General features: G+C 55.3%; 2 protein-coding genes across 3 annotated transcripts; both read right to left on the bottom strand.

Moving 5' to 3' along the window:
* Positions 1–35,899: 35,899 nt before the first annotated feature.
* Positions 35,900–37,354, bottom strand: LOC129155059 (uncharacterized). Of its 2 annotated transcripts, none has more exons than XM_070548890.1 (2): positions 37,249–37,354; positions 35,900–36,764 (listed from the first exon to the last, which is right to left on the bottom strand). In XM_070548890.1, the coding sequence occupies exons 1-2, from the start codon at positions 37,312–37,314 to the stop codon at positions 36,072–36,074; spliced, it is 759 nt and encodes a 252-aa protein (XP_070404991.1). In that variant the 5' UTR covers positions 37,315–37,354; the 3' UTR covers positions 35,900–36,071. The 2 variants fall into 2 exon arrangements, with proteins under 2 accessions (XP_070404991.1, XP_070404992.1); XM_070548891.1 differs by lacking the exon at positions 37,249–37,354 and adding an exon at positions 36,859–37,232.
* On the bottom strand, positions 37,348–43,649 carry LOC129155057 (uncharacterized). Its single transcript, XM_070548889.1, has 2 exons — positions 43,529–43,649; positions 37,348–39,787 (listed from the first exon to the last, which is right to left on the bottom strand). Exon 2 carries the CDS (start codon positions 39,772–39,774, stop codon positions 37,348–37,350), a length of 2,427 nt encoding a protein of 808 aa, XP_070404990.1. The 5' UTR covers positions 39,775–39,787; positions 43,529–43,649.
* Between the last annotated feature and the right edge of the window lie 26,714 nt (positions 43,650–70,363).

Below are 70,363 nucleotides of genomic sequence, written 5' to 3'. Positions count from 1 at the left end.
ATTCTCTCCTGGAGGCCCTCAGTCAGACCCATTGTTGACATGTGGCAAGACGCTCCTCGGGGCGCATCTTGCTTGGGCCTCTCTCCTGGAGGCGCTCAGTCAGACCGAGTGCTGACATGTGGCAAGACGCTCCTCGGGGCACGTCTTGCTGGGGCTTCTCTCCTGGATGCGCTCAGTCAGACCCAGTGTTGACATGTAACAAGACGCTCCTTGGGGCGCGTCTTGCTTGGGCCTCTCTCCTGGAGGCGCTCAGTCAGACCCAGAGGTGACATGTGGCAAGACGCTCTTCGGGGCGCGTCTTGCTTGGGCCTCTCTCCTGGAGTCCCTCTGTCAGACCCAGTGTTGACATGTGGCAAGACGCTCCTCTGGGCATTTCTTGCTTGGGCCTCTCTCTTGGAGGCACTCAGTCAGACCCAGTGTTGACATGTGACAAGACGCTCCTCGGGGCGCGTCTTGCTTGGGCCTCTCTCCTGGAGGTGCTCAGTCAGACCCAGAGGTGACATGTGGCAAGACGCTCCTCGGGGCGCGTCTTGCTTGGGCCTCTCTCCTGGAGAAGCTCAGTCAGACCCAGTGTTGACATGTGGCAAGACGCTCCTCGGGGCACGTCTTGCTTGGGCCTCTCTCCTGGAGGCGCTCAGTCAGACCGAGTGCTGACATGTGGCAAGACGCTCCTCGGGGCGCATCTTGCTTGGGCTTCTCTCCTGGAGACCCTCAGTCAGACCCATTGTTGACATGTGGCAAGACGCTCCTCGGGGCGCGTCTTGCTTGGGCCTCTCTCCAGCAGGCCCTCAATCAGACCCAGTGTTGACACGTGGCAAGACGCTCCTCGGGGCGCTTCTTGCTTGGGCCTCTCTCCTGGAGGCGCTCAGTCAGACCCAGTGGTGACATGTGGCAAGACGCTCCTCGGGGCGCGTATTGCTTGGGCCTCTCTCCTGGATGCCCTCAGTCAGACCCATTGGTAACATGTGGCAAGACCCTCCTCGGGGCGCGTCTTGCTTGGGCCTCTCTCCAGAAGGCCCTCAATCAGACCCAGTGTTGACACGTGGCAAGACGCTCCTCGGGGCGCTTCTTGCTTGGGCCTCTCTCCTGGAGGCGCTCAGTCAGACCCAGTGGTGACATGTGGCAAGACGCTCCTCGGGGCGCGTATTGCTTGGGCCTCTCTCCTGGATGCCCTCTGTCAGACCCAGTGTTGACATGTGGAAAGACTCTCCTCGGGGCGCGTCTTGCTTGGGCTTCTCTCATGGAGGCCCTCAGTCAGACCCAGTGTTGACATGTGTCAAGACGCTCCTCGGGGCGTGTCTTGCTTGGGCCTCTCTCCTGGAGGCGCTCAGTCAGACCCAGTGTTGACATGTGGCAAGACGCTCCTCGGGGCGCTTCTTGCTTGGCCCTCTCTCCTGGAGGTGCTCAGTCAGACCGAGTGCTGACATGTGGCAAGACGCTCCTCGGGGCTCCTCTTGCTTGGGATTCTCTCCTGGAGGCCCTCAGTCAGACCCATTGTTGACATGTGGCAAGACGCTCCTCGGGGCACATCTTGCTTGGGCCTCTCTCCTGGAGGCGCTCAGTCAGACCGAGAGCTGACATGTGGCAAGACGCTCCTCGGGGCACGTCTTGCTGGGGCTTCTCTCCTTGAGGCGCTCAGTCAGACCCAGTGTTGACATGTAACAACACGCTCCTCGGGGCGCGTCTTGCTTGGGCCTCTCTCCTGGAGGCGCTCAGTCAGACCCAGAGGTGACATGTGGCAAGACGCTCCTCGGGGCGCGTCTTGCTTGGGCCTCTCTCCTGGAGGCCCTCTGTCAGACCCAGTGTTGACATGTGGCAAGACGCTCCTCGGGGCGTTTCTTGCTTGGGCCTCTCTCTTGGAGGCGCTCAGTCAGACCCAGTGTTGACATGTGACAAGACAATCCTCGGGGCGCGTCTTGCTTGGGCCTCTCTCCTGGAGGTGCTCAGTCAGACCCAGAGGTGACATGTGGCAAGACGCTCCTCGGGGCGCGTCTTGCTTGGTCCTCTCTCCTGGAGAAGTTCAGTCAGACCCAGTGTTGACATGTGGCAAGACGCTCCTCGGGGCACGTCTTTCTTGGGCCTCTCTCCTGGAGGCGCTCAGTCAGACCGAGTGCTGACATGTGGCAAGACGCTCCTCAGGGCGCGTCTTGCTTGGGCTTCTCTCCTGGAGGCCCTCAGTCAGACCCATTGTTGACATGTGGCAAGACGCTCCTCGGGGCGCGTCTTGCTTGGGCCTCTCTCCAGAAGACCCTCAATCAGACCCAGTGTTGACACGTGGCAAGACGCTCCTCGGGGCGCTTCTTGCTTGGGCCTCTCTCCTGGAGGCGCTCAGTCAGACCCAGTGGTGACATGTGGCAAGACGCTCCTCGGGGCGCGTATTGCTTGGGCCTCTCTCCTGGATGCCCTCTGTCAGACCCAGTGTTGACATGTGGCAAGACTCTCCTCGGGGCGCGTCTTGCCTGGGCTTCTCTCATGGAGGCCCTCAGTCAGACCCAGTGTTGACATGTGTCAAGACGCTCCTCGGGGCTTGTCTTGCTTGGGCCTCTCTCCTGGAGGCGCTCAGTCAGACCCAGTGTTGACATGTGGCAAGACGCTCCTCGGGGCACGTCTTGCTTGGGCCTCTCTCCTGGAGGCGCTCAGTCAGACCCAGTGTTGACATGTGGCAAGACGCTCCTCGGGGCACGTCTTGCTTGGGCCTCTCTCCTGGAGGCGCTCAGTCAGACCGAGTGCTGACATGTGGCAAGACGCTCCTCGGGGCGCGTCTTGCTTGGGCTTCTCTCCTGGAGGCCCTCAGTCAGACCCATTGTTGACATGTGGCAAGACGCTCCTCGGGGCGCGTCTCATTTGGGCCTCTCTCCTGGAGGCGCTCAGTAAGACCGAGTGCTGACATGTGGCAAGACGCTCCTCGGGGCGCGTCTTGCTTGGGCTTCTCTCCTGGAGGCCCTCAGTCAGACCCATTGTTGATATGTGGCAAGATGCTCCTCGGGGCGCATCTTGCTTGGGCCTCTCCCCTTGAGGCCCTCTGTGAGACCCAGTGTTGACATGTGGCAAAACGCTCCTCCAGGCGCGTCTTGCTTGGGCCTCTCTCCTGGAGGCGCTCAGTCAGACCCAGTGTTGACATGTGGCAAGACACTCCTTGGGGCACGTCTTGCTGGGGCTTCTCTCATGGAGGCACTCAGTCAGACCCAGTGTTGACATGTGGCAAGACGCTCCTCAGGGCGCGTCTTGCTTGGGCCTCTCTCCTGGGGAGGCGATCAGTCAGACCCAGTGTTGACATGTGTCAAGACGCTCCTCGGGCGTTTCTTGCTTGGGCCTCTCTCCTGGAGGCGCTCAGTCAGACCCAGTGTTGACATGTGACAAGACGCTCCTCGGGGCGCGTCTTGCTTGGGCCTCTCTCCTGGAGGTGCTCAGTCAGACCCAGAGGTGACATGTGGCAAGACGCTCCTCGGGGCGCGTCTTGCTTGGGCCTCTCTCCTGGAGAAGCTCAGTCAGACCCAGTGTTGACATGTGGCAAGACGCTCCTCGGGGCACGTCTTGCTTGGGCCTCTCTCCTGGAGGCGCTCAGTCAGACCGAGTGCTGACATGTGGCAAGATGCCCCTTGGGGCGCGTCTTGCTTGGGCTTCTCTCCTGGAGGCCCTCAGTCAGACCCATTGTTGACATGTGGCAAGACGCTCCTCGGGGCGCGTCTTGCTTGGACTTCTCTCCTGGGGAGGCGATCAGTAAGACGCAGTGTTGACATGTGTCAAGAGGCTTCTCGGGCGTTTCTTGCTTGGGCCTCTCTCCTGGAGGTGCTCAGTCAGACCCAGTGTTGACATGTGGCAAGACGCTCCTCTGGGCGCGTCTTGCTTGGCCCTCTCTCCTGGAGGCGCTCAGTCAGACCGAGTGCTGACATGTGGCAAGACGCTCCTCGGGGCGCCTCTTGCTTGGGATTCTCTCCTGGAGGCCCTCAGTCAGACCCATTGTTGACATGTGGCAAGACGCTCCTCGGGGCGCATCTTGCTTGGGCCTCTCTCCTGGAGGCGCTCAGTCAGACCGAGTGCTGACATGTGGCAAGACGCTCCTCGGGGCACGTCTTGCTGGGGCTTCTCTCCTGGAGGCGCTCAGTCAGACCCAGTGTTGACATGTGGCAAGACGCTCCTCGGGGCGCGTCTTGCTTGGGCCTCTCTCCTGGAGGCGCTCAGTCAGACCCAGAGGTGACATGTGGCAAGACGCTCCTCGGGGCGCGTCTTGCTTTGGCCTCTCTCCTGGAGGCGCTCAGTCAGTCCTAGTGCTGACATGTGGCAAGACGCTCCTCTGAGCGCGTCTTGCTTGGGCTTCTCTCCTGGAGGCCCTCAGTCAGACCCTTCGTTGACATGTGGCAAGACGCTCCTCGGGACGCGTCTTGCTGGGGCTTCTCTCCTGGAGGCGCTCAGTCAGACCCAGTGTTGACATGTGACAAGACGCTCCTCGGGGCGCGTCTTGCTTGGGTCTCTCTCCTGGAGGCGCTCAGTCAGACCGAGTGCTGACATGTGGCAAGAAGCTCCTCGGGGCGCATCTTGCTTGGGCTTCTCTCCTGGAGGCCCTCAGTCAGACCCATTGTTGACAAGTGGCAAGACGCTCCTCGGGGCGCATCTTGCTTGGGCCTCACTCCTGCAGGTGCTCAGTCAGACCGAGTGCTGACAAGTGGCAAGACGCTCCTCGGGGCACGTCTTGCTGGGGCTTCTCTCATGGAGGCGCTCAGTCAGACCCAGTGTTGACATGTGACAAGACGCTCCTCGGGGCGCGTCTTGCTTCGGCCTCTCTCCTGGAGGCGCTCAGTCAGCCCAGAGGTGACATGTGGCAAGACGCTCCTCGGGGCACGTCTTGCTTGGGCCTCTCTCCTGGAGGCCCTCTGTCAGACCCAGTGTTGACATGTGGTAAGGACACGATCACGCCGACCCTATTGTTGGAGAACCTGCTGAGTTCGTCGAACAAGTAGACGCCGGATTGGGCGCGGGCACGCGCTTGTTTTAGAGGCGTTTTCGCGCAGCCTCTACCCTGCACGACCGCTCGTGGCCGCACTAGCTATATTTACCTTTATTTGTTTCACACACACACACACACACACACACACACACACACACACACACACACACACACACACACACACACACACACACACACACACACACACACAACACACACACACACACACACACACACACACACACACACACAGGCCCTTGCGTGCAAACCCCGGTCAGGCCTGCAGTGTACACATCAGAGACATGATGTTCTTTCACAGAACTGATTTTGTTCATTACAAAATGACTTTTACAGGAATATTGTTATTATACTATTCAACAGGTTGATCATAATAATGTGTATTAAACCCACAACCTAGCACTGAGGACAGAGGGACTTTATTTAAATTAGTACTTAATGGAAACGATACATAATGATACATAAGAGCCATGTCATACATTCAGCCTAGGAATAGTAGCATTGTGCAGTATTAAAAATATACACATCAATTGCTCGAATCCCATTGTTGCAAAGTAAAACTCTAATAAAACTCTAGTCTGACATCAACAGAGAAGACTTAGTGTATGTACTACAAATACAGCATTATGATTTCGAGTGGACCGTGCACCTTGTGAACCATCAGAGGCTTATGACGCAACATATCTTCCAGTTGCTATTAGACAAGTTATAATTCTCAACCATTTTTGGAACTGGTTTCTTGGGTCCGTGAGTAAATGCCAAATGAGATGATAGTCCTTAAGTAAGTTCCTGGCGATCCCATGTCACGCTCTTGCCCATCAGCCGGTGAACGCTGAGACGGAACTCGATGAGAGCGATGTATTTTTTAAGTGCTCCGAATGTACTTCAAACAAGCGTGCGATTCACTTCGTGAGTAAACCGCAGCTGCAGCTGATTCAAACAGTCGAGCACACTTTCTACATCACAATATGCATTTTGTAGTTAGTCGAGTTACCTTTTGTGTGGCGCATGCACGGGTTGTTAGCCTCCAGCTCCCAGCTTAGAGAGTCCTGTATTGACACAGACGTCAATACATCTCGATGTCATGCAACACACAAAGTCTGTCGCATACAGGTGGGTTAACACATGTACGATACCTTTTGTGTGGCGCATGCACGGGTCGTTAGCGTCCAGCTCCCGGCTTATAGAGAGTCCTGTATTGACACAGACGTCAATACATCTCGATGTCATGCAACACACAAAGTCTGTCGCATTTAGGTGGGTTAACACACATGTACGATGTGTGCGATGGCGCGCCCGTTTACAATGGGACACGACGATGATCATTGTTAACCAAACTCTTGTTTCTCACGACAGGTGGTAGCGTTGTCTCCTGCACCTGGTCTTCGTGCACAGAGGGTGTTGTAATGTGCAAGTCATAGTCGCGATCGTTGTCACTCGAATCCATTGTTCTCACGACAGGTGGTAGCGTTGTCTCCTGCATGTTGTCTTCGCGTGCGGCAAGCGTTGTGCTGTGCTCGTTATAATGGTTGTCTTCGTACAAAGGGGGTGTTGAATACTCCTTCGCGAGTAGTCTAGGAGGTGGTGTGATGGGACGTATGTCAGAGGCGTTATGTGAGCGTACCACCATGGCCTGAGCAACTGCGACTACTGAGAGTACACCCAGTACAGACAGCGAGATCATTTTTTTTCTTGGGTGTTGTACGTGTGGGTACAGCCGCTTTAATGGCAGTGAGAGCAAGTGGGCAAATGTATTTATAGGTCACTAGCAGAAACTAAGGCACGTGGTCAGAGTGTAATCGTAACCACCGTAGCTCTTGTCATAATTTAATATACATAGAAATCAGAAACGGGCATGTCAGGATATACATCACGAGTGATAATGCGGCCAGTATCTGTGTGCGTTTGAGAGCACCTTGTTGTTCTACTGTGGTGCCCACGCCGCCGGGTCTGTAAATGTCATCGACCTTCTTTATATACGCATACGCTAAAGACTGTATATTCTCTATGGATTTGAACACGTCCTTTGTTTCGCGTAACGCTTGAGCTGTCTCGAGCGTGATGTTGTGAGTGTACGCCAGTGTTTCGCGTGCACCGAGGTCCGAAAGGGCGTGCGCTACAACTATTAACCTTGGTTTGGGAGTGTGGCAAAACGCTCGCTCCGCTGTAATGGGCGGATGCAATGTTATCACCTGGTACGTTTCGTTAGTCGGGTCGTAACACACCGGTCCGTCACACGGACCGTCACATTGTATGGGGCACAGTAAGGACAACACGCCGCCGACCGTGACTTCGCACTCGACCGCGGTGGTGTCGTCGATTTGCAAAGGATCACATACGCCTCTCCAGTCGCAATGAGGCACATTATAGTCGACGCGACTGTCGGTCACCCTAGCTTTCGTCAGCCAACACACTCGATTGCCCTTCGAAACATCGGCGATCAACGTGAGCGTAGAGGTCGCCGTCGCTTTAATATCCGTGTGTGCGTGCACGCTCGACGTCGATTGACAACCGGTCATGTCAGACCTGATCAGATCTTCCGAACACATGACCATTAGTTGTTGTGCGGCCGAGAGTATCGCGATCATACCGTTGAGATGTGTAGAAAGCGCGTACACGCCAGCCTTCCACGTTTCCAAAGTTTCCAGCAGTCTAGAGGGACTTGTCTTAGCGCTACGGCTGTGCTGAATTTGTGTTGAGTAGACACAACGGCTTCGACCTCGCTTAGGATCTGTGGGCTCATGTACTCGTGGTAGGCCAAGACGTGTATAGTCGAGCGTGGTGACGCCCCGAACACTTGACCCGGTTTTGTTGTGGCGATATGCGTGTCCAGTAACGCGGCAAAGTCCGCGTGTCTAGCGTGTATTGATTTTACAGCTCACTCATACCCCAACAGTACGGTCCGTAGAAGTTCGTTCACTTGTTTCCATGCGCTCGTGGAACACAGGACATCGCAACCTCTGTGATACTCAAGTAAAGCGTCACACAGCAGCTGCTTGCACGTTGGAAATACAATCGGTAGTAACTTCTTACTCCACTCTATGTTGAACTCGGATAGTATGTATATGGGCGGTTGCGGCGGTTTGCGCATTTTCTATCCACCCTCCGCTAATATGACTCTGTGGTCTGTCTCCTGAGATGGTGCGGTTGGAACATGCGAGTGTGCACTATCGACGGTCGGCGTTTCCATTTCGTCAACTGTGCCATTTTCAGCGGCTGGAAAACGGCCGTCGACGGTCGATGCGAGACACCAACATAACGTTAGACCGCGACCCTCATGCCAGTTTTCTTTAGTACTGGTTGTAGTTTCTCGTGCACACTCGAAACGCCATTACGATCACAATTACGTTGATTAATAAATCCAGTGTTGTAGCGACTGCAGCCAGCGCTGTCGCGCAACTCGTGTCGGTGTTATCTCTCGATACTTTCATTCGTATCCGAGCGTATGCAGAATCTACGGATCTGGTGAAGTTGCTTGTCACTAGCTTGCGCACATTTGATATGGCACTTTGCGTGAGACTCACACAACCTGCAGTGGCGACCGTCGCGTCAGTGCAAAGTTTTTCCGATATATCGCTCGCAACATCGTTTGTCATTTGCTGTACACTGCGCACACTGGCCGCGAGGTCGCGGAGAGGGTTTTCGTTACGAGTTGTGTAATATCCGCTGACTTGCCGATTCAATTCTGGTGGCGCTGACCCAAACGAGAACGCTTTTAAGGCTCATGTCGTGGTAACTCTGGTAGCGCCGTGGTTGACGAGGACGATCATCTTTAGCAATAGTTCATCTCGAAGCGCAACGATGGTGAGGGCGACGGGTTGGCCGGTTCCGCCTTCAGGCCACTCGGTTGCAGCTAGATTGCCCAATGCCACACACGTAGACAAACCCTGTACACACTCAATGACCCGTGTGCGATCGTTGATTTCTGCAAGTTTGTTTGCTAGTTCTACGTGCTTCCACGGATCGGGCGTGGGCACGCGCTTGTTTTAGAGGCGTTTTCGCGCAGCCTCTACCCTGCACGACCGCTCGTGGCCGCACTAGCTATATTTATCTTTATTTGTTTCACACACACACACACACACACACACACACACACACACACACACACACACACACACACACACACACACACACACACACACACACACACAGGCCCTTGCGTGCAAACCCCGGTCAGGCCTGCAGTGTACACATCAGAGACATGATGTTCTTTCACGGAACTGAGGTTGTTCATTACTAAATGACTTTTACAGGAATATTGTTATTATACTATTCAACAGGTTGATCATAATAATGTGTATTAAACCCACAACCTAGCACTGAGGACAGAGGGACTTTATTTAAATTAGTACTTAATGGAAACGATACATAATGATACATAAGAGCCATGTCATACATTCAGCCTAGGAATAGTAGCATTGTGCACTATTAAAAATATATACATCAATTGCTCGAATCCCATTGTTGCAAAGTAAAACTCTAATAAAACTCTAGTCTGACATCAACAGAGAAGACTTAGTGTATGTACTACAAATACAGCATTAGGATTTCGAGTGGACCGTGCACCTTGTGAACCATCAGAGGCTTATGACGCAACATATCTTCCAGTTGCTATTAGACAAGTTATAATTCTCGACCATTTTTCGGAACTGGTTTCTTGGGTCCGTGAGTAAATGCCAAATGAGATGATAGTCCTTAAGTAAGTTCCTGGCGATCCCATGTCACGCTCTTGCCCATCAGCCGGTGAACGCTGAGACAGAACTCGATGAGAGCGATGTATTTTTTAAGTGCTCCGAATGTACTTCTAACAAGCGTGCGATTCACTTCGTGAGTAAACCGCAGCTGCAGCTGATTCAAACAGTCGAGCCAACTTTCTACATCACAATATGCGTTTTGTAGTTAGTCGAGTTACCTTTTGTGTGGCGCATGCACGGGTTGTTAGCGTCCAGCTCCCAGCTTAGAGAGTCCTGTATTGACACAGACGTCAATACATCTCGATGTCATGCAACACACAAAGTCTGTCGCATACAGGTGGGTTAACACATGTACGATACCTTTTGTGTGGCGCATGCACGGGTCGTTAGCGTCCAGCTCCCGGCTTATAGAGAGTCCTGTATTGACACAGACGTCAATACATCTCGATGTCATGCAACACACAAAGTCTGTCGCATACAGGTGGGTTAACACACATGTACAACGTGTGCGATGGCGCGCCCGTTTACATTGGGACACTACGATGATCATTGTTAACCAAACTCTTGTTTCTCACGACAGGTGGTAGCGTTGTCTCCTGCACCTGGTCTTCGTGCACAGAGGGTGCTGTAATGTGCTCGTCATAGCCGCGATCGTTGTCACTCGAATCCGTGTTTCTCACGACAGGTGGTAGCGTTGTCTCCTGCATGTTGTCTTCGCGTGCGGCAAGCGTTGTGCTGTGCTCGTTATAATGGTTGTCTTCGTACAAAGGGGGTGTTGAATACTCCTTCGCGAGTAGTCTAGGAGGTCGTGTGATGGGACGTATCTCAGAGGCGTTATGTGAGCGTACCACCATGGCCTGAGCAACTGCGACTACTGAGAGTACACCCAGTACAGACAGCGAGATCATTTTTTTTCTTGGGTGTTGTACGTGTGGGTACAGCCGCTTTAATGGCAGTGGGAGCAAGTGGGCAAATGTATTTATAGGTCACTAGCAGAAACTAAGGCACGTGGTCAGAGTGTAATCGTAACCACCGTAGCTCTTGTCATAATTTAATATACATAGAAATCAGAAACGGGCATGTCAGGATAGACATCGCGAGTGATAATGCAGCCAGTATCTGTGTGCGCTTGAGAGCACCTTGTTGTTCTATTGTGGTGCCCACGCCGCCGGGTCTGTAAATGTCATCGACCTTCTTTATATACGCATACGCTAAACACCGTATATTCTCTATGGATTTGAACACGTCCTTTGTTTTGCGTAACGCTTGAGCTGTCTCGAGCTTGATGTTGTGAGTGTACGCCAGTGTTTCGCGTGCACCGAGGTCCGATAGGGCGTGTGCTACAACTATTAACCTTGGTTTGGGAGTGTGGCGAAACGCTCGCTCGCTCCGCTGTAATGGGCGGATGCAATGTACGTTTTCGTTTGTCGGGTCGTAACACACCGGTCCGTGACACGGACCGTCACATTGTATGGGGCACAGTAAGGACAACACGCCGCCGACCGTGACTTCGCACTCGACCGCGGTGGTGTTGTCGATTTGCAAAGGAGCACATACGCCTCTCCAGTCGCAATGAGGCACATTGTAGTCGACGCGACCGTCGGTCACCATAGCTTTCGTCAGCCAACACACTCGATTGCCCTTCGAAACATCGGCGATCAACGTGAGCGTAGAGGTCGCCGTCGCTTTACTGTACGCCAGGATATCCGTGTGTGAGTGCACGCTCGACGTGGATTGACAACCGGTCATGTCAGACCTGATCAGACCTTCCGAACACATGACCATTAGTTGTTGTGCGGCTGAGAGTATCGCGATCATACCGTTGAGATGTGTAGAAAGTCCGTACACGCCAGCCTTCCACGTTTCCAAAGTTTCCAGCAGTCTAGAGGGACTTGTCTTAGCTCGCACGGCAGTTCTGAATTTGCGTTGTGTAGACACAACGGCTTCGACCTCGCTTAGGATCTGTGGGCTCATGTACTCGTGGTAGGCCAAGACGTGTATAGTCGAGCGCGGTGACGCCCCGAACACTTGACCCGGTTTTGTTGTGGCGATATGCGTGTCCAGTAACGCGGCAAAGTCCGCGTGTCTAGCGTGTATTGATTTTACAGCTCGCTCATACCCCAACAGTACGGTCCGTAGAAGTTCGTTCACTTGTTTCCATGCGCTCGTGGAACACAGGACATCGCAACCTCTGTGATACTCAAGTAAAGCGTCACACACCAGCTGCTTGCACGTTGGAAATACAATCGGTAGTAACTTCTTACTCCACTCTATGTTTAACTCGTATAGTATGTATATGGGCGGTTGCGGCGGTTTGCGCATTTTCTATCTACCCTGCGCTAATATGACTCTGTGGTCTGTCTCCTGAGATGGTGCGGTTGGAACTTAAGAGAGCGCTATCGACTGTCGGCGTTTCCATTTCGTAAACTGTGCCATTTTCAGCTTCTGGCAAACGGCCGTCGACGGTCGATGCGAGACACCAACATAACGTTAGACCGCGACCCTCATGCCAGTTTTCTGTAGTACTGGTTGTAGTTTCTGGTGCACACTCGAAACGCCATTACGATCACAATTACGTTGATTAATAAATCCAGTGTTGTAGCGACTGCAGCCAGCGCCGTCGCGCAACTCGTGTCGGTGTTATCTCTCGATACTTTCATTCGTATCCGAGCGTATGCAGAATCTACGGATCTGGTGAAGTTGCTTGTCACTAGCTTGCGCATGTTTGATATGGCACTTTGCGCGAGACTCACACAACCTGCAGTGGCGACCGTCGCGTTAGTGCAAAGTTTTTCCGATATATCGCTCGCAACATCGTTTGTCATTTGCTGTACACTGCGCACACTGGCCGCGAGGTCGCAGAGAGGGTCTTCGTTACGAGCTACTCTGGTAGCGCCGTGGTTGATGAGGACGATCATCTTTAGCAATAGTTCATCTCGAAGCGCAACGATGGTGAGGGCGACGGGTTGGCCGGTTCCGCCTTCAGGCCACTCGGTTGCCGCTAGATTGCCCAATGCCACACACGCAGACGAACCCTGTACACACTCAAAGACCCGTGTGCGATCATTGATTTCTGCTAGTACGTTTGCTAGTTCTACGTGCTTCCACGGATCGGACGTGGGCACGCGCTTGTTTTAGAGGCGTTTTCGCGCAGCCTCTACCCTGCACGACCGCTCGTGGCCGCACTAGCTATATTTATCTTTATTTGTTTCACACACACACACACACACACACACACACACACACACACACACACACACACACACACACACACACACACACACACACACACACACACACAGGCCCTTGCGTGCAAACCCCGGTCAGGCCTGCAGTGTACACATCAGAGACATGATGTTCTTTCACAGAACTGAGGTTGTTCATTTCTAAATGACTTTTACAGGAATATTGTTATTATACTATTCAACAGGTTGATCATAATAATGTGTATTAAACCCACAACCTAGCACTGAGGACAGAGGGACTTTATTTAAATTAGTACTTAATGGAAACGATACATAATGATACATAAGAGCCATGTCATACATTCAGCCTAGGAATAGTAGCATTGTGCACTATTAAAAATATACACATCAATTGCTCGAATCCCATTGTTGCAAAGTAAAACTCTAATAAAACTCTAGCCTGACATCAAGAGAAGACTTAGTGTATTTACTACAAATACAGCATTAGGATTTCGAGTGGACCGTGCACCTTGTGAACCATCAGAGGCTTATGACGCAACATATCTTCCAGTTGCTATTAGACAAGTTATAACTCTCGACCATTTTTCGGAACTGGTTTCTTGGGTCCGTGAGTAAATGCCAAATGAGATGATAGTCCTTAAGTAAGTTCCTGGCGATCCCATGTCACGCTCTTGCCCATCAGCCGGTGAACGCTGAGACGGAACTCGATGAGAGCGATGTATTTTTTAAGTGCTCCGAATGTACTTCTAACAAGCGTGCGATTCACTTCGTGAGTAAACCGCAGCTGCAGCTGATTCAAACAGTCGAGCCAACTTTCTACATCACAATATACGTTTTGTAGTTAGTCGAGTTACCTTTTGTGTGGCGCATGCACAGGTCGTTAGCGTCCAGCTCCCAGCTTGTAGAGTCCTGTATTGACACAGACGTCAATACATCTCGATGTCATGCAACACACAAAGTCTGTCGCATACAGGTGGGTTAACACATGTACGATACCTTTTGTGTGGCGCATGCAAGGGTCGTTAGCGTCCAGCTCCCGGCTTATAGAGAGTCCTGTATTGACACAGACGTCAATACATCTCGATGTCATGCAACACACAAAGTCTGTCGCATACAGGTGGGTTAACACACATGTACGATGTGTGCGATGGCACGCCCGTTTACAATGGGACACGACGATGATCATTGTTAACCAAACTCTTGTTTCTCATGACAGGTGGTAGCGTTGTCTCCTGCACCTGGTCTTCGTGCACAGAGGGTGCTGTAATGTGCTCGTCATAGTCGCGATCGTTGTCACTCGAATCCGTTGTTCTCACGACAGGTGGTAGCGTTGTCTCCTGCATGTTGTCTTCGCGTGCGGCAAGCGTTGTGCTGTGCTCGTTATAATGGTTGTCTTTGTACAAAGGGGGTGTTGAATACTCCTTCGCGAGTAGTCTAGGAGGTGGTGTGATGGGACGTATCTCAGAGGCGTTATGTGAGCGTACCAGCATGTGTACCTTGCAGGCCTGACCGGGGTTTGCACGCAAGGGCCTGTGTGTGTGTGTGTGTGTGTGTGTGTGTGTGTGTGTGTGTGTGTGTGTGTCAAACAAATAAAGATAAATATAGCTAGTGCGGCCACGAGCGGTCGTGCAGGGTAGAGGCTGCGCGAAAACGCCTCTAAAACAAGCGCGTGCCCACGCCCGATCCGTGGAAGCACGTAGAACTAGCAAACGTACTAGCAGAGATCAACGATCGCACACTGGTCATTGAGTGTGTACAGGGTTCGTCTGCGTGTGTGGCATTGGGCAATCTAGCGGCAACCGAGTGGCCTGAAGGCGGAACCGGCCAACCCGTCGCCCTCACCATCGTTGCGCTTCGAGATGAACTATTGCTAAAGATGATCGTCCTCGTCAACCACGGCGCTACCAGAGTTACCACGACATGCACCTTAAAAGCGTTCTCGTTTGGGTCAGCTCCACCAGAATTGAATCGGCAAGTAAGCGGATATTACACAACTCGTAACGAAGGCCCTCTCCGCGACCTCGCGGCCAGTGTGCGCAGTGTACAGCAAATGAAAAACGATGTTGCGAGCGATATGTCGGAAAAACTTTGCACTGATGCGACGGTCGCCACTGCAGGTTGTGTGAGTCTCGCGCAAAGTGCCATATCAAACGTGCGCAAGCTAGTGACAAGCAACTTCACCAGATCCGTAGATTCTGCATACGCTCGGATACGAATGAAAGTATCGAGAGATAACACCGACATGAGTTGCGCGACGGCGCTGGCTGCAGTCGCTACAACACTGGATTTATTAATCAACGTAATTGTGATCGTAATGGCGTATCGAGTGTGCACCAGAAACTACAACCAGTACTACAGAAAACTGGCATGAGAGTCGCGGTCTAACGTTATGTTGGTGTCTCGCATCGACGGCCGTTTGCCAGCGGCTGAAAATGGCACAGTTGACGAAATGGAAACACCGACCGTCGATAGTGCCCTCTCGCAAGTTCCAACCGCACCATCTCAGGAGACAGACCACAGAGTCATATTAGCGGAGGGTAGATAGAAAATGCGCAAACCGCCGAACCGCCCATATACATACTATACGAGTTCAACATAGAGTGGAGTAGGAAGTTACTACCGATTGTATTTCCAACGTGCAAGCAGCTGGTGTGTGACGCTTTACTTGAGTATCACAGAGGTTGCAATGTCCTGTGTTCCACGAGCGCATGGAAACAAGTGAACGAACTTCTACGGACCGTACTGTTGGGGTATGAGCGAGCTGTAAAATCAATACACGCTAGACACGCGGACTTTGCCGCGTTACTGGACACGCATATCGCCACAACAAAACCGGGTCAAGTGTTCGGGGCGTCACCGCGCTTGACTATACACGTCTTGGCCTACCACGAGTACATGAGCCCACAAGATCCTAAGCGAGGTCGAAGCCGTTGTGTCTACCCAACGCAAATTCAGCACAGCCGTGCGCGCTAAGACAAGTCCCTCTCGACTGCTGGAAACTTTGGAAACGTGGAAGGCTGGCGTGTATGCGCTTTCTACACATCTCAACGGTATGATTGCGATACTCTCGGCCGCACAACAACTAATGGTCATGTGTTCGGATGGTCTAATCAGGTCTGACATGACCGGTTGTCAATCGGCGTCGAGCGTGCACTCACACACGGATATCCTGGCGTACAGTAAAGCGACAGCGACCTCTACGCTCACGTTGATCGCCGATGTTTCGAAGGGCAATCGAGTGTGTTGGCTGACGAAAGCTATGGTGACCGACGGTCGCGTCGACTACAATGCGCCTCATTGTGACTGGAGAGGCGTATGTGATCCTTTGCAAATCGACAACACCACCGCGGTTGAGTGCGAAGTCACGGTCGGCGGTGTGTTGTCCTTACTGTGCCCCATAAAATGTGACGGTCCGTGTCACGGACCGGTGTGTTACGACCCGACTAAAGAAACGTACCAGGTGACAACATTGCATCTGCCCATTACAGCGGAGCGAGCGTTTCGCCACACTCCCAAACCAAGGTTAATAGTTGTAGCGCACGCCCTTTCAGATCTCGGTGCACGCGAAACACTGGCGTACACTCACAACATCACGCTCGAGACAGCTCAAGCGTTACGCGAAACAAAGGACGTGTTCAAATCCATAGAGAATATACGGTCTTTAGCGTATGCGTATATAAAGAAGGTCGATGACATTTACAGACCCGGCGGCGTGGGCACCACAGTAGAACAACAAGGTGCTCTCAAGCGCACACAGATACTGGCCGCATTATCACTCGCGATGTCTATCCTGACATGCCCGTTTCTGATTTCTATGTATATTAAATTATGACAAGAGCTACATTGGTTACGATTACACTCTGACCACGTGCCTTAGTTTCTGCTAGTAAACTATAAATACATTTGACCACTTGCTCTCACTGCCATTAAAGCGGCTGTACCCACACGTACAACACCCAAGAAAAAAAAATGATCTCGCTGTCTGTACTGGGTGTACTCTCAGTTGTCGCAGTTGCTCAGGCCATGGTGGTACGCTCACATAACGCCTCTGAGATACGTCCCATCACACCACCTCCTACACTACTCGCGAAGGAGTATTCAACACCCCCTTTGTACGAAGACAACCATTATAACGAGCACAGCACAACGCTTGCAGCACGCGAAGACAACATGCAGGAGACAACGCTACCACCTGTCGTGAGAACAACGGATTCGAGTGACAACGATCGCGACTATGACGAGCACATTACAACACCCTCTGTGCACGAAGACCAGGTGCAGGAGACAACGCTACCACCTGTTGTGAGAAACAAGAGTTTGGTTAACAATGATCATCGTCGTGTACCATTGTAAACGGGCGTGCCATCTCACACATCGTACATGTGTGTTAACCCACCTGTATGCGACAGACTTTGTGTGTTGCATGACATCGAGATGTATTGACGTCTGTGTCAATACAGGACTCTCTATAAGCCGGGAGCTGGACGCTAACGACCCGTGCATGCGCCACACAAAAGGTATTGTACATGTGTTAACCCACCTGTATGCGACAGACTTTGTGTGTTGCATGACAATCCAGATGTATTGACGTCTGTGTCAATACAGGACTCTCTAAGCTGGGAGCTGGATGCTAACAACCCGTGCATGCGCCACACAAAAGGTAACTCGACTAACTACAAAACGCATATTGTGATGTAGAAAGTTGTCTTGACTGTTTGAATCAGCTGCAGCTGCGGTTTACTCACGAAGTGAATCGCACGCTTTTTAAAAGTACATTCGGAGCACTTAAAGAATACATCGCTCTCATCGAGTTCCGTCTCAGCGTTAACCGGCTGATGGGCAAGAGCGTGACATGGGATCGCCAGGAACTTACTTAAGGACTATCATCTCATTTGGCATTTACTCACGGACCCAAGAAACCAGTTCCGAAAAATGGTTGAGAATTATAACTTGTCTAATAGCAAGTGGAAGATATGTTGCATCATAAGCCTCTGATGGTTCACAAGGTGCACGGTCCACTCGAAATCCTAATGCTGTATTTGTAGTACATACACTAAGTCTTCTCTGTTGATGTCAGACTAGAGTTTTATTAGAGTTTTACTTTGCAACAATGGGATTCGAGCAATTGATGTGTATATTTTTAATAGTGCACAATGCTACTATTCCTAGGCTGAATGTATGACATGGCTCTTATGTATCATTATGTATCGTTTCCATTAAGTACTAATTTAAATAAGGTCCCTCTGTCCTCAGTGCTAGGTTGTGGGTTTAATACACATTATTATGATCAACCTGTTGAATAGTATAATAACAATATTCCTGTAAAAGTCATTTAGTAATGAACAACCTCAGTTCTGTGAAAGAAAATCATGTCTCTGATGTGTACACTGCAGGCCTGACCGGGGTTTGCACGCAAGGGCCTGTGTGTGTGTGTGTGTGTGTGTGTGTGTGTGTGTGTGTGTGTGTGTGTGTGTGTGTGTGTGTGTGTGTGTGTGTGTGTGTGTGTGTGTGTGTGTGTGTGTGTGTGTGAAACAAATAAAAATAAATATAGCTAGTGCGGCCACGAGCGCTCGTGCAGGGTAGAGGCTGCGCGAAAACGCCTCTAAAACAAGCGCGTGCCCACGCCCGATCCGTGGAAGCACGTAGAACTAGCAAACGTACTAGCAGAAATCAACGATCGCACATGGGTCATTGAGTGTGTACAGGGTTCGTCTGCGTGTGTGGCATTGGGCAATCTAGCGGCAACCGAGTGGCCTGAAGGTGGAACCGGCCAACCCGTTGCCCTCACCATCGTTGCGCTTCGAGTTGAACTATTGCTAAAGATGATTGTCCATGTCAACCACGGTGCTACCAGAGTTACCACGAAATGCGCCTTAAAAGCGTTCTCGTTTGGGTCAGCGCCACCAGAATTGAATCGGCAAGTCAGCGGATATTACACAACTCGTAACGAAGACCCTCTCCGCGACCTCGCGGCCAGTGTGCGCAGTGTACAGCAAATGACAAACGATGTTGCGAGCGATATATCGGAAAAACTTTGCACTGACGCGACGGTCGCCACTGCAGGTTGTGTGAGTCACGCGCAAAGTGCCATATCAAATGTGCGCAAGCTAGTGACAAGCAACATCACCAGATCCGTAGATTCTGCATACGCTCGGATACGAATGAAAGTATCGAGAGATAACACCGACACGAGTTGCGCGACGGCGCTGGCTGCAGTCGCTACAACACTGGATTTATTTAACAACGTAATTGTGATAACTTGTCTAATAGCAACTGGAAGATATATTGCGTCATAAGCCTCTGATGGTTCACAAGGTGCACGGTCCACTCGAAATCCTAATGCTGTATTTGTAGTACATACACTAAGTCTTCTCTGTTGATGTCAGACTAGAGTTTTATTAGAGTTTTACTTTGCAACAATGGGATTCGAGCAATTGATGTGTATATTTTTAATAGTGCACAATGCTACTATTCCTAGGCTGAATGTATGACATGGCTCTTATGTATCATTATGTATCGTTTCCATTAAGTACTAATTTAAATAAGGTCCCTCTGTCCTCAGTGCTAGGTTGTGGGTTTAATACACATTATTGTGATCAACCTGTTGAATAGTATAATAACAATATTCCTGTAAAAGTCATTTAGTAATGAACAACCTCAGTTCTGTGAAAGAACATCATGTCTCTGATGTGTACACTGCAGGCCTGACCGGGGTTTGGACGCAAGGGCCTGTGTGTGTGTGTGTGTGTGTGTGTGTGTGTGTGTGTGTGTGTGTGTGTGTGTGTGTGTGTGTGTGTGTGTGTGTGTGTGTGTGTGTGTGTGTGTGTGTGTGTGTGTGTGTGTGTGTGTGTGTGTGTGTGTGTGTGTGTGTGTGTGTATGTGAAACAAATAAAGATAAATATAGCTAGTGCGGCCACGAGCGGTCGTGCAGGGTAGAGGCTGCGCGAAAACGCCTCTAAAAACAAGCGCGTGCCCACGCCCGATCCGTGGAAGCACGTAGACCTAGCAAACGTACTAGCAGAAATCAACGGTCGCACACGGGTCATTGAGTGTGTACAGGGTTCGTCTGCGTGTGTGGCATTGGGCAATCTAGCGGCAACCGAGTGGCCTGAAGGCGGAACCGGCCAACCCGTCGCCCTCACCATCGTTGCGCTTCGAGATGAACTATTGCTAAAGATGATCATCCTCATCAACCACTGCGCTACCAGAGTAGCTCGTAACGAAGACCCTCTCCGCGGCCTCGCGGCCAGTTTGCGCAGTGTACAGCAAATGACAAACGATGTTGCGAGCGATATATCGGAAAAACTTTGCACTGACGCGACGGTCACCACTGCAGGTTGTGTGAGTCTCGCGCAAAGTGCCATATCAAACGTGCGCAAGCTAGTGACAAGCAACTTCACCAGATCCGTAGATTCTGCATACGCTCGGATACAAATGAAAGTATCGAGAGATAACACTGACACGAGTTGCGCGACGGCGCTGGCTGCAGTCGCTACAACACTGGATTTATTAATCAACGTAATTGTGATCGTAATGGCGTTTCGAGTGTGCACCAGAAACTACAACTAGTACTACAGAAAACTGGCATGAGGGTCGCGGTCCAACGTTATGTTGGTGTCTCGCATCGACCGTCGACGGCCGTTTGCCAGCGGCTGAAAATGGCACAGTTGACGAAATGGAAACGCCGACCGTCGATAGTGCACTCTCGCAAGTTCCAACCGCACCATCTCAGGAGACAGACCACAGAGTCATATTAGCGGAGGGTAGATAGAAAATGCGCAAACCGCCGCAACCGCCCATATACATACTATACGAGTTCAACATAGAGTGGAGTAAGAAGTTACTACCGATTGTATTTCCAACGTGCAAGCAGCTGGTGTGTGACGCTTTACTTGAGTATCACAGAGGTTGAGATGTCCTGTGTTCCACGAGCGCATGGAAACAAGTGAACGAACTTCTACGGACCGTACTGTTGGGGTATGAGTGAGCTGTAAAATCAATACACGCTAGACACGCGGACTTTGCCGCGTTACTGGACACGCATATCGCCACAACAAAACCGAGTCAAGTGTTCGGGGCGTCACCGCGCTCGACTATACACGTCTTGGCCTACCACGAGTACATGAGCCCACAGATCCTAAGCGAGGTCGAAGCCGTTGTGTCTACCCAACGCAAATTCAGCACAGCCGTGCGTGCTAAGACAAGTCCCTCTAGACTGCTGGAAACTTTGGAAACGTGGAAGGCTGGCGTGTACGCGCTTTCTACACATCTCAACGGTATGATCGCGATACTCTCGGCCGCACAACAACTAATGGTCATGTGTTCGGAAGGTCTGATCAGGTCTGACATGACCGGTTGTCAATCCACGTCGAGCGTGCACTCACACACGGATATCCTGGCGTACAGTAAAGCGACAGCGACCTCTACGCTCACGTTGATCGCCGATGTTTCGAAGGGCAATCGTGTGTGTTGGCTGACGAAAGCTATGGTGACCGACGGTCGCGTCGACTACAATGTGCCTCATTGCGACTGGAGAGGCGTATGTGATCCTTTGCAAATCGATAACACCACCGCGGTCGAGTGCGAAGTCACGGCCGGCGGCGTGTTGTCCTTACTGTGCCCCATACAATGTGACGGTCCGTGTGACGGACCGGTGTGTTACGACCCGACTAACGAAACGTACCAGGTGATAACATTGCATCCGCCCATTACAGCGGAGCGAGCGTTGCGCCACACTCCCAAACCAAGGTTAATAGTTGTAGCGCACGCCCTTTCGGACCTCGGTGCACGTGAAACACTGGCGTACACTCACAACATCACGCTCGAGACAGCTCAAGCGTTACGCGAAACAAAGGACGTGTTCAAATCCATAGAGAATATACGGTCTTTAGCGTATGCGTATATAAAGAAGGTCGATGACATTTACAGACCCGGCGGCGTGGGCACCACAGTAGAACAACAAGGTGCTCTCAAGCGCACACAGATACTGGCCACATTATCACTCGCGATGTTTATCCTGACATGCCCGTTTCTTATTTCTATGTATATTAAATTATGACAAGAGCTACGGTGGTTACGATTACACTCTGACCACGTGCCTTACTTTCTGCTAGTGACCTATGAATACATTTGCCCACTTGCTCTCAATGCCATTAAAGCGGCTGTACCCACACGTACAACACCCAAGAAAAAAAATGATCTTGCTGTCTGTACTGGGTGTACTCTCAGTAGTCGCAGTTGCTCAGGCCATGGTGGTACGCTCACATAACGCCTCTGAGATAGGTCCCATCACACCACCTCCTACACTACTCGCGAAGGAGTATTCAACACCCCCTTTGTACGAAGACAACCATTATAACGAGCACAGCACAACACTTGCCGCACGCGAAGACAACATGCAGGAGACAACGCTACCACCTGTCGTGAGAACAACGGATTCGAGTGACAACGATTGCGACTATGACGAGCACATTACAACACCCTCTGTGCAGGAAGACCAGGTGCAGGAGACAACGCTACCACCTGTCGTGAGAAACAAGAGTTTGGTTAACAATGATCATCGTTGTGTCCCATTGTAAACGGGCGTGCCATCGCACACATCGTACATGTGTGTTAACCCACCTGTATGCGACAGACTTTGTGTGTTGCATGACATCGAGATGTATTGACGTCTGTGTCAATACAGGACTCTCTATAAGCCGGGAGCTGGACGCTAACGACCCGTGCATGCGCCACACAAAAGGTATCGTACATGTGTTAACCCACCTGTATGCAACAGACTTTGTGTGTTGCATGACATCGAGATGTATTGACCTCTGTGTCAATACAGGACTCTCTAAGCTGGGAGCTGGACGCTAACAACCCGTGCATGCGCCACACAAAAGGTAACTCGACTAACTACAAAACACATATTGTGATGTAGAAAGTTGGCTTGACTGTTTGAATCAGCTGCAGCTGCGGTTTACTCATGAAGTGAATCGCACGCTTGTTAGAAGTACATTCGGAGCACTTAAAAAATACATCGCTCTCATCGAGTTCCGTCTCAGCGTTCACCGGCTGATGGGCAAGAGCGTGACGTGGGATCGCCAGGAACTTACTTAAGGACTATCATCTCATTTGGCATTTACTCACGGACCCAAGAAACCAGTTCCGAAAAATGGTCGAGAATTATAACTTGTCTAATAGCAACTGGAAGATATGTTGCGTCATAAGCCTCTGATGGTTCACAAGGTGCACGGTCCACTCGAAATCCTAATGCTGTATTTGTAGTACATACACTAAGTCTGCTCTGTTGATGTCAGACTAGAGTTTTATTAGAGTTTTACTTTGCAACAATGGGATTCAAGCAATTGATGTGTATATTTTTAATAGTGCACAATGCTACTATTCCTAGGCTGAATGTATGACATGGTTCTTATGTATCATTATGTATCGTTTCCATTAAGTACTAATTTAAATGAAGTCCCTCTGTCCTCAGTGCTAGGTTGTGGGTTTAATACACATTATTATGATCAACCTGTGGAATAGTATAATAACAATATTCCTGTAAAAGTCATTTAGTAATGAACAACCTCAGTTCTGTGAAAGAACATCATGTCTCTGATGTGTACACTGCAGGCCTGACCGGGGTTTGGACGCAAGGGCCTGTGTGTCTGTGTGTGTGTGTGTGTGTGTGTGTGTGTGTGTGTGCGTGTGTGTGTGTGTGTGTGTGTGTGTGTGTGTTTGTGTGTGTGTGTGTGTGTGTGTGTGTGTGTGTGTGTGTGTGTGTGTGTGTGTGTGTGTGTGTGTGTGTGTGTGTGTGTGTGTGTGTGAAACAAATAAAGATAAATATAGCTAGTGCGGCCACGAGAGGTCGTGCAGGGAAGAGGCTGCGCGAAAACGCCTCTAAAACAAGCGCGTGCCCACGCCTGATCCATGGAAGCACGTAGAACTAGCAAACGTACTAGCAGAAATCAACGATCGCACACGGGTCATTGAGTGTGTACAGGGTTCGTCTGCGTGTGTGGCATTGGGCAATCTAGCGGCAACCGAGTGGCCTGAAGGCGGAACCGGCCAACCCGTCGCCCTCACCATCATTGTGCTTCGAGATGAACTATTGCTAAAGATGATCGTCCTCGTCAACCACGGCGCTACCAGAGTTACCACGACATGCGCCTTAAAAGCGTTCTCGTTTGGGTCAGCGCCACCAGAATTGAATCGGCAAGTCAGCGGATTATACACAACTCGTAACGACGACCCTCTCCGCGACCTCGCGGCCAGTGTGCGCAGTGTACAGCAAATGACAAACGATGTTGCGAGCGATATATCGGAAAAACTTTGCACTGACGCGACGTTCGGCACTGCAGGTTGTTGTAGTCTCGCGCAATGTGCCATATCAAACGTGCGCAAGCTAGTGACAAGCAACTTCACCAGATCCGTAGATTCTGCATACGCTTGGATACGAATGAAAGTATCGAGAGATAACACTGACACGAGTTGCGCGACGGCGCTGGCTGCAGTCGCTACAACACTGGATTTATTAATCAACGTAATTGTGATCGTAATGGCGTATCGAGTGTGCACCAGAAACTACAACCAGTACTACAGAAAACTGGCATGAGGGTCGCGGTCTAACGTTATGTTGGTGTCTCGCATCGACCGTCGACGGCCGTTTGCCAGCGGCTGAAAATGGCACAGTTGACGAAATGGAAACGCCGACCGTCGATAGTGCACTCTCGCAAGTTCCAACCGCACCATCTCAGGAGACAGACCACAGAGTCATATTAGCGGAGGGTAGATAGAAAATGCGCAAACCGCCGCAACCGCCCATATACATACTATACGAGTTCAACATAGAGTGGAGTAATAAGTTACTACCGATTGTATTTCCAACGTGCAAGCAGCTGGTGTGTGACGCTTTACTTGAGTATCACAGAGGTTGCGATGTCCTGTGTTCCACGAGCGCATGGAAACAAGTGAACGAACTTCTACGGACTGTACTGTTGGGGTGTGAGCGAGCTGTAAAATCAATACACGCTAGACACGCGGACTTTGCCGCGTTACTGGACACGCATATCGCCACAACAAAACCGGGTCAAGTGTTCGGGGCGTCACTGCGCTCGACTATACACGTCTTGGCCTACCACGAGTACATGAGCCCACAAGATCCTAAGCGAGGTCGAAGCCGTTGTGTCTACCCAACGCAAATTCAGCACAGCCGTGCGCGCTAAGACAAGTCCCTCTAGACTGCTGGAAACTTTGGAAACGTGGAAGGCTGGCGTGTACACACTTTCTACACATCTCAACGGTATGATCGCGATACTCTCGGCCGCACAACAACTAATGGTCATGTGTTCGGAAGGTCTGATCAGGTCTGACATGACCGGTTGTCAATCGACGTCGAGCGTGCACTCACACACGGATATCCTGGCGTACAGTAAAGCGACAGCGACCTCTACGCTCACGTTGATCGCCGATGTTTCGAAGGGCAATCGAGTGTGTTGGCTGATGAAAGCTATGGTGACCGACGGTCGCGTCGACTACAATGTGCCTCATTGCGACTGGAGAGGCGTATGTGATCCTTTGCAAATCGACAACACCACCGCGGTCGAGTGCGAAGTCACGGTCGGCGGCGTGTTGTCCTTAATGTGCCCCATACAATGTGACGGTCCGTGTCACGGACCGGTGTGTTACGACCCGACTAACGAAACGTACCAGGTGATAACATTGCATCTGCCCATTACAGCGGAGCGAGCGTTTCGCCACACTCCCAAACCAAGGTTAATAGTTGTAGCGCACGCCCGTTCGGACCTCGGTGCACGCGAAACACTGGCGTACACTCACAACATCACGCTCGAGACAGCTCAAGTGTTACGCAAAACAAAGGACGTGTTCAAATCCATAGAGAATATACGGTCTTTAGCGTATGCGTATATAAAGAAGGTCGATGACATTTACAGACCCGGCGGCGTGGGCACCACAGTAGAACAACAAGGTGCTCTCAAGCGCACACAGATACTGGCCGCATTATCACTCGCGATGTCTATCCTGACATGCCCGTTTCTGATTTCTATGTATATTAAATTATGACAAGAGCTACGGTGGTTACGATTACACTCTGACCACGTGCCTTAGTTTCTGCTAGTGACCTATAAATACATTTGAGCACTTGCTCTCACTGCCATTAAAGCGGCTGTATCCACACGTACAAAACCCAGGAAAAAAATGATCTCGCTGTCTGTACTGGGTGTACTCTCAGTAGGCGCAGTTGCTCAGGCCATGGTGGTACGCTCACATAACGCCTCTGAGATACGTCCCATCACACCACCTCCTAGACTACTCGCGAAGGAGTATTCAACACCCCCTTTGTACGAAGACAACCATTATAACGAGCACAGCACAACGCTTGCCGCACGCAAAGACAACATGCAGGAGACAACGCTATCACCTGTCGTGAGAACAACGGATTCGAGTGACAACAATCGCGACTATGACGAGCACATTACAACACCCTCTGTGCACGAAGACCAGGTGCAGGAGACAACGCTACCACCTGTCGTGAGAAACAAGAGTTTGGTTAACAATGATCATCGTCGTGTCCCATTGTAAACGGGCGCGCCATTGCACACATCGTACATGTGTGTTAACCCACCTGTATGCGACAGACTTTGTGTGTTGCATGACATCGAGATGTATTGACGTCTGTGTCAATACAGGACTCTCTATAAGCCGGGAGCTGGACGCTAACGACCCGTGCATGCGCCACACAAAAGGTATCGTACATGTGTTAACCCACCTGTATGCGACAGACTTTGTGTGTTGCATGACATCGAGATGTATTGACGTCTGTGTCAATACAGGACTCTCTAAGCTGGGAGCTGGACGCTAACGACCCGTGCATGCGCCACACAAAAGGTAACTCGACTAACTACAAAACGAATATTGTGATGTAGAAAGTTGGCTCGACTGTTTGAATCAGCTGCAGCTGCGGTTTACTCACGAAGTGAATCGCACGCTTGTTAGAAGTACATTCGGAGCACTTAAAAAATACATCGCTCTCATCGAGTTCCGTCTCAGCGTTCACCGGCTGATGGGCAAGAGCGTGACATGGGATCGCCAGGAACTTACTTAAGGAATATCATCTCATTTGGCATTTACTCACGGACCCAAGAAACCAGTTCCGAAAAATGGTCGAGAATTATAACTTGTCTAATAGCAACTGGAAGATATGTTGCGTCATAAGCCTCTGATGGTTCACAAGGTGCACGGTCCACTCGAAATCCTAATGCTGTATTTGTAGTGCATACACTAAGTCTTCTCTGTTGATGTCAGACTAGAGTTTTATTAGAGTTTTACTTTGCAACAATGGGATTCGAGCAATTGATGTGTATATTTTTAATAGTGCACAATGCAACTATTCCTAGGCTGAATGTATGACATGGCTCTTATGTATCTTTATGTATCGTTTCCATTAAGTACTAATTTAAATAAAGTCTCTCTGTCCTCATTGCTAGGTTGTGGGTTTAATACACATTATTATGATCAACCTGTTGAATAGTATAATAACAAAATTCCTGTAAAAGTCATTTAGTAATGAACAACCTCAGTTCCGTGAAAGAACATCATGTCTCTGATGTGTACACTGCAGGCCTGACCGGTCTTGCTGGGGCCTCTCTCCTGGAGGCGCTCAATCAGACCCAGTGGTGACACGTGGCAAGACGCTCCTCGGGGCGCGTCTTGCTTGGGCCTCTCTCCTGGAGGCGCTCAGTCAGACCCAGTGGTGACACGTGGCAAGAAGCTCCTCGGGGCGCATCTTGCTTGGGCCTCTCTCCTGGAGGCGCTCAGTCAGACCCAGTGTTGACACGTGGCAAGACGCTCGTCGGGGCGCGTCTTGCTTGGGCCTCTCTCCTGGAGGCGCTCAGTCAGACCCAGTGTTGACATGTGGCAAGACAGTCTTCGGGGCGCGTCTTGCTTGGGCCTCTCTCATGGAGGCCCTCTGTCAGACCCAGTGTTGACATGTGTCAAGACGCTCCTCGGGGAGCGTCTTGCTTTGGCCTCTCTCCAGGAGGCGCTCAGTCAGACCGAGTGCTGACATGTGGCAAGAAGCTCCTCGGGGCGCGTCTTGCTTGGGCTTCTCTCCTGGAGGCCCTCAGTAAGACCCATTGTTGACATGTGGCAAGACGCTCCTCGGGGCGCGTCTTGCTTGGGCCTCTCTCCTGGAGGCCCTCTGTCAGACCCAGTGTTGACATGTGTCAAGACGCTCCTCGGGGAGCGTCTTGCTTTGGCCTCTCTCCAGGAGGCGCTCAGTCAGACCCAGTGCTGACATGTGGCAAGAAGCTCCTCGGGGCGCGTCTTGCTTGGGCTTCTCTCCTGGAGGCCCTCAATCAGACCCAGTGTTGACAAGTGGCAAGACGCTCCTCGGGGCACGTCTTGATTGGGCCTCTCTCCTGGAGGCGCTCAGTCAGACTGAGTAGTGACATGTGGACTGACACTCCTCGGGGCGCGTCTTGCTTGGGCCTCTCTCCTGGAGGCGCTCAGTCAGACCCAGTGTTGACATGTGTCAAGACGCTCCACGGGGCGCGTCTTGCTTGGGCTTCTCTCCTGGAGGCCCTCAGTCAGACCCATTGTTGACATGTGGCAAGACGCTCCTCGGGGCGCGTCTTGCTTGGGCCTCTCTCCTGGAGGCGCTCGGTCAGACCGATTGCTGACATGTGGCAAGACGCTCCTCGGGCCGCGTGTTGCTTGGGCTTCTTTCCTGGAGGCCCTCAGTCAGACCCATTGTTGACATGTGGCAAGACGCTCCTCGGGGCGCGTCTTGCTTGGGCCTCTCTCCTGGAGGCGCTCAGTCAGACCGAGTGCTGACATGTGGCAAGACGCTCCTCGGGGCGCGTCTTGCTTGGGCTTCTCTCCTGGAGGCGCTCAGAAAGACCCAGTGTTGACATGTGACAAGACGCTCCTCGGGGCGCGTCTTGCTTGGGCCTCTCTCCTGGAGGCACTCAGTCAGAACCAGAGGTGACATGTGGCAAGACGCTCCTCGGGGCGCGTCTTGCTTGGGCCTCTCTCCTGGAGGCCCTCTGTCAGACCCAGTGTTGACATGTGGCAAGACGCTCCTCCGGGCGCATCTTGCTTGGGCCTCTCTCCTGGAGGCCCTCAGTAAGACCCATTGTTGACATGTGGCAAGACGCTCCTCGGGGCGCGTCTTGCTTGGGCCTCTCTCCAGAAGGCCCTCAATCAGACCCAGTGTTGACATGTGGCAAGACGCTCCTCGGGGCGCGTCTTGCTTGGGCCTCTCTCCTGGAGGCGCTCAGTCAGACCGAGTGCTGACATAAGGCAAGACGCTCCTCGGGGCCCATCTTGCTGGGGCCTCTCTCCTGGAGGTGCTCAATCAGACCCAGTGGTGACACGTGGCAAGACGCTCCTCGGGGCACGTCTTGCTTGGGCCTCTCTCCTGGAGGCGCTCAGTCAGACCCAGTGGTGACACGTGGCAAGACGCTCCTCGGGGCGCATCTTGCTTGGGCCTCTCTCCTGGAGGCGCTCAGTCAGACCCAGTGTTGACACGTGGCAAGACGCTCCTCGGGGCGCGTCTTGCTTGGGCCTCTCTCCTGGAGGCGCTCAGTCAGACCCAGTGTTGACATGTGGCAAGACACTCCTCGGGGCGCGTCTTGCTTGGGCCTCTCTCATGGAGGCCCTCTGTCAGACCCAGTGTTGACATGTGTCAAGACGCTCCTCGGGGCGCGTCTTGCTTTGGCCTCTCTCCTGGAGGCGCTCAGTCAGACCGAGTGCTGACATGTGGCAAGAAGCTCCTCGGGGCGCGTCTTGCTTGGGCTTCTCTCCTGGAGGCCCTCAGTAAGACCCATTGTTGACATGTGGCAAGACGCTCCTCGGGGCGCGTCTTGCTTGGGCCTCTCTCCAGAAGGCCCTCAATCAGACCCAGTGTTGACACGTGGCAAGACGCTCCTCGGGGCGCGTCTTGCTTGGGCCTCTCTCCTGGAGGCGCTCAGTCAGACTGAGTAGTGACATGTGGCCTGACGCTCCTCGGGGCGCGTGTTGCTTGGGCCTCTCTCCTGGAGGCGCTCAGTCAGACCAAGTGGTGACATGTGGATAGACGCTCCTCGGGGCACGACTTGCTTTGGCCTCTCTCCTGGAGGCCCTCTGTCAGACCCAGTGTTAACATGTGTCAAGACGCTCCTCGGGGCGCGTCTTGCTTGGGCTTCTCTCCTTGGAGGCCCTCAGTCAGACCCATTGTTGACATGTGGCAAGATGCTCCTCGGGGCGCGTCTTGCTTTGGCCTCTCTCCTGGAGGCGCTCAGTCAGACCGAGTGCTGACATGTGGCAAGACGCTCCTCGGGCCGCGTGTTGCTTGGGCTTCTCTCCTGGAGGCCCTCAGTCAGACCCATTGTTGACATGTGGCAAGACGCTCCCCGGGGCGCGTCTTGCTTGGGCTTCTCCCCTGGAGGCGCTCAGAAAGACCCAGTGTTGACATGTGACAAGACGCTCCTCGGGGCGCGTCTTGCTTGGGCCTCTCTCCTGGAGGCGCTCAGTCAGACCCAGTGGTGACATGTGGCAAGACACTCCTCGAGGCGCGTCTTGCTTGGGCCTCTCTCCTGGAGGCCCTCTGTCAGACCGAGTGTTGACATGTGGCAAGACTCTCCTCGGGGCGCGTCTTGCTTGGGCTTCTCTCATGGAGGCCCTCAGTCAGACCCAGTGTTGACATGTGTCAAGACGCTCCTCGGGGCGTGTTTTGCTTGGGCCTCTCTCCTGGAGGCGCTCAGTCAGACCCAGTGTTGACATGTGGCAAGACGCTCCTCGGGGCGCGTCTTGCTTGGGCTTCTCTCCTGGAGGCCCTCAGTCAGACCCATTGTTGACATGTTGCAAGACGCTCCTCGGGGCGCGTCTTGCTGGGGCTTCTCTCACTGAGGCGCTCAGTCAGACCGAGTAGTGACATGTGGCAAGACGCTCCTCGGGGCGCGTCTTGCTTGGACCTCTCTCCCTGAGGCGCTCAGTCAGACCCAGTGTTGACATTTGGCAAGACACTCCTCGGGGCGCGTCTTGCTTGGGCCTCTCTCATGGAGGCACTCTGTCAGACCGAGTGCTGACATGTGGCAAGAAGCTCCTCGGGGCGCGTCTTACTTGGGCTTCTCTCCTGGAGGCCCTCAGTAAGAACCATTGTTGACATGTGGCAAGACACTCCTCGGGGCGCGTCTTGCTTGGGCCTCTCTCCAGAAGGCCCTCAATCAGAGCCAGTGTTGACACGTGTCAAGACGCTCCTCGGTGCGCGTCTTACTTGGGCCTCTCTCCTGGAGGCGCTCAGTCAGACTGAGTAGTGACATGTGGCCTGACGCTCCTCGGGGCGCGTGTTGCTTGGGCCTCTCTCCTGGAGGCGCTCAGTCAGACCAACTGGTGACATGTGGCAAGACACTCCTCGGGGCGCGTCTTGCTTGGGCCTCTCTCATGGAGGCCCTCTGTCAGACCCAGTGTTGACATGTGGCAAGACACTCCTTGGGGCGCGTCTTGCTTGGGCCTCTCTCATGGAGGCCCTCTGTCAGACCCAGTGTTGACATGTGTCAAGACGCTCCTCGGGGCGCGTCTTGCTTTGGCCTCTCTCCTGGAGGCGCTCAGTCAGACCGAGTGCTGACATGTGGAAAGAAGCTCCTCGGGGCGCGTCTTGCTTGGGCTTCTCTCCTGGAGGCCCTCAGTAAGACCCATTGTTGACATGTGGCAAGACGCTCCTCGGGGCGCGTCTTGCTTGGGCCTCTCTCCAGAAGGCCCTCAATCAGACCCAGTGTTGACAAGTGGCAAGACGCTCCTCGGGGCGCGTCTTGCTTGGGCCTCTCTCCTGGAGGCGCTCAGTCAGACTGAGTAGTGACATGTGGCCTGACGCTCCTCGGGGCGCGTGTTGCTTGGGCCTCTCTCCTGGAGGCGCTCAGTCAGACCAAGTGGTGACATGTGGCTAGACACTCCTCGGGGCGCGTCTTGCTTGGGCCTCTCTCCTGGAGGCCCTCTGTCAGACCCAGTGTTGACATGTGTCAAGACGCTCCTCGGGGCGCGTCTTGCTTGGGCTTCTCTCCTGGACGCCCTCAGTCAGACTCATTGTTGACATGTGGCAAGACGCTCCTCGGGGCGCGTATTGCTTGGGCCTCTCTCCTGGAGGCGCTCAGTCAGACCGAGTGCAGACATGTGGCAAGACGCTGCTCGGGCCGCGTGTTGCTTGGGCTTCTCTCCTGGAGGCCCTCAGTCAGACCCAGTGTTGACATGTGGCAAGACGCTCCTCCGGGCGCATCTTGCTTGGGCCTCTCTCCTGGAGGCCCTCAGTAAGACCCATTGTTGACATGTGGCAAGACGCTCCTCGGGGCGCGTCTTGCTTGGGCCTCTCTCCAGAAGGCCCTCAATCAGACCCAGTGTTGACATGTGGCAAGACGCTCCTCGAGCGCGTCTTGCTTGGGCCTATATCCTGGAGGCGCTCAGTCAGACTGAGTAGTGACATGTGGCCTGACGCTCCTCGGGGCGCGTCTTGCTTGGGCCTCTCTCCTGGAGGCGCTCAGTCAGACCCAGTGTTGACATGTGGCAAGACGCTCCTCGGGGCGCGTCTTGCTTGGGCTTCTCTCCTGGAGGCCCTCAGTCAGACCCATTGTTGACATGTGGCAAGACGCTCCTCGGGGCATGTCTTGCTTGGGCCTCTCTCCTGGAGGCGCTCAGTCAGACCGAGTAGTGACATGTGGCAAGACGCTCCTCGGGGCGCGTCTTGCTTGGACCTCTCTCCTGGAGGCGCTCAGTTAGACCGAGTAGTGACATGTCGCACGACGCTCCTCGGGGCGCGTCTTGCTTGGGCCTCTCTCCTGGAGGCGCTCAGTCAGACCGAGTGCTGACATAAGGCAAGACGCTCCTCGGGGAGCGTCTTGCTGGGGCCTCTCTCCTGGAGGCGCTCAATCAGACCCAGTGGTGACACGTGGCAAGACGCTCCTCGGGGCGCGTCTTGCTTGGGCCTCTCTCCTGGAGGCGCTCAGTCAGACCCAGTGGTGACACGTGGCAAAACGCTCCTCGGGGCGCATATTGCTTGGGCCTCTCTCCTGGAGGCGCTCAGTCAGACCCAGTGTTGACACGTGGCAAGACGCTCCTCGGGGCGCGTCTTGCTTGGGCCTCTCTCCTGGAGGCGCTCAGTCAGACCCAGTGTTGACATGTGGCAAGACACTCCTCGGGGCGCGTCTTGCTTGGGCCTCTCTCATGGAGGCCCTCTGTCAGACCCAGTGTTGACATGTGTCAAGACGCTCCTCGGGGCGCGTCTTGCTTTGGCCTCTCTCCTGGAGGCGCTCAGTCAGACAGAGTGATGACATGTGGCAAGAAGCTCCTCGGGGCGCGTCTTGCTTGGGCTTCTCTCCTGGAGGCGCTCAGAAAGACCCAGTGTTGACATGTGACAAGACGCTCCTCGGGGCGCATCTTGCTTGGGCCTCTCTCCTGGAGGCGCTCAGTCAGACCCAGTGGTGACATGTGGCAAGACACTCCTCGGGGCGCGTCTTTCTTGGGCCTCTCTCCTGGAGGCCCTCTGTCAGACCGAGTGTTGACATGTGGCAAGACTCTCCTCGGGGCGCGTCTTGCTTGGGCTTCTCTCATGGAGGCCCTCAGTCAGACCCAGTGTTGACACGTGTCAAGACGCTCCTCGTGGCGCGTCTTACTTGGGCCTCTCTCCTGGAGGCGCTCAGTCAGACTGAGTAGTGACATGTGGCCTGACGCTCCTCGGGGCGCGTGTTGCTTGGGCCTCTCTCCTGGAGGCGCTCAGTCAGACTGAGTAGTGACATGTGGCAAGACGCTCCTCGGGGCGCATCTTGCTTGGACCTCTCTCCCTGAGGCGCTCAGTCAGACCCAGTGTTGACATTTGGCAAGACACTCCTGGGGCGCGTCTTGCTTGGGCCTCTCTCATGGAGGCCCTCTGTCAGACCGAGTGCTGACATGTGGCAAGAAGCTCCTCGGGGCACGTCTTGCTTGGGCCTCTCTCCAGAAGGCCCTCAATCAGACCCAGTGTTGACACGTGTCAAGACGCTCCTCGGGGCGCGTCTTTCTTGGGCCTCTCTCCTGGAGGCGCTCAGTCAGACTGAGTAGTGACATGTGGCCTGACGCTCCTCGGGGCGCGTGTTGCTTGGGCCTCTCTCCTGGAGGCGCTCAGTCAGACCAAGTGGTGACATGTGGCAAGACACTCCTCGGGGCGCGTCTTGCTTGGGCCTCTCTCATGGAGGCCCTCTGTCAGACCCAGTGTTGACATGTGGCAAGACACTCCTCGGGGCGCGTCTTGCTTGGGCCTCTCTCATGGAGGCCCTCTGTCAGACCCAGTGTTGACATGTGTCAAGACGCTCCTCGGGGCGCGTCTTGCTTTGGCCTCTCTCCTGGAGGCGCTCAGTCAGACCGAGTGCTGACATGTCGAAAGAAGCTCCTCGGGGCGCGTCTTGCTTGGGCTTCTCTCCTGGAGGCCCTCAGTAAGACCCATTGTTGACATGTGGCAAGACGCTCCTCGGGGTGCGTCTTGCTTGGGCCTCTCTCCAGAAGGTCCTCAATCAGACCCAGTGTTGACACGTGGCAAGACGCTCCTCGGGGCGCGTCTTGCTTGGGCTTCTCTCCTGGAGGCCCTCAGTCAGACCCATTGTTGACATGTGGCAAGACGCTCCTCGGGGCGCGTCTTGCTTGGGCCTCTCTCCTGGAGGCGCTGAGTCAGACCGAGTGCTGACATGTGGCAAGACGCTCCTCGGGCCGCGTGTTGCTTGGGCTTCTCTCCTGGAGGCCCTCAGTCAGACCCATTGTTGACACGTCGCAAGATGCTCCTCGGGGCGCGTCTTGCTTGGGCCTCTCTCCTGGAGGCGCTCAGTCAGACTGAGTAGTGACATGTGGCCTGACGCTCCTCGGGGCGCATGTTGCTTGGGCCTCTCTCCTGGAGGCGCTCAGTCAGACCACCTCAGTCAGACCCATTGTTGACATGTGGCAAGACGCTCCTCGGGCCGCGTGTTGCTTGGGCTTCTCTCCTGGAGGCCCTCAGTCAGACCCATTGTTGACATGTGGCAAGACGCTCCTCGGGGCGCGTCTTGCTTGGGTCTCTCTCCTGGAGGCGCTCAGTCAGACCGAGTGCTGACATGTGGCAAGACGCTCCTCGGGGTGCGTCTTGCTTGGGCCTCTCTCCTGGAGGCGCTCAGTCAGAACCAGAGGTGACATGTGGCAAGACGCTCCACAGGGCGCGTCTTGCTTGGGCCTCTCTCCTGGAGGCCCTCTGTTACAAGTCATCCTCCCAAACTAGCTGACTCTTTAATAAACACTACGTCTCAGGGTTGACTTGTAATTCTATTTGTGCGTGAGCGTGAATCCAGTCTGAGCTTACACCTCTGTGAGCTAATCAGCGATCATCTTTACCTAGATTTAGACTCTGGCAAACATACTTTAGCAGCACAAAGGAAGACTCTTGTTATAACTTCACCACAACTCAGTCACCTGCAGCTTATGCTATGCCCAGGTTAAAGACTTTAAGTTTAAATGTAAACCTCTTGGAGCGGGATCAAAAAGTAACCAGCGCCTCACCTTTCAGCTGTTACACGACACGATTGGAGACCCCAGGCTGGAAATTCCGTTTAAAGCCCCTTATATGAAGGAGCAAATATTTTATTTTATATGATGAAGTAAAAATATTCCAGATTTCCCGGCGCAGCGGGTCAGATCACTCAACCGTTACAGTTGTCCTCCGAACTCTTCCCAAACACCCAAAAAGCCCCAGACCGACCCCCTCTCCACGGAGCCCTCACCCTTTTATTCTCCTCAACTCTCTCCTCCTAGCCCCCCTTCCGTCTCCATGGCAACCCCTGCCTCGGAAACATTCTCCGGCCTTGGGTCTTCTTCCAGCCCCCTCCGGTATCAGTCAGATGGGCGGGGGTCTTCCCTCCTCCTTCTTCCTTCTTCAGCTCAGATCAAAGGAAGTCAAACATAAACATCTCTATACGTGTCCCTGAAGTTCTTATCACATCCTAGGCTACACCATAAAAAGTCGATACAAGGTTAAACTACAACATAAATTTGTCATGGATAGCAGATTAGTTGAAACACACACATCATTTATGGCAGCATGAGATCAGGAGTCAAATCACCACACACAGACCTCTAGCTGAACCCTGAAGCCTGGTTTCACTAACATACAGATTTGAGATGTAATCCAGAACTGCTATTATATAATAAGACAGGTCTGGAGGAATCGAAAATCTTTATTCAACACCCCCCTTGAAACCAAGCTTCGTTAAATGGCATAAACTGCGGGAAATACTGCATATTCAAATTTCCTGGATACAAGTAAACATGTGGATTTATTGCATTCATCACTGGTGGTACTATGGCCTGGACAGACGGAGCGGCCTGAAGCTGCCGACGCAGATCGAACTCCGGAGGGCTCATTTCCTGCATCGGAACGTCCACTTTAGCAGGTGATGGTTGCATCCTGACCACACGCCTTGGCTCTTCGCCCTCCTGCACGTAGTCGTTGTGGGGTGTACTGATCCAGCACCAGTCGACGTCGCCCTCTCTGAAGTGAGAGAGTGCACAGGGCAAGCGCGTCTGGCCCCGTGACACATCGCGCCTGACACAATCAAAATGCTTAACTAGAGTCGAGCGTGTAATTCTCTGAAGAATCTTCTCCCTCCTCGCCACTCGAGTCCCTTTATGACTGGTACCATCAGAGACCAACACAATACGTTCCCAAACATGTGCGTTCCACGGTCCATTCGGGTTTATCCTTACAGGTTTACCATCCACCAGCCCGTAAAGTGAAACTCTCTTGGGTGGTATCACCCATGGTATCACCCCAGGCTGACGTCGCTTGTTCACCAGCGGCTTCTGTCCACTGGGTGGCAGCACCAGCATCTCCTGAGAGTCTGGGCCAGGCAATAGATCCTCTGATTCATCAACCTAAAAACACACACAGAGACACTAAACAGACCTTGGTTCTGGTACCAGTCACACATGACCTTTATGACCCCACTAGGGGTCAGCAGCACCCTACCATCCTCTGTGAACTTGAGGTCAGGTCTTTCTCACAAAATGCAACCAGACACTTCTTCATCATTAATTCTGTTAGTACAACACATCCATATAATGATATCAAACATGCCACTAATAGGTATGTAAAAATCCTAGAGACCTCTAATGCAGGTCACAGGTCTTCACTGCTTCCCGCAGGAATTACACAAGTTACAGCATGCAAATTAGTAACCACAATGAATAAGTGGGCCTTTCCATCCTGATCAGATAACAGGATGTACCAATCATTCTCTCATCATGCATTAAGCAGAAGTTATCACATCAACATTCCAAGAGTCCTCAGTTAGGCCTCTTGTGCGTCTAATATTAGCATATCTCGCCGGTAAGATTAACCCAATAGAGACAGTCTTACCGAGGTAATCAGCACATCCTCATCTGCTTCTCCAAATACCTCACGTGGAGATTCTGCACGGGCCATGATACCTTGAGAACTTTCTCTTCAAGCGAGATGCTACCTGCGTGCAGCTCTGTTCCTGAGTGCCCGGCGTCCACGTGGTCCCAATCTAATTGACTCAGGAGGCCCTTCCTCCTGCCATCGGGGCTCATTAGCAGATCTCCTGTTGCAACTGGCAAAACACTTCAAAAGATGCATGAGTTTAACACAAACAGATAACATCACCAGGACCCCTCCTATGATCACAGGGACCTTGGCGTAAACCCATAATTCAGAGATTATCAGAGAGGCAACACCCATTGCTCCCTGGGCGACCACCTTAACGGCCTCTCTGATACCTAAGGTTAATCCTTGGCCAATAATTTTAAAACCCTTCTGGACAAATTCCCAATCAGACATCCTAGCTCTTTCACTCAACCAACATGTGCCTGTCCGATTGGGAAAATGAAAGGAACCAGAACAGTTCTGCTCCCAACGACCCCCACCAATAGGAATCCATGCTTGAAAGGGCCATATACCCAAGTCGCTCCTGTATTCAACAGCATCTATGTCCTCCTGACAAAAACAAGCCTTGGGGCCTTTCGAGTTGGCAAAGTAACCCCATCCTACTCCTAATGATGGGAAATTCTCTGAGTCCCAGACGACGTAGCTGCTCCAATTTGAGTGCCACCAGTGGGGGTAACCGTGAGGGTCAACAAAGCCGCCCAGTTCATAAGGATTATACACATTTTTCCCATTTCTAACAGCAATTTTCGTAGCGGGCTGGGCCAAAGTTCTGAAGCACGCATCAGACCTACACCACCTGGTTAACAGAGAATTTCGCACCAAATGTGCTTCCCTGAATCGTAAAGCTTGTTCGCGATACGCATAATCATACTCCAAGTCTCGCAGCTCTCCAGTATAATGCCCCCATGTCATATTCATAAACCGAAACTTTGAATAAGCTGGGGTGGAGTACAAATCATCTAGATGCGGACCTTGAGATCGGACAATAGTCAGTTCTATTAAACTGCCATGTTTCTCCATCCTCACGAACGGAGGAGTCATATTTACACCTTTTTTCACATTTACGTCTTTAATCGTTGGGACTGTAGCTGGGTTCAACAACGCCAGTAAATTAGCCATCCAAAAGATTGTAGAGCCGAGTCTCTCTTTAGGCCTGCATTCTAACACCCCTTCTGTCAGATTGGTAGCCCACCATTGTCCAAAAAGGACATCGTACTCTGTCACTCGCCCTGGCTTATCGAACCCGTTCGGGGCTAAATGTCCCATTAAGCCATGAACATCCTCCGTCCACATTACATATGACACATTCAGAGCCCATCTCTTCGATGTGCTATTCACAAGCCATGCATCATGACTCGTTTTCGGAATCATACCAGGAAAAGGACCTCGTACATGTCCACCTAAGGACATTAACTTCCATATATAATTATTCCACCATGTTCTGGGGTATTTTGGGTCACTAGTTAATTTCTTAATACATCTCCACACGCTATCCGCCTCTCCTTTGTCCCAGGCCAGACGTGGGATGATCATAAAATATTCTGTCATTCCATCTATCAAGCTCCTGTTCAGCACATGCGGAGCATGAATGAAGTTTAATTTAACTCCCTTTGGGGTTACATGCAATGTCATGGGTAACAGTTGTTTTCCCTTTCCTAAAGGGATCATTTTGTAAGCTGAAAAAGCTTTGGTTCTGTCCAACCAAATACTCTGTGGACTAGGAAGCCTGTGGCCTTTCGTCTGCTCTTTAGCAGCACGCGTCTGCCTCCTCAAGTGAGGGGTCACAGCCGTGTCTGCGTCTTGTGGAGCAATCAGCTGCGACATGGGGGGTAGGGAACCCCCCTCCATTGCCCAGCTATCATTCCCAGCTGCAGTTCCATTCGGGAACGCAAGGAGTCTGAATATCATGCAATCAGAAACCTTATCAAAACCAGTTATATATTCTCCCCAGACAGTTAGTACCCCAAAATGGTAGATTTTAGTAATACATTCCACAGGTTGTACATCAACTGTGAAATCCCACACTTTAAGCTTTCCTTCCTCCCATCCTAACAGCCCATAAGTAGAGTTATGGCTGTCGGTGACATTATTGAGCTGTTCTAACCACATCAGCCAGCCGGTAGATGTGGGGCTACAGGCCTCGCCTGGATCAGGGATTGGACAGCCCTGTGTAACAGCCTTACAATATTCCATCCACTGAGTGGCATTAAAGTTCTCCTCATGAGGAGTCAAGCACGACACTCTAGGCAGGTCTAGGGTTCCTGGTCGCTTGTGAACCCACCCTTTGACCACAGCCGTGGTCTTGAGTGTTACAACTCGTGAAACAGGCATTGAGATAAAAGATATCGCTACCACACAGATTAATAAGCCGATACAACATAAGATACCTCCTCTCCAACTCTCCCAGCAAGTCTTATCAGGAGGTCGTGTGAGGAGCCGATCTAGCTCCTCCTCCTCCCACTCTCCGCAGGAATCCATGAATCTCTGCTGCCTGTAGAGACGAGGAGAATTAGGCAGAGAGCTTCATCATACACATTTTTCTTAATTCACCTGTGGCCTTGGCGCAGCCACGGTGTCCCTTGTAAATAGCCTGGGGGTCTCCGCGTGCCGACCCCACTCCAAGTTTACTGCTATTAAAACACCATTACTCTTCTTGAGTGAGTCTCTCCAGACATCCAGCTTCCTCCAGCCTTTTTTTGTTTTAACTAATACTTGCGTCTGACTTCTGGTTATTGACAAGTCATTACATGTTGGTACAGTAGCTGAGGTGTACCAATCCTTATCTGTTGTCTCATGACGAACCTGTCTCCTTTCCCACTCGTCAGTGGTTATAGGAAACTTGCCTCGCCTGTCTCTCCAACACAGCTGTGGTTCAGTAGCTTCCCACAGCACCTTTCCCCAAGGTGAGAAAGTTTCACTCAAACTCCCTCCCTTTCTAGTACACACTATTTCTTTAAAGCAATTCTCCCAATATGCCTGGGAGCAAGTCAAGCCTGACAGGTGACTCATCTCAGGAACCAGCAACACCACAGGGTAAATTCGCACCCCACATGAACTGGAACAACTGGAGAGTCTTCCTTTGTCCACTCTACAACATTTTCTAGATTCATCAACACTATGATGATCCAGACGACCAATTCTTGTTTTGCCTGCTTTACTCATCCAACAATCTCCACACCACGCCACTTTCATCACACCATGTAATTCCACAACGTTTGTGGGTGAAGGATTTTTTCTCAGAACTTTGTCTTTAAGAAATCTCGGGCCTTCCCACCTTATCTCAGCAACTTCATTGCCACAGTTTGCGCATGTACCAGGTCTGTAAACTGACCAGCTGAAGCACTCCTCATCACAACTTTGCCCTTGTACTTTACCTAATGTAATCCCCCCTGAACTTGATGCACTCAGCAGCCATATTGGGGATGCAATTCCACCTTCATTTAGTGGTACCCAGTTCTTTACAGTCTCCAAGCCAGACTGTTTTCTGGTTAGGGGTTGCACATCTGATTGTGTTCCCTTCATGGTTCCCCTCAATCTTTTCAACTTTTCCATCCTGGGGTCTTTTATGCAGGAAGCTTCTCTCTTGTTCTCCCTGTGGAGAGACAGAGGGTGTGTCTTTAGCAGTTTCTTGTCTTAAAGGCTGTTCTAATAGAGCCTTATTAATAGCCAGAACTGCTCCTGGAGAATCCCATTCCTTCAAGTTCAAAGTTTTTATCACCTCTTTAACGGTGCGAACTGCTCTCTCAGCCACTCAGTTTGTGTGCGGCTTGTAAGGGATAGACCACTGGATTATTAGTCCTTCATTCTCCAGCAGCTCCAGAACAACTTTATTTTTTAAATGTGGTGCATTATCCATCCTGATAGCTTTTATTTGTGGATAACACACCAGGATTCTCGCTAGGCAATCTGCAATCTTTCCTGCTGTCATATTGGGCAAAGGGAACATACCCCCTATACTCTCCCCCCTGTTCCCTTTGACCACCAGGAAATACTTATTGCCCCTTCGTGTTCTCTTCAGCTCTCCAATGTCACAAGAGACAGAGGTCAAGCCTTCTGGACCAATACGGTCGCCAACCACTTTCTCTGTGGGTTGTTTACCCAGCTCTAAGCATAGAGCGCAGTGTGATTTAACATCTCTCAGCACAGAGTCCAAATGGGGGATGCAAACTGCATTCTGCAAGCACCACTTCTTCAGCCTTTGAAGACCGGGGCGCCCCAGAGTTTAATGCAGCTTCTTCACCAGGTCGTGGTCAGACTCTGTACTGTCATGCAAAACCAATCTCACCATTCTGGCCTGCACCAGTCTGTCCACCGCAGCATTACCTCTGGCAGCAGAGGTGTCACTCAGTGTGTGGGCCGGCTGGTGTCGTACCTGGAAGTTGCCTTTTCTCAGCGCACATGATGTACCCATAGCTTCTAATACAGCTGTGAGCTCTGCTTTCTGAGCAGAACCTGCAATTCTCCCATTTCTCTGAGAGGTCCTCTTGTTATTTACATATTTAATCCATGCCCAGAATGCCATAACATCATTCTGTGTTTTTCTGTGTCTCTGTGCTCAAAAGCACAGTGACTGTTTTTACAAAGTTCAATGACCTCACTCACTCTCCTCTGTGAGCACACCGTCATTACTCATCAGTCTCACCCCCCTTGCTTCTAACCCCTCGCTTTAAGGCCTGGAGAGACTGCATTCTTTCTGACAGCTTTGGTATATTTTCACCATAAAACCCCAGCTTTCCAGCACTCCTTCAAGCTGCAGCAGGGTTTTTTGGCAGCGTGATGTTTTCAAAAACTTTCACATCTACCTTTCTCCCTTCAGGAGTGTATTGATATCCCAGAAACTTTATATGTCAGATCAACAAGTAACTCGTTCCAATCCTCCACCCCCCTGCCCATTGGATTCTGAGGCACACACGGGGGAGGGGTAGCTTGAATTACATATAGCTCTCCTTTGCACAATCCACAATCATCCTTGATTTTTTGGCAAAGTTAATAGTTTTCATCTCGTGTCTGAGAAGGGCTTTCTGTTGCTCATCAATCAAAGCTCCCTGAACAATCCTGTCCATTTCTTTATCTACATCTACAACAGCTCCTCTCACCACCACCTGAAAATCATGATCTGGCACAAGGCTTGCTGGATGAGTAAAATCAGACAGATTATTTTGCACAAGCTCCACCAAGTCTGAAATGCACAACCAACTAGCATATTTCGGCGCAGGCATGCATAAAGCGGGCATTTTATCATTGAACGCGGGTTGAAAATCAATATCTGACCCATCTGCTAGACGTGCTGAGCGTAACTCACTAACCTCTGTTAGAAAACATCGCTCCCACTCCAGCTGGGACGTCACGAGCCCACAAGCTCTCAATATCAGCCATCCTCACCGCGTTCTTCCTCCCTCGCTTACTGCAGCCATCCCTAAATTTTCCCTCAGTTACACGAGTATCTTTACTCATAAAGATCACCTCGCATCAAAATCGTTGTCCTTTAAAGGCAGGGTGTGCGTGCACACACACCAGCAGCAACTCAGCTGTTTTGCCCCGGATTACGTCCACGAGGTCAGGAATTGCAACCTGCGACTTCATTCTATTTTGTGAGAATCTTTTACGAGGCCACTCACTTTCCTGCGTGTGAGAATTCTGCTAAGAGGTTCTCACAAAACCCCTTTGCGCCGTGTGCACCTGGTGGAGAGAAACGCACTTCTACGGAACCGATCCAACCGGACCAGTGCGTTCCAACACACTTCCAGCTACTGGACTTCAGAATCTAAACTCATAGGCTCCCTAAACGGCCCCTTCGGCCAATATAGCCGGCTCCTTAGGGACAAATTGTCCGCCCTTGCGGACAATTTTCCCAGTTCCGGACTTTCTAAGCTCACAATAGGTTGTTTTCTACTCAACTGCGAAATCACAGCCCCACGTTGGGCGCCATGTTACAAGTCATCCTCCCAAACTAGCTGACTCTTTAATAAACACTACGTCTCAGGGTTGACTTGTAATTCTATTTGTGCGTGAGCGTGAATCCAGTCTGAGCTTACACCTCTGTGAGCTAATCAGCGATCATCTTTACCTAGATTTAGACTCTGGCAAACATACTTTAGCAGCACAAAGGAAGACTCTTGTTATAACTTCACCACAACTCAGTCACCTGCAGCTTATGCTATGCCCAGGTTAAAGACTTTAAGTTTAAATGTAAACCTCTTGGAGCGGGATCAAAAAGTAACCAGCGCCTCACCTTTCAGCTGTTACACGACACGATTGGAGACCCCAGGCTGGAAATTCCGTTTAAAGCCCCTTATATGAAGGAGCAAATATTTTATTTTATATGATGAAGTAAAAATATTCCAGATTTCCCGGCGCAGCGGGTCAGATCACTCAACCGTTACAGTTGTCCTCCGAACTCTTCCCAAACACCCAAAAAGCCCCAGACCGACCCCCTCTCCACGGAGCCCTCACCCTTTTATTCTCCTCAACTCTCTCCTCCTAGCCCCCCTTCCGTCTCCATGGCAACCCCTGCCTCGGAAACATTCTCCGGCCTTGGGTCCTCTTCCAGCCCCCTCCGGTATCAGTCAGATGGGCGGGGGTCTTCCCTCCTCCTTCTTCCTTCTTCAGCTCAGATCAAAGGAAGTCAAACATAAACATCTCTATACGTGTCCCTGAAGTTCTTATCACATCCTAGGCTACACCATAAAAAGTCGATACAAGGTTAAACTACAACATAAATTTGTCATGGATAGCAGATTAGTTGAAACACACACATCATTTATGGCAGCATGAGATCAGGAGTCAAATCACCACACACAGACCTCTAGCTGAACCCTGAAGCCTGGTTTCACTAACATACAGATTTGAGATGTAATCCAGAACTGCTATTATATAATAAGACAGGTCTGGAGGAATCGAAAATCTTTATTCAACACCCTCTGTCAGACCCAGTGTTGACATGTGGCAAGACGCTCCTCCTGGCGCATCTTGCTTGGGCCTCTCTCCTGGAGGCGCTCAGTCAGACCGAGTGCTGACATGTGGCAAGACGCTCCTCGGGGCGCGTCTTGCTTGGGCCTCTCTCCTGGAGGCGCTCAGTCAGACTGAGTAGTGACATGTGGCCTGACGCTCCTCGGGGCACGAATTGCTTGGGCCTCTCTCCTGGAGGCCCTCTGTCAGACCCAGTGTTGACATGTGGAAAGACGCTCCTCGGGGCACGTCTTGCTTGGGCCTCTCTCCTGGAGGCCCTCTGTCAGACCCAGTGTTGACATGTGGAAAGACGCTCCTCCGGGCGCATCTTGCTTGGGCCTCTCTCCTGGAGGCCCTCAGTCAGACCCATTGTTGACATGTGGCAAGACGCTCCTCGGGGCGCGTCTTGCTTGGGCCTCTCTCCTGGAGGCGATCAGTCAGACCACCTCAGTCAGACCCATTGTTGACATGTGGCAAGACCCTCCTCGGGCCGCGTGTTGCTTGGGCTTCTCTCCTGGAGGCCCTCAGTCAGACCGAGTGCTGACATGTGGCAAGAAGCTCCTCGGGGCGCGTCTTGCTTGGGCCTCTCTCCTGGAGGCGCTCAGTCAGAACCAGAGGTGACATGTGGCAAGACGCTCCTCAGGGCGCGTCTTGCTTGGGCCTCTCTCCTGGATGCCCTCTGTCAGACCCAGTGTTGACATGTGGCAAGACGCTCCTCCTGGCGCATCTTGCTTGGGCCTCTCTCCAGGAGGCGCTCAGTCAGACCGAGTGCTGACATGTGGCAAGACGCTCCTCGGGGCGCATCTTGCTTGGGCCTCTCTCCTGGAGGCGCTCAGTCAGACTGAGTAGTGACATGTGGCCTGACGCTCCTCGGGGCACGTCTTGCTTGGGCCTCTCTCCTGGAGGCCCTCTGTCAGAACCAGAGGTAACATGTGGCAAGACGCTCCTCGGGGCACGTCTTGCTTGGGCCTCTCTCCTGGAGGCCCTCTGTCAGACCCAGTGTTGACATGTGGAAAGACGCTCCTCCGGGCGCATCTTGCTTGGGCCTCTCTCCTGGAGGCCCTCAGTCAGACCCAGTATTGACATGTGGCAAGACACTCCTCGGGGCGCGTCTTGCTTGGGCCTCTCTCCTGGAGGCCCTCTGTCAGACCCAGTGTTGACATGTGTCAAGACGCTCCTCGGGGCGCAGTCTTGCTTGGGCTTCTCTCCTGGAGGCCCTCAGTCAGACCCATTGTTGACATGTGGCAAGACTCTCCCCGGGGCGCGTCTTGCTTGGGCTTCTCTCCTGGAGGCGCTCAGACAGACCCAGTGTTGACATGTGACAAGACGCTCCTCGGGGCGCGTCTTGCTTGGGCCTCTCTCCTGGAGGCGCTCAGTCAGAACCAGAGGTGACATGTGGCAAGACGCTCCTCGGGGCACGTCTTGCTTGGGCCTCTCTCCTGGAGGCCCTCTGTCAGACCCAGTGTTGACATGTGCAAAGACGCTCCTCCGGGCGCATCTTGCTTGGGCCTCTCTCCTGGAGGCCCTCAGTCAGACACATTGTTGACATGTGGCAAGACGCTCCTTGGGGCGCGTCTTGCTTGGGCCTCTCTCCTGGAGGCGCTCAGTCAGACCCAGTGTTGACATGTGGCAAGACGCTCCTCGGGGCGCGTCTTGCTTGGGCCTCTCTCCTGGAGGCGCTCAGTCAGACCCAGTGGTGACACGTGGAAAGACTCTCCTCGGGGCGCGTCTTGCTTGGGCCTCTCTCCTGGAGGCGCTCAGTCAGACCCAGTGTTGACACGTGGCAAGACGCTCCTCGGGGCGCGTCTTGCTTGGGCCTCTCTCCTGGAGGCGCTCAGTCAGACCCAGTGTTGGCATGTGGCAAGACACTCCTCGGGGCCCGTCTTGGTTGGGCCTCTCTCCTGGAGGCGCTCGTTCAGACCCAGTGGTGACATGTGGCAAGACGCTCCTCGGGGCGCGTATTGCTTGGGCCTCTCTCCTGAATGCCCTCTGTCAGACCGAGTGTTGACATGTGGCAAGACTCTCCTCGGGGCGCGTCTTGCTTGGGCTTCTCTCATGGAGGCCCTCAGTCCGACCCAGTGTTGACATGTGTCCAGACGCTCCTCGGGGCGTGTCTTGCTTGGGCCTCTCTCCTGGAGGCGCTCAGTCAGACCCAGTGGTGACACGTGGAAAGACTCTCCTCGGGGCGCGTCTTGCTTGGGCCTCTCTCCTGGAGGCGCTCAGTCAGACCCAGTGTTGACACGTGGCAAGACGCTCCTCGGGGCGCGTCTTGCTTGGGCCTCTCTCCTGCAGGCGCTCAGTCAGACTTTATGTTGGCATGTGGCAAGACACTCCTCGGGGCGCGTCTTGGTTGGGCCTCTCTCCTGGAGGCGCTCATTCAGACCCAGTGGTGACATGTGGCAAGACGCTCCTCGGGGCGCGTATTGCTTGGGCCTCTCTCCTGAATGCCCTCTGTCAGACCGAGTGTTGACATGTGGCAAGACTCTCCTCGGGGCGCATCTTGCTTGGGCTTCTCTCATGGAGGCCCTCAGTCCGACCCAGTGTTGACATGTGTCCAGACGCTCCTCGGGGCGTGTCTTGCTTGGGCTTCTCTCCTGGAGGCCCTCAGTCAGACCCATTGTTGACATGTGGCAAGACGCTCCTCGGGGCACGTCTTGCTTGGGCCTCTCTCCTGGAGGCGCTCAGTCAGACCGAGTAGTGACATGTGGCAAGACGCTCCTCGGGGCGCGTCTTGCTTGGACCTCTCTCCTGGAGGCGCTCAGTTAGACCGAGTAGTGACATGTGGCAAGACGGTCCTCGGGGCGCGTCTTGCTGGGGCCTCTCTCCTGGAGGTGCTCAATCAGACCCAGTGGTGACACGTGGCAAGACGCTCCTCGGGGCGCGTCTTGCTTGGGCCTCTCTCCTGGAGGAGCTCAGTCAGACCCAGTGGTGACACGTGGCAAGACGCTCGTCGGGGCGCGTCTTGCTTGGGCCTCTCTCCTGGAGGCGCTCAGTCAGACCCAGTGGTGACACGTGGCAAGACGCTCCTCGGGGCGCGTCTTGCGTTGACCTCTCTCCTGGAGGCGCTCAGTCAGACCGAGTCCTGACATGTAGCAAGAAGCTCCTCGGGGTGCGTCTTGCTTGGGCTTCTCTCCTGGAGGCCCTCAGTTAGACCCATTGTTGACATGTGGAAAGAAGCTCTTCGGGGCGCGTCTTGCTTGGGCTTCTCTCCTCGAGGCCCTCAGTCAGACCCATTGTTGACATGTGGCAAGACGCTCCTCGGGGCGCGTATTGCTTGGGCCTCTCTCCTGGATGCCCTCTGTCAGGCCCAGTGTTAACATATGGCAAGACTCTCCTCGGGGCCCGTCTTGCTTGGGCTTCTCTCATGGAGGCCCTCAGTCAGACCCAGTGTTGACATGTGTCAAGACGCTCCTCGGGGCGTGTCTTGCTTGGGCCTCTCTCCCGGAGGCGCTCAGTCAGACCCAGTGTTGACATGTGGCAAGACGCTCCTCGGGGCGCTTCTTGCTTGGGCTTCTCTCCTGGAGGCCCTCAGTCAGACCCATTGTTGACATGTGGCAAGACGCTCCTCGGGGCACGTCTTGCTTGGGCCTCTCTCCTGGAGGCGCTCAGTCAGACCGAGTAGTGACATGTGGCAAGACGCTCCTCGGGGCGCGTCTTGCTGGGGCTTCTCTCATGGAGGCACTCAGTAAGACCGAGTAGTAACATGTGGCAAGACGCTCCTCGGGGCGCGTCTTGCTTGGGCTTCTCTCCTGGAGGCCCTCAGTCAGACCCTTTGTTGACATGTGGCAAGACGCTCCTCGGGGCGCTTCTTGCTGGGGCCTCTCTCCTGGAGGCGCTCAGTCAGACACAGTGTTGACATGTGTCAAGACGCTCCTCGGGCGTTTCTTGCTTGGGCCTTTCTCCTGGAGGCGCTCAGTCAGACCCAGAGGTAACATGTGGCAAGACGCTCCTCTGGCCTCTCTCCTGGAGGCGCTCAGTCAGACCCAGTGTTGACATGTGGCAAGACGCTCCTCGGGGCGCGTCTTGCTTGGGCCTCTCTCCTGGAGGTGCTCAGTCAGAACCAGTGTTGACATGTGGCAAGACACTCCTCGGGGCGCGTCTTGCTGGGGCTTCTCTCATGGAGGCACTCAGTCAGACCCAGTGTTGACATGTGGCAAGATGCTCCTTGGGGCACGTCTTGCTTGGGCCTCTCTCCTGGAGGCGCTCAGTCAGACCCAGAGGAGACATGTGTCAAGACGCTCCTCGGGGCGCGTCTTGATTGGGCCTCTCTCCTGGAGGCGCTCAGTCAGACCGAGTGCTGACATGTGGCAAGACGTTCCTCCGGGCGCGTAATGCTTGGGCCTCTCTCCTGGAGGCGCTCAGTCAGACCCAGTGTTCACATGTGGCAAGACGCTCCTCGGGGCGCGTCTTGCTTGGGCCTCTCTCCTGGAGGCGCTCAGTTAGACCCAGTGTTGACATGTGGCAAGACGCTCCTCGGGGCGCGTCTTGCTTGGGCCTCTCTCCTGGAGGCGCTCAGTCAGACCGAGTGCTGACATGTGGCAAGACGCTCCTCGGGGCGCGTCTTGCTTGGGCTTCTCTCCTGGAGGCCCTCAGTTCGACCCATTGTTGACATGTGGCAAGACGCACCTCGGGGCGCGTCTTATTTGGGCCTCTCTCCTGAAGGCCCTCAGTCAGACCCAGTGTTGACATGTGGCAAGACGCTCCTCGGGGCGCGTCTTGCTTGGGCTTCTCTCCTGGAGGCCCTCAGTCAGACCCATTGTTGACATGTGGCAAGACGCTCCTCGGGGCGCGTCTTGCTTGGACCTCTCTCCTGGAGGCGCTCAGTTAAACTGAGTTGTGACATGTGGCAAGACGCTCCTCGGGGCGCGTCTTGCTGGGGCCTCTCTCCTGGAGGTGCTCAATCAGACCCAGTGGTGACACGTGGCAAGACGCTCCTCGGGGCGCGTCTTGCTTGGGCCTGTCTCCTGGAGGAGCTCAGTCAGACCCAGTAATGACACGTGGCAAGACGCTCCTCGGGGCGCATCTTGCTTGGGCCTCTCTCCTGGAGGCGCTAAGTCAGACCCAGTGTTGACATGTGGCAAAACGCTCCTCGGGGCGCGTCTTGCTTGGGCCTCTCTCCTGGAGGCGCTCAGTCAGACCCAGTGTTGACATGTGGCAAGACACTCCTCGGGGCGCGTCTTGCTTGGGCCTCTCTCATGGAGGCCCTCTGTCAGACCCAGTGTTGACATGTGTCAAGACGCTCCTCGGGGCGAATCTTCCTTTGGCCTCTCTCCTGGAAGCGCTCAGTCAGACCGAGTGCTGACATGTGGCAAGAAGCTCCTCGGGGCGCGTCTTCCTTGGGCTTCTCTTCTGGAGGCCCTCAGTCAGACCCATTGTTGACATGTGGCAAGACGCTCCTCGGGGCGCGTATTGCTTGGGCCTCTCTCCTGGATGCCCTCTGTCAGACCCAGTGTTGACATGTGGCAAGACTCTCCTCGCGGCGCGTCTTGCTTGGGCTCTCACATGGAGGCCCTCAGTCAGACCCAGTGTTGACATGTGTCAAGACGCTCCTCGGGGCGTGTCTTGCTTGGGCCTCTCTCCTGGAGGCGCTCAGTCAGACCCAGTGTTGACATGTGGCAAGACGCTCCTCGGGGCGCTTCTTGCTTGGGCTTCTCTCCTGGAGGCCCTCAGTCACACCCATTGTTGACATGTGGCAAGACGCTCCTCGGGGCACGTCTTGCTTGGGCCTCTCTCCTGGAGGCGCTCAGTCAGACCGAGTAGTGACATGTGACAAGATGCTCCTCGGGGCGCGTCTTGCTGGGGTTTCTCTCATGGAGGCACTCAGTCAGACCCAGTGTTGACATGTGGCAAGACGCTCCTCGGGGCGCGTGTTGCTTGGACCTCTCTCCTGGAAGCGCTCAGTCAGACCCAGTGTTGACATGTGTCAAGACGCTCCTCGGGCGTTTCTTGCTTGGGCCTCTCTCCTGGAGGCGCTCAGTCTGACCCAGAGGTTTCATGTGGCAAGAAGCTCCTCGGGCCTCTCTCCTGGAGGCGCTCAGTCAGACCCAGTGTTGACATGTGGCAAGACGCTCATCGGGGCGCGTCTTGCTTGGGCCTCTCTCCTGGAGGTGCTCAGTCAGACCCAGTGTTGACATGTGGCAAGACGCTCCTCGGGGCGCGTCTTGCTGGGGCTTCTCTCATGGAGGCACTCAGTCAGACCCAGTGTTTACATGTGGCAAGACGCTCCTCGGGGCACGTCTTGCTTGGGCCTCTCTCCTGGAGGCGCTCAGTCAGACCCAGAGGAGACATGTGTCAAGACGCTCCTCGGGGTGCGTCTTGCTTGGGCCTCTCTCCTGGAGGCGCTCAGTCAGACCGAGTGCTGACATAAGGCAAGACGCTCCTCGGGGCGCGTCTTGCTGGGGCCTCTCTCCTGGAGGTGCTCAATCAGACCCAGTGGTGACACGTGGCAAGACGCTCCTCGGGGCGTGTCTTGCTTGGGCCTGTCTCCTGGAGGAGCTCAGTCAGACCCAGTGGTGACAATTGGCAAGACGCTCCTCGGGGCGCATCTTGCTTGGGCCTCTCTCCTGGAGGCGCTAAGTCAGACCCAGTGTTGACACGTGGCAAGACGCTCCTCGGGGCGCGTCTTGCTTGGGCCTCTCTCCTGGAGGCGCTCAGTCAGACCCAGTGTTGACATGTGGCAAGACACTCCTCGGGGCGCGTCTTGCTTGGGCCTCTCTCATGGAGGCCCTCTGTCAGATCCAGTGTTGACATGTGTCAAGACGCTCCTCGGGGCGCGTCTTGCTTTGGCCTCTCCTGGAGGCGCTCAGTCAGACCGAGTGCTGACATGTGGCAAGAAGCTCCTCGCGGCGCGTCTTGCTTGGGCTTCTCTCCTGGAGGCCCTCAGTCAGACCCATTGTTGACATGTGGCAAGACGCTCCTCGGGGCGCGTCTTGCTTGGGCCTCTCTCCAGAAGGCCCTCAATCAGACCCAGTGTTGACACGTGGCAAGACGCTCCTCGGGGCGCTTCTTGCTTGGGCCTCTCTCCTGGAGGCGCTCAGTCAGACCCAGTGGTGACATGTGGCAAGACGCTCCTCGGGGCGCGTATTGCTTGGGCCTCTCTCCTGGATGCCCTCTGTCAGACCCAGTGTTGACATGTGGCAAGACTCTCCTCGGGGCGCGTCTTGCTTGGGCTTCTCTCATGGAGGCCCTCAGTCAGACCCATTGTTGACATGTGGCAAGACGCTCCTCGGGGCACGTCTTGCTTGGGCCTCTCTCCTGGAGGCACTCAGTCAGACCGAGTAGTGACATGTGACAAGACGCTCCTCGGGGCGCGTCTTGCTTGGGCCTCTCTCCTGGAGGCGCTCAGTCAGACCCAGTGTTGACATGTGGCAAGATGCTCCTCGGGGCGCATCTTGCTTGGGCCTCTCTCCTGGAGGCGCTCAGTCAGACCCAGTGTTGACATGTGGCAAGACGCTCCTCGGGGCACGTCTTGCTTGGGCTTCTCTCCTGGAGGCCCTCAGTCAGACCCATTGTTGACATGTGGCAAGACGCTCCTCGGGGCGCGTCTTATTTGGGCCTCACTCCTGGAGGCGCTCAGTAAGACCGAGTGCTGACATGTGGCAAGACGCTCCTCGGGGCGCTTCTTGCTTGGGCTTCTCTCCTGGAGGCCCTCTGTAAGACCCAGTGTTGACATGTGGCAAAACGCTCCTCCGGGCGCGTCTTGCTTGGGCCTCTCTCCTGGAGGCGCTCAGTCAGACCCAGTGTTGACATGTGGCAAGACGCTCCTTGGGGCGCGTCTTGCTTGGGCCTCTCTCCTGGATGCGCTCAGTCAGACCGAGTGCTGACATGTGGCAAGACGCTCCCCGGGCGTTTCTTGCTTGGGCCTCTCTCCCGGAGGCGCTCAGTCAGACCCAGTGTTGACATGTGACAAGACGCTCCTCTGGGCGCGTCTTGCTTGGGCCTCTCTCCTGGAGGTGCTCAGTCAGACCCAGAGGTGACATGTGGCAAGACGCTCCTCGGGGCGCGTCTTGCTTGGGCCTCTCTCCTGGAGGCGCTCAGTCAGACCGAGTGCTGACATGTGGCAAGACGCTCCTCGGGGCGCATCTTGCTTGGGCTTTTCTCCTGGAGGCTGTCAGTCAGACCCATTGTTGTCATGTGGCAAGATGCTCCTCGGGGCGCTTCTTGCTCGGGCCTCTCTCCTGGTGGCGCTCAGTCAGACCGAGTGCTGACATGTGGCAAGACGCTCCTCGGGGCGCGTCTTGCTTGGGCCTCTCTCCTGGAGGCGCTCAGTCAGACCGAGTGCTGACATGTGGCAAGACGCTCCTCGGGGCGCATCTTGCTTGGGCTTCTCTCCTGGAGGCTCTCAGTCAGACCCATTGTTGTCATGTGGCAAGACGCTCCTCGGGGCGCGTCTTGCTTGGGCCTCTCACCTGGAGGCGCTCAGTCAGACCCAGTGTTGACATGTGGCAAGACGCTCCTCGGGGCGCGTCTTGCTTGGGCCTCTCTTCTGGGGAGGCGATCAGTCAGACCGAGTGCTGACATGTGGCAAGACGCTCCTCGGGGTGCGTCTTGCTTGGGCCTCTCTCCTGGAGGCGCTCAGTCAGACCGAGTGCTGACATGTGGCAAGACGCTCCTCGGGGCGCATCTTGCTTGGGCTTCTCTCCTGGAGGCTCTCAGTCAGACCCATTGTTGTCATGTGGCAAGACGCTCCTCGGGGCGCGTCTTGCTTGGGCCTCTCACCTGGAGGCGCTCAGTCAGACCCAGTGTTGACATGTGGCAAGACGCTCCTCGGGGCGCGTCTTGCTTGGGCCTCTCACCTGGAGGCGCTCAGTCAGACCCAGTGTTGACATGTGGCAAGACGCTCCTCGGGGCGCGTCTTGCTTGGGCCTCTCTCCTGGGGAGGCGATCAGTCAGACCCAGTGTTGACATGTGTCAAGACGCTCCTCGGGCGTTTCTTGCTTGGGCCTCTCTCCTGGAGGCGCTCAGTCAGACCCAGTGTTGACATGTGGCAAGACGCTCCTCGGGGCGCGTCTTGCTTGGGCCTCTCTCCTGGAGGCGCTCAGTCAGACCTAGTGCTGACATGTGGCAAGACACTCCTCGGGGCGCGTTTTGCTTGGGCTTCTCTCCTGGAGGCCCTCAGTCAGACCCTTCATTGACATGTGGCAAGATGCTCCTCGGGGCACCTCTTGCTTGGGCCTCTCTCCTGGAGGCGCTCAGTCAGACCCAGTGTTGACATGTGGCAAGACGCTCCTCGGGGCGCGTCTTGCTTGGCCCTCTCTCCTGGAGGCGCTCAGTCAGACCGAGTGCTGACATGTGGCAAGAAGCTCCTCGCGGCGCGTCTTGCTTGGGCTTCTCTCCTGGAGGCCCTCAGTCAGACCCATTGTTGACGTGTGGCAAGACCCTCCTCGGGGCGCGTCTTGCTTGGGCCTCTCTCCAGAAGGCCCTCAATCAGACCCAGTGTTGACACGTGGCAAGACGCTCCTCGGGGCGCTTCTTGCTTGGGCCTCTCTCCTGGAGGCGCTCAGTCAGACCCAGTGGTGACATGTGGCAAGACGCTCCTCGGGGCGCGTATTGCTTGGGCCTCTCTCCTGAATGCCCTCTGTCAGACCCAGTGTTGACATGTGGCAAGACTCTCCTCGGGGCGCGTCTTGCTTGGGCTTCTCTCATGGAGGCCCTCAGTCAGACCCACTGTTGACATGTGTCAAGACGCTCCTCGGGGCGTGTCTTGCTTGGGCCTCTCTCCTGGAGGCGCTCAGTCAGACCCAGTGTTGACATGTGGCAAGACGCTCCCCAGGGCACTTCTTGCTTGGGCTTCTCTCCGGGAGGCCCTCAGTCAGACCCATTGTTGACATGTGGCAAGACGCTCCTCGGGGCACGTCTTGCTTGGGCCTCTCTCCTGGAGGCACTCAGTCAGACCGAGTAGTGACATGTGACAAGACGCTCCTCGGGGCGCGTCTTGCTTGGGCCTCTCTCCTGGAGGCGCTCAGTCAGACCCAGTGTTGACATGTGGCAAGATGCTCCTCAGAGCGCGTCTTGCTTGGGCCTCTCTCCTGGAGGCGCTCATTCAGACCCATTGTTGACATGTGGCAAGACGCTCCTCGGGGCACGTCTTGCTTGGGCCTCTCTCCTGGAGGCGCTCAGTCAGACCCATTGTTGACATGTGGCAAGACGCTCCTCGGGGCACGTCTTGCTTGGGCCTCTCTCCTGGAGGCGCTCAGTCAGACCGAGTTCTGACATCTGAAAAGACGCTCCTCGGGGCGCGTCTTGCTTGGGCTTCTCTGCTGGAGGCCCTCAGTCAGACCCATTGTTGACATGTGGCAAGACGCTACTCGGGGCGCGTCTTATTTGGGCCTCTCTCCTGGAGGCGCTCAGTAAGACCGAGTGCTGACATGTGGCAAGACGCTCCTCGGGGCGCTTCTTGCTTGGGCTTCTCTCCTGGAGGCCCTCAGTCAGACCCATTGTTGACATGTGGCAAGATGCTCCTCGGGGCGCATCTTGCTTGGGCCTCTCTCCCTGAGGCCCTCTGTCAGACCCAGTGTTGACATGTGGCAAAACGCTCCTCCGGGCGCGTCTTGCTTGGGCCTCTCTCCTGGAGGCGCTCAGTCAGACCCAGTGTTGACATGTGGCAAGACGCTCCTTGGGGAGCGTCTTGCTTGGGCCTCTCTCCTGGAGGCGCTCAGTCAGACTGAGTGCTGACATGTGGAAAGACGCTCCCCGGGGCGCGTCTTGATGGGGCTTCTCTCATGGAGGCACTCAGTCAGACCCAGTGTTGACATGTGTCAAGACGCTCCTCGGGCGTTTCTTGCTTGGGCCTCTCTCCCGGAGGCGCTCAGTCAGACCCAGTGTTGACATGTGACAAGACGCTCCTCGGGGTGCGTCTTGCTTGGGCCTCTCCCCTGGAGGCGCTCAGTCAGACCGAGTGCTGACATGTGGCAAGACGCTCCTTGGGGCGCGTCTTGCTTGGACTTCTCTCCTGGAGGCCCTCAGTCAGACCCATTGTTGACATGTGGCAAGACGCTCCTGGGGGCGCATCTTGCTTGGGCTTCTCTCCTGGAGGCTCTCAGTCAGACCCATTGTTGTCATGTGGCAAGACGCTCCTCGGGGCGCGTCTTGCTTGGGCCTCTCTCCTGGAGGCCCTCAGTCAGACCCAGTGTTGACATGTGGCAAGACGCTCCTCCGGGCGCGTCTTGCTTGGGCCTCTCACCTGGAGGCACTCAGTCAGACCCAGTGTTGACATGTGGCAAGACGCTCCTCGGGGCGCGTCTTGCTTGGGCCTCTCTCCTGGGGAGGCAATCAGTCAGACCCAGTGTTGACATGTGTCAAGACGCTCCTCGGGCGTTTCTTGCTTGGGCCTCTCTACTGGAGGCGCACAGTCAGACCCAGTGTTGACATGTGGCAAGACGCTCCTCGGGGCGCGTCTTGCTTGGGCCTCTCTCCTGGAGGCGCTCAGTCAGACCTAGTGCTGACATGTGGCAAGACGCTCCTCGGGGCGCGTCTTGCTTGGGCCTCTCTCCTGGAGGCGCTCAGTCAGACCGAGTGCTGACATGTGGCAAGACGCTCCTCGGGGCACGTCTTGCTGGGGCTTCTCTCCTGGAGGCGCTCAGTCAGACCCAGTGTTGACATGTGACAAGACGCTCCTCGGGGCGCGTCTTTCTTGGGCCTCTCTCCTGGAGGCGCTCAGTCAGACCCAGAGGTGACATGCGGCAAGACGCTCCTCGGGGCGCGTCTTGCTTGGGCCTCTCTCCTGGAGGCCCTCTGTCAAACCCAGTGTTGACATGTGGCAAGATGCTCCTCGGGGCGCATCTTGCTTGGGCCTCTCTCCTGGATGCGCTCAGTCATACCGAGTGCTGACATGTGGCAAGACGCTCCTCGGGGCACGTCTTGCTGGGGCTTCTCTCCTGGAGGGGCTCAGTCAGACCCAGTGTTGACATGTGACAAGACGCTCCTCGGGGCGCGTCTTGCTTGGGCCTCTCTCCTGGAGGCGCTCAGTCAGACCCAGTGTTGACATGTGGCAAGACGCTCCCCGGGGCGCTTCTTGCTTGGGCTTCTCTCCTGGAGGCCCTTAGTCAGACCCATTGTTGACATGTGGCAAGACGCTCCTCGGGGCACGTCTTGCTTGGGCCTCTCTCCTGGAGGCACTCAGTCAGACCGAGTAGTGACATGTGACAAGACGCTCCTCGGGGCGCGTCTTGCTTGGGCCTCTCTCCTGGGGGCGCTCAGTCAGACCCAGTGTTGACATGTGGCAAGATGCTCCTCGGGGCGCGTCTTGCTTGGGCCTCTCTCCTGGAGGCGCTCAGTCAGACCCAGTGTTCACATGTGGCAAGACGCTCCTCGGGGCGCGTCTTGCTTGGGCTTCTCTCCTGGAGGCCCTCAGTCAGACCCATTGTTGACATGTGGCAAGACGCTCCTCGGGGCGCGTCTTATTTGGGCCTCTCTCCTGGAGGCGCTCAGTAAGACCGAGTGCTGACATGTGGCAAGACGCTCCTCGGGGCGCATCTTGCTTGGGCCTCTCTCCTGGAGGCGCTCAGTCAGACCGAGTGCTGACATGTGGCAAGACGCTCCTCGGGGCACGTCTTGCTGGGGCTTCTCTCCTGGAGGCCCTCAGTCAGACCCATTGTTGACATGTGGCAAGATGCTCCTCGGGGCGCATCTTGCTTGGGCCTCTCTCCTTGAGGCCCTCTGTCAGACCCAGTGTTGACATGTGGCAAAACGCTCCTCCGGGCGCGTCTTGCTTGGGCCTCTCTCCTGGAGGCGCTCAGTCAGACCCAGTGTTGACATGTGGCAAGACGCTCCTTGGGGCGCGTCTTGCTTGGGCCTCTCTCCTGGAGGCGCTCAGTCAGACTGAGTGCTGACATGTGGAAAGACGCTCCCCGGGGCGCGTCTTGCTGGGGCTTCTCTCATGGAGGCACTCAGTCAGACCCAGTGTTGACATGTGTCAAGACGCTCCTCGGGCGTTTCTTGCTTGGGCCTCTCTCCCGGAGGCGCTCAGTCAGACCCAGTGTTGACATGTGACAAGACGCTCCTCGGGGTGCGTCTTGCTTGGGCCTCTCCCCTGGAGGCGCTCAGTCAGACCGAGTGCTGACATGTGGCAAGACGCTCCTTGGGGGCGCGTCTTGCTTGGACTTCTCTCCTGGAGGCCCTCAGTCAGACCCATTGTTGACATGTGGCAAGACGCTCCTGGGGGCGCATCTTGCTTGGGCTTTTCTCCTGGAGGCTGTCAGTCAGACCCATTGTTGTCATGTGGCAAGACGCTCCTCGGGGCGCGTCTTGCTTGGGCCTCTCTCCTGGAGGCGCTCAGTCAGACCGAGTGCTGACATGTGGCAAGACGCTCCTCGGGGCGCGTCTTGCTTGGGCCTCTCTCCTGGAGGCGCTCAGTCAGACCGAGTGCTGACATGTGGCAAGACGCTCCTCGGGGCGCATCTTGCTTGGGCTTCTCTCCTGGAGGCTCTCAGTCAGACCCATTGTTGTCATGTGGCAAGACGCTCCTCGGGGCGCGTCTTGCTTGGGCCTCTCTCCTGGAGGCCCTCAGTCAGACCCAGTGTTGACATGTGGCAAGACGCTCCTCCGGGCGCGTCTTGCTTGGGCCTCTCACCTGGAGGCACTCAGTCAGACCCAGTGTTGACATGTGGCAAGACGCTCCTCGGGGCGCGTCTTGCTTGGGCCTCTCTCCTGGGGAGGCAATCAGTCAGACCCAGTGTTGACATGTGTCAAGACGCTCCTCGGGCGTTTCTTGCTTGGGCCTCTCTACTGGAGGCGCTCAGTCAGACCCAGTGTTGACATGTGGCAAGACGCTCCTCGGGGCGCGTCTTGCTTGGGCCTCTCTCCTGGAGGCGCTCAGTCAGACCTAGTGCTGACATGTGGCAAGACGCTCCTCGGGGCGCGTCTTGCTTGGGCCTCTCTCCTGGAGGCGCTCAGTCAGACCGAGTGCTGACATGTGGCAAGACGCTCCTCGGGGCACGTCTTGCTGGGGCTTCTCTCCTGGAGGCGCTCAGTCAGACCCAGTGTTGACATGTGACAAGACGCTCCTCGGGGCGCGTCTTTCTTGGGCCTCTCTCCTGGAGGCGCTCAGTCAGACCCAGAGGTGACATGCGGCAAGACGCTCCTCGGGGCGCGTCTTGCTTGGGCCTCTCTCCTGGAGGCCCTCTGTCAAACCCAGTGTTGACATGTGGCAAGATGCTCCTCGGGGCGCATCTTGCTTGGGCCTCTCTCCTGGATGCGCTCAGTCATACCGAGTGCTGACATGTGGCAAGACGCTCCTCGGGGCACGTCTTGCTGGGGCTTCTCTCCTGGAGGGGCTCAGTCAGACCCAGTGTTGACATGTGACAAGACGCTCCTCGGGGCGCGTCTTGCTTGGGCCTCTCTCCTGGAGGCGCTCAGTCAGACCCAGTGTTGACATGTGGCAAGACGCTCCCCGGGGCGCTTCTTGCTTGGGCTTCTCTCCTGGAGGCCCTTAGTCAGACCCATTGTTGACATGTGGCAAGACGCTCCTCGGGGCACGTCTTGCTTGGGCCTCTCTCCTGGAGGCACTCAGTCAGACCGAGTAGTGACATGTGACAAGACGCTCCTCGGGGCGCGTCTTGCTTGGGCCTCTCTCCTGGGGGCGCTCAGTCAGACCCAGTGTTGACATGTGGCAAGATGCTCCTCGGGGCGCGTCTTGCTTGGGCCTCTCTCCTGGAGGCGCTCAGTCAGACCCAGTGTTCACATGTGGCAAGACGCTCCTCGGGGCGCGTCTTGCTTGGGCTTCTCTCCTGGAGGCCCTCAGTCAGACCCATTGTTGACATGTGGCAAGACGCTCCTCGGGGCGCGTCTTATTTGGGCCTCTCTCCTGGAGGCGCTCAGTAAGACCGAGTGCTGACATGTGGCAAGACGCTCCTCGGGGCGCATCTTGCTTGGGCCTCTCTCCTGGAGGCGCTCAGTCAGACCGAGTGCTGACATGTGGCAAGACGCTCCTCGGGGCACGTCTTGCTGGGGCTTCTCTCCTGGAGGCGCTCAGTCAGACCCAGTGTTGACATGTGACAAGACGCTCCTCGGGGCGCTTCTTTCTTGGGCCTCTCTCCTGGAGGCGCTCAGTCAGACCCAGAGGTGACATGTGGCAAGACGCTCCTCGGGGCGCGTCTTGCTTGGGCCTCTCTCCTGGAGGCCCTCTGTCAAACCCAGTGTTGACATGTGGCAAGATGCTCCTCGGGGCGCATCTTTCTTGGGCTCTATCCTGGATGCGCTCAGTCATACCGAGTGCTGACATGTGGCAAGACGCTCCTCGGGGCGCGTCTTATTTGGGCCTCTCTCCTGGAGGCGCTCAGTAAGACCGAGTGCTGACATGTGGCAAGACGCTCCTCGGGGCGCTTCTTGCTTGGGCTTCTCTCCTGGAGGCCCTCAGTCAGACCCATTGTTGACATGTGGCAAGATGCTCTTCGGGGCGCATCTTGCTTGGGCCTCTCTCCTTGAGGCCCTCTGTCAGACCCAGTGTTGACATGTGGCAAAACGCTCCTCCGGGCGCGTCTTGCTTGGGCCTCTCTCCTGGAGGCGCTCTGTCAGACCCAGTGTTGACATGTGGCAAGACGCTCCTTGGGGCGCGTCTTGCTTGGGCCTCTCTCCTGGAGGCGCTCAGTCAGACCGAGTGCTGACATGTGGCAAGACGCTCCCCGGGGCGCGTCTTGCTGGGGCTTCTCTCATGGAGGCACTCAGTCAGACCCAGTGTTGACATGTGGCAAGACGCTCCTCAGGGCGCGTCTTGCTTGGGCCTCTCTCCTGGGGAGGCGATCAGTCAGACCCAGTGTTGACATGTGTCAAGACGCTCCTCGGGCGTTTCTTGCTTGGGCCTCTCTCCCGGAGGCGCTCAGTCAGACCCAGTGTTGACATGTGACAAGACGCTCCTCGGGGCGCATCTTGCTTGGGCTTTTCTCCTGGAGGCTCTCAGTCAGACCCATTGTTGTCATGTGGCAAGACGCTCCTCGGGGCACATCTTGCTTGGGCCTCTCTCCTGGAGGCGCTCAGTCAGACCGAGTGCTGACATGTGGCAAGACGCTCCTCGGGGCACGTCTTGCTGGGGCTTCTCTCCTGGAGGCGCTCAGTCAGACCCAGTGTTGACATGTGACAAGACGCTCCTCGGGGCGCGTCTTTCTTGGGCCTCTCTCCTGGAGGCGCTCAGTCAGACCCAGAGGTGACATGTGGCAAGACGCTCCTCGGGGCGCGTCTTGCTTGGGCCTCTCTCCTGGAGGCCCTCTGTCAAACCCAGTGTTGACATGTGGCAAGATGCTCCTCGGGGCGCATCTTGCTTGGGCCTCTCTCCTGGATGCGCTCAGTCATACCGAGTGCTGACATGTGGCAAGACGCTCCTCGGGGCGCATCTTATTTGGGCCTCTCTCCTGGAGGCGCTCAGTAAGACCGAGTGCTGACATGTGGCAAGACGCTCCTCGGGGCGCTTCTTGCTTGGGCTTCTCTCCTGGAGGCCCTCAGTCAGACCCATTGTTGACATGTGGCAAGATGCTCTTCGGGGCGCATCTTGCTTGGGCCTCTCTCCTGGAGGCGCTCTGTCAGACCCAGTGTTGACATGTGGCAAGACGCTCCTTGGGGCGCGTCTTGCTTGGGCCTCTCTCCTGGAGGCGCTCAGTCAGACCGAGTGCTGACATGTGGCAAGACGCTCCCCGGGGCGCGTCTTGCTGGGGCTTCTCTCATGGAGGCACTCAGTCAGACCCAGTGTTGACATGTGGCAAGACGCTCCTCAGGGCGCGTCTTGCTTGGGCCTCTCTCCTGGGGAGGCGATCAGTCAGACCCAGTGTTGACATGTGTCAAGACGCTCCTCGGGCGTTTCTTGCTTGGGCCTCTCTCCCGGAGGCGCTCAGTCAGACCCAGTGTTGACATGTGACAAGACGCTCCTCGGGGCGCATCTTGCTTGGGCTTTTCTCCTGGAGGCTCTCAGTCAGACCCATTGTTGTCATGTGGCAAGACGCTCCTCGGGGCACATCTTGCTTGGGCCTCTCTCCTGGAGGCGCTCAGTCAGACCGAGTGCTGACATGTGGCAAGACGCTCCTCGGGGCATGTCTTGCTGGGGCTTCTCTCCTGGAGGCGCTCAGTCAGACCCAGTGTTGACATGTGACAAGACGCTCCTCGGGGCGCGTCTTGCTTGGGCCTCTCTCCTGGAGGCCCTCTGTCAAACCCAGTGTTGACATGTGGCAAGATGCTCCTCGGGGCGCATCTTGCTTGGGCCTCTCTCCTGGATGCGCTCAGTCATACCGAGTGCTGACATGTGGCAAGACGCTCCTCGGGGCGCATCTTATTTGGGCCTCTCTCCTGGAGGCGCTCAGTAAGACCGAGTGCTGACATGTGGCAAGACGCTCCTCGGGGCGCTTCTTGCTTGGGCTTCTCTCCTGGAGGCCCTCAGTCAGACCCATTGTTGACATGTGGCAAGATGCTCTTCGGGGCGCATCTTGCTTGGGCCTCTCTCCTGGAGGCGCTCTGTCAGACCCAGTGTTGACATGTGGCAAGACGCTCCTTGGGGCGCGTCTTGCTTGGGCCTCTCTCCTGGAGGCGCTCAGTCAGACCGAGTGCTGACATGTGGCAAGACGCTCCCCGGGGCGCGTCTTGCTGGGGCTTCTCTCATGGAGGCACTCAGTCAGATCCAGTGTTGACATGTGGCAAGACGCTCCTCAGGGCGCGTCTTGCTTGGGCCTCTCTCCTGGGGAGGCGATCAGTCAGACCCAGTGTTGACATGTGTCAAGACGCTCCTCGGGCGTTTCTTGCTTGGGCCTCTCTCCCGGAGGCGCTCAGTCAGACCCAGTGTTGACATGTGACAAGACGCTCCTCGGGGCGCATCTTGCTTGGGCTTTTCTCCTGGAGGCTCTCAGTCAGACCCATTGTTGTCATGTGGCAAGACGCTCCTCGGGGCACATCTTGCTTGGGCCTCTCTCCTGGAGGCGCTCAGTCAGACCGAGTGCTGACATGTGGCAAGACGCTCCTCGGGGCACGTCTTGCTGGGGCTTCTCTCCTGGAGGCGCTCAGTCAGACCCAGTGTTGACATGTGACAAGACGCTCCTCGGGGCGCGTCTTTCTTGGGCCTCTCTCCTGGAGGCGCTCAGTCAGACCCAGAGGTGACATGTGGCAAGACGCTCCTCGGGGCGCGTCTTGCTTGGGCCTCTCTCCTGGAGGCCCTCTGTCAAACCCAGTGTTGACATGTGGCAAGATGCTCCTCGGGGCGCATCTTGCTTGGGCCTCTCTCCTGGATGCGCTCAGTCATACCGAGTGCTGACATGTTGCAAGACGCTCCTCGGGGCGCGTCTTATTTGGGCCTCTCTCCTGGAGGCGCTCAGTAAGACCGAGTGCTGACATGTGGCAAGACGCTCCTCGGGGCGCTTCTTTCTTGGGCTTCTCTCCTGGAGGCCCTCAGTCATACCCATTGTTGACATGTGGCAAGATGCTCTTCGGGGCGCATCTTGCTTGGGCCTCTCTCCTTGAGGCCCTCTGTCAGACCCAGTGTTGACATGTGGCAAAACGCTCCTCCGGGCGCGTCTTGCTTGGGCCTCTCTCCTGGAGGCGCTCTGTCAGACCCAGTGTTGACATGTGGCAAGACGCTCCTTGGGGCGCGTCTTGCTGGGGCTTCTCTCATGGAGGCACTCAGTCAGACCCAGTGTTGACATGTGGCAAGACGCTCCTCAGGGCGCGTCTTGCTTGGGCCTCTCTCCTGGGGAGGCGATCAGTCAGACCCAGTGTTGACATGTGTCAAGACGCTCCTCGGGCGTTTCTTGCTTGGGCCTCTCTCCCGGAGGCGCTCAGTCAGACCCAGTGTTGACATGTGACAAGACGCTCCTCGGGGCGCATCTTGCTTGGGCTTTTCTCCTGGAGGCTCTCAGTCAGACCCATTGTTGTCATGTGGCAAGACGCTCCTCGGGGCGCGTCTTGCTTGGGCCTCTCTCCAGAAGGCCCTCAATCAGACCCAGTGTTGACAAGTGGCAAGACGCGCCTCGGGGCGCGTCTTGCTTGGGCCTCTCTCCTGGAAGCGCTCAGTCAGACTGAGTAGTGACATGTGGCCCAGCAAGCCCCAGCAAGACGTGCCCCGAGGAGCGTCTTGCCACATGTCAGCACTCGGTATGACTGAGCGCATCCAGGAGAGAGGCCCAAGCAAGATGCGCCCCGAGGAGCATCTTGCCACATGTCAACACTGGGTTTGACAGAGGGCCTCCAGGAGAGAGGCCCAAGCAAGACGCGCCCCGAGGAGCGTCTTGCCCTATGTCACCTCTGGGTCTGACTGAGCGCCTCCAGGAGAGAGGCCCAAGAAAGACGCGCCCCGAGGAGCGTCTTGTCACATGTCAACACTGGGTCTGACTGAGCGCCTCCAGGAGAGAAGCCCCAGCAAGACGTGCCCCGAGGAGGGTCTTGCCACATGTCAGCACTCGGTCTGACTGAGCGCCTCCAGGAGAGAGACCCAAGCAAGACGCGCCCCGAGGAGCGTCTTGCCACATGTCCGCACTAGGTCTGACTGAGCGCCTCCAGGAGAGAGGCCCAAGCAAGACGCGCCCCGAGGAGCGTCTTGCCACATGTCAACACTGGGTCTGACTGAGCGCCTCCAGTAGAGAGGCCCAAGCAAGAAACGCCCGAGGAGCGTCTTGACACATGTCAACACTGGGTCTGACTGATTGCCTCCCCAGGAGAGAGGCCCAAGCAAGACGCGCCCCGAGGAGCGTCTTGCCACATGACAACAATGGGTCTGACTGAGAGCCTCCAGGAGAGAAGTCCAAGCAAGACGTGCCCCAAGGAGCGTCTTGCCACATGTCAGCACTCGGTCTGACTGAGCGCCTCCAGGGGAGAGGCCCAAGCAAGACCCACCACGAGGAGCGTCTTGTCACATGTCAACACTGGGTCTGACTGAGCGCCTCCGGGAGAGAGGCCCAAGCAAGAAACGCCCGAGGAGCGTCTTGACACATGTCAACACTGGGTCTGACTGAGTGCCTCCATGAGAGAAGCCCCAGCAAGACGCGCCCCGGGGAGCGTCTTGCCACATGTCAGCACTCGGTCTGACTGAGCGCCTCCAGGAGAGAGGCCCAAGCAAGACGCGCCCGGAGGAGCGTTTTGCCACATGTCAACACTGGGTCTGACAGAGGGCCTCAAGGAGAGAGGCCCAAGCAAGATGCGCCCCGAGGAGCATCTTGCCACATGCCAACAATGGGTCTGACTGAGGGCCTCCAGGAGAGAAGCCCAAGCAAGAAGCGCCCCGAGGAGCGTCTTGCCACATGTCAGGACTCGGTCTTACTGAGCGCCTCCAGGAGAGAGGCCCAAATAAGACGCGCCCCGAGTAGCGTCTTGCCACATGTCAACAATGGGTCTGACTGAGGGCCTCCAGCAGAGAAGCCCAAGCAAGACGCGCCCCGAGGAGCATCTTTTCAGATGTCAGAACTCGGTCTGACTGAGCGCCTCCAGGAGAGAGGCCCAAGCAAGACGTGCCCCGAGGAGTGTCTTGCCACATGTCAACAATGGGTCTGACTGAGCGCCTCCAGGAGAGAGGCCCAAGCAAGACGCGCCCCGAGGAGCGTCTTGCCACATGTGAACACTGGGTCTGAATGAGCGCCTCCAGGAGAGAGGCCCAAGCAAGACGCGCCCCGAGGAGCATCTTGCCACATGTCAACACTGGGTCTGACTGAGCGCCTCCAGGAGAGAGGCCCAAGCAAGACGCGCCCCGAGGAATGTCTTGTCACATGTCACTACTCGGTCTGACTGAGTGCCTCCAGGAGAGAGGCCCAAGCAAGACGTGCCCCGAGGAGCGTCTTGCCACATGTCAACAATGGGTCTGACTGAGGGCCTCCCGGAGAGAAGCCCAAGCAAGAAGTGCCCCGGGGAGCGTCTTGCCACTTGTCAACACTGGGTCTGACTGAGCGCCTCCAGGAGAGAGGCCCAAGCAAGACACGCCCCGAGGAGCGTCTTGACACATGTCAACAGTGGGTCTGACTGAGGGCCTCCATGAGAGAAGCCCAAGCAAGACGCGCCCCGAGGAGAGTCTTGCCACATGTCATCACTGGGTCTGACAGAGGGCATCCAGGAGAGAGGCCCAAGCAATACGCGCCCAGAGGAGCGTCTTGCCACATGTCACCACTTGGTCTGACTTAGCGCCTCCAGGAGAGAGGCCCAAGCAAGAAGCGCCCCGAGGAGCGTCTTGCCACGTGTCAACACTGGGTCTGATTGAGGGCCTTCTGGAGAGAGGCCCAAGCAAGACGCGCCCCGAGGAGCGTCTTGCCACATGTCAACAATGGGTCTGACTGAGGGCCTCCAGGAGAGAAGCCCAAGCAAGACATGCCGCGAGGAGCTTCTTGCCACATGTCAGCACTCGGTCTGACTGAGCGCCTCCAGGAGAGAGGGCCAAGCAAGATGCGCCCCGAGGAGCGTCTTGCCACATGTCAACACTGGGTCTGACTGAGCGCCTCCAGGAGAGAGGCCCAAGCAAGATGTGCCCCGAGGAGCATCTTGCCACATGTCAACGAAGGGTTTGACTGAGGGCCTCCAGGAGAGAAGCCCAAGCAAAACGCGCCCCGAGGAGTGTCTTGCCACATGTCAGCACTAGGTCTGACTGAGCGCCTCCAGGAGAGAGGCCCAAGCAAGACGCGCCCCGAGGAGCGTCTTGCCACATGTCAACACTGGGACTGACTGAGCGCCTCCAGGAGAGAGGCCCAAGCAAGAAACGCCCGAGGAGCGTCTTGACACATGTCAACACTGGGTCTGACTGATCGCCTCCCCAGGAGAGAGGCCCAAGCAAGACGCGCCCCGAGGAGCGTCTTGCCACATGTCAACACTGGGTCTGACTGAGCGCCTCCAGGTGAGAGGCCCAAGCAAGACGCGCCCCGAGGAGCGTCTTGCCACATGTCAACACTGGGTCTGACTGAGCGCCTCCAGGTGAGAGGCCCAAGCAAGACGCGCCCCGAGGAGCGTCTTGCCACATGACAACAATGGGTCTGACTGAGAGCCTCCAGGAGAGAAGCCCAAGCAAGATGCGCCCCGAGGAGCGTCTTGCCACATGTCAGCACTCGGTCTGACTGAGCGCCTCCAGGAGAGAGGCCCAAGCAAGACGCGCCCCGAGGAGCGTCTTGCCACATGTCAGCACTTGGTCTGACAGATCGCCTTCCCAGAAGAGAGGCCCAAGCAAGACGCGCCCCGAGGAGCGTCTTGCCACATGTCAACACTGGGTCTGACTGAGCGCCTCCAGGTGAGAGGCCCGAGCAAGACGCGCCCCGAGGAGCGTCTTGCCACATGACAACAATGGGTCTGACTGAGAGCCTCCAGGAGAGAAGCCCAAGCAAGATGCGCCCCGAGGAGCGTCTTGCCACTTGTCAGCACTCGGTCTGACTGAGCGCCTCCAGGAGAGAGGCCCAAGCAAGACGCACCCCGAGGAGCGTCTTGCCACATGTCAGCACTCGGTCTGACTGATCGCCTCCCCAGAAGAGAGGCCCAAGCAAGACGCGCCCCGAGGAGCGTCTTGCCACATGTCAGCACTCGGTCTGACTGAGCGCCTCCAGGAGAGAGGCCCAAGCAAGACGCGCCCCGAGGAGCGTCTTGCCACATGTCAACAATGGGTCTGACTGAGGGCCTCCAGGAGAGAAGTCCAAGCAAGACGCGCCCCAAGGAGCGTCTTGCCACATGTCAGCACTCGGTCTGACTGAGCGCCTCCAGGAGAGAGGCCCAAGCAAGACGCGCCCCGAGGAGCGTCTTGCCACATGTCACCTCTGGGTCTGACTGAGCACCTCCAGGAGAGAGGCCCAAGCAAGACGCGCCCCGAGGAGCGTCTTGTCACATGTCAACACTGGGTCTGACTGAGCGCCTCCATGAGAAGCCCCAGCAAGACGCGCCCCGGGGAGCGTCTTGCCACATGTCAGCACTCGGTCTGACTGAGCGCATCCAGGAGAGAGGCCCAAGCAAGACGCGCCCCAAGGAGCGTCTTGCCACATGTCAACATTGGGTCTGACTTAGCGCCTCCAGGAGAGAGGCCCAAGCAAGACGCGCCCGGAGGAGCGTTTTGCCACATGTCAACACTGGGTCTGACAGAGGGCCTCCAGGAGAGAAGCCCAAGCAAGAAGCGCCCCGAGGAGCGTCTTGCCACATGTCAGCACTCGGTCTTACTGAGCGCCTCCAGGAGTGAGGCCCAAATAAGACGCGCCCCGAGGAGGGTCTTGTCACATGTCAACAATGGGTCTGACTGAGGGCCTCCAGGAGAGAAGCCCAAGCAAGACGCGCCCCGAGGAGCGTCTTGCCACATGTCAGAACTCGGTCTGACTGAGCGCCTCCAGGAGAGAGGCCCAAGCAAGACGTGCCCCGAGGAGCGTCTTGCCACATGTCAACAATGGGTCTGACTGAGGGCCTCCAGGAGAGAAGCCCAAGCAAGATGCGCCCCGAGGAGCGTCTTGCCACATGTCAGAACTCGGTCTGACTGAGCGCCTCCAGGAGAGAGGCCCAAGCAAGACGTGCCCCGAGGAGCGTCTTGCCACATGTCAACAATGGGTCTGACTGAGCGCCTCCAGGAGAGAGGCCCAAGCAAGACGCGCCCGGAGGAGCGTTTTGCCACATGTCAACACTGGGTCTGACAGAGGGCCTCCAGGAGAGAAGCCCAAGCAAGAAGCGCCCCGAGGAGCGTCTTGCCACATGTCAGCACTCGGTCTTACTGAGCGCCTCCAGGAGTGAGGCCCAAATAAGACGCGCCCCGAGGAGCGTCTTGCCACATGTCAACAATGGGTCTGACTGAGGGCCTCCAGGAGAGAAGCCCAAGCAAGACGCGCCCCGAGGAGCGTCTTGCCACATGTCAGAACTCGGTCTGACTGAGCGCCTCCAGGAGAGAGGCCCAAGCAAGACGTGCCCCGAGGAGCGTCTTGCCACATGTCAACAATGGGTCTGACTGAGCGCCTCCAGGAGAGAGGCCCAGGCAAGACGCGCCCCGAGGAGCGTCTTGCCACATGTGAACACTGGGTCTGACTGAGCGCCTCCAGGAGAGAGGCCCAAGCAAGACGCGCCCCGAGGAGCATCTTGCCACATGTCAACACTGGGTCTGACTGAGCGCCTCCAGGAGAGAGGCCCAAGCAAGACGCGCCCCGAGGAGCGTCTTGTCACATGTCACTACTCGGTCTGACTGAGTGCCTCCAGGAGAGAGGCCCAAGCAAGACGTGCCCCGAGGAGCGTCTTGCCACATGTCAACAATGGGTCTGACTGAGGGCCTCCAGGAGAGAAGCCCAAGCAAGAAGCGCCCCGGGGAGCGTCTTGCCACATGTCAACACTGGGTCTGACTGAGCGCCTCCAGGAGAGAGGCCCAAGCAAGACACGCCCCGAGGAGCGTCTTGACACATGTCAACACTGGGTCTGACTGAGGGCCTCCATGAGAGAAGCCCAAGCAAGACGCGCCCCGAGGAGAGTCTTGCCACATGTCAACACTGGGTCTGACAGAGGGCATCCAGGAGAGAGGCCCAAGCAATACGCGCCCCGAGGAGCGTCTTGCCAGATGTCACCACTGGGTCTGACTGAGCGCCTCCAGGAGAGAGGCCCAAGCAAGAAGCGCCCCGAGGAGCGTCTTGCCACGTGTCAACACTGGGTCTGATTGAGGGCCTTCTGGAGAGAGGCCCAAGCAAGACGCGCCCCGAGGAGCGTCTTGCCACATGTCAACAATGGGTCTGACTGAGGGCCTCCAGGAGAGAAGCCCAAGCAAGACGCGCCGCGAGGAGCTTCTTGCCACATGTCAGCACTCGGTCTGACTGAACGCCTCCAGGAGAGGCCAAAGCAAGACGCACCCCAAGGAGCGTCTTGACACATGTCAACACTGGATCTGACAGAGGGCCTCCATGAGAGAGGCCCAAGCAAGACGCGCCCCGAGGAGTGTCTTGCCACATGTCAACACTGGGTCTGACTGAGCGCCTCCAGGAGAGAGGCCCAAGCAAGACGCGCCCCGAGGAGCTTCTTGCCACATGTCACCACTGGGTCTGACTGAGCTCCTCCAGGAGACAGGCCCAAGCAAGACACGCCCCGAGGAGCGTCTTGCCACGTGTCACCACTGGGTCTGATTGAGCACCTCAAGGAGAGAGGCCCCAGCAAGACGCGCCCCGAGGAGCGTCTTGCCTTATGTCAGCACTCGGTCTGACTGAGCGCCTCCAGGAGAGAGGCCCAAGCAAGACGCACCCGGAGGAGCGTCTTGCCACATGTCAGCACTCGGTCTGACTGAGCGCCTCCAGGAGAGAGGCCCAAGCAAGACGCACCCCGAGGAGCGTCTTGACACATGTCTCCTCTGGGTCTGACTGAGCGCCTCCAGGAGAGAGGCCCAAGCAAGACGTGCCCCGAGGAGCGTCTTGCCACATGTAAACACTGGGTCTGACTGAGTGCCTCCATGAGAGAAGCCCCAGCAAGACGCGCCCCGAGGAGCGTCTTGCCACATGTCAACACTGGGTCTGACTGAGCACCTCCAGGAGAGAGGCCCAAGCAAGACGCGCCCCGAGGAGCGTCTTGCCACATGTCAACACTGGGTCTGACTGAGCGCCTCCAGGAGAGAGGCCCGAGGAGCATCTTGCCACATGAAACCTCACGGTCTGACTGAGCGCCTCCAGGAGAGAGGCCCAAGCAAGAAACGCCCGAGGAGCGTCTTGACACATGTCAACACTGGGTCTGACTGAGCGCTTCCAGGAGAGAGGTCCAAGCAACACGCGCCCCGAGGAGCGTCTTGCCACATGTCAACACTGGGTCTGACTGAGTGCCTCCATGAGAGAAGCCCCAGCAAGACGCGCCCCGAGGAGCATCTTGTCACATGTCACTACTCGGTCTGACTGAGCGCCTCCAGGAGAGAGGCCCAAGCAAGACATGCCCCGAGGAGCGTCTTGCCACATGTCAACAATGGGTGTGACTGAGGGCCTCCAGGACAGAAGCCCAAGCAAGAAGCGCCCCGAGGAGCGTCTTGCCACATGTCAACACTGGGTCTGACTGAGCGCCTCCAGGAGAGAGGCCCAAGCAAGACACGCCCCGAGGAGCGTCTTGAAACATGTCAACACTGGGTCTGACTGAGGGCCTCCATGTGAGAGCCCAAGCAAGACGCGCCGCGAGGAGAGTCTTGCCACATGTCAACACTGGGTCTGACAGAGGGCATCCAGGAGAGAGGCCCAAGCAATACGCGCCCCGAGGAGCGTCTTGCCACATGTCA

This window comes from Nothobranchius furzeri, chromosome 2 (assembly GCF_043380555.1).
Source record: "Nothobranchius furzeri strain GRZ-AD chromosome 2, NfurGRZ-RIMD1, whole genome shotgun sequence".
NCBI classification, from domain to species: Eukaryota; Metazoa; Chordata; class Actinopteri; order Cyprinodontiformes; family Nothobranchiidae; genus Nothobranchius; species Nothobranchius furzeri.
The sequence above is the reverse complement of the archived record's forward strand: the minus strand, read 5'-3'. Positions and strand labels throughout refer to the sequence as shown.

Bases quoted from the DNA above. Each gene is read 5' to 3' on its own strand.
- LOC129155059 (XM_070548890.1), bottom strand. From the start codon at position 37,314: ATGGCCCGTGCAGAATCTCCACGTGAGGTATTTGGAGAAGCAGATGAG. The intron at 36,765-37,248 runs GTAAGACTGTCT...GTGTGTTTTTAG, and splicing joins AGGATGTGCTGATTACCTCG to GTTGATGAATCAGAGGATCT.
- LOC129155057 (XM_070548889.1), bottom strand. From the start codon at position 39,774: ATGGATTCCTGCGGAGAGTGGGAGGAGGAGGAGCTAGATCGGCTCCTC.